The sequence below is a fragment of the Calypte anna genome, chromosome 12 (assembly GCF_003957555.1).
Source record: "Calypte anna isolate BGI_N300 chromosome 12, bCalAnn1_v1.p, whole genome shotgun sequence".
Taxonomy (NCBI): Eukaryota; Metazoa; Chordata; class Aves; order Apodiformes; family Trochilidae; genus Calypte; species Calypte anna.
In genome coordinates this window covers 17,845,099-17,915,973 of record NC_044258.1, presented here as the reverse complement: position 1 = coordinate 17,915,973, position 70,875 = coordinate 17,845,099, and the positions used below count along the sequence as shown (strand labels likewise).

The 70,875-nt window shown below is 42.6% G+C and overlaps 2 protein-coding genes across 2 annotated transcripts in view; one reads left to right on the top strand and one right to left on the bottom strand.

Moving 5' to 3' along the window:
- The window catches only part of GXYLT2 (glucoside xylosyltransferase 2), an 18,828-nt gene extending 13,183 nt beyond the window's left edge, over window positions 1-5,645 (bottom strand). Inside the window, exon 1 of the mRNA XM_030458629.1 lies at window positions 5,417-5,645. Within this exon, the coding sequence (XP_030314489.1) occupies window positions 5,417-5,631 (215 nt within the window). The 5' untranslated portion in view covers window positions 5,632-5,645. The remainder of the gene's footprint in view (window positions 1-5,416) is intronic.
- Window positions 5,646-10,649: 5,004 nt separating this feature from the next.
- SHQ1 (SHQ1, H/ACA ribonucleoprotein assembly factor) lies at window positions 10,650-49,484 on the top strand. Its single transcript, XM_030458450.1, has 12 exons — window positions 10,650-10,716; window positions 12,461-12,644; window positions 12,878-12,942; window positions 13,376-13,498; window positions 14,227-14,369; window positions 15,926-16,038; window positions 16,957-17,084; window positions 19,396-19,550; window positions 21,601-21,654; window positions 24,218-24,341; window positions 27,917-28,037; window positions 47,924-49,484. The coding sequence occupies exons 2-12, from the start codon at window positions 12,502-12,504 to the stop codon at window positions 48,570-48,572; spliced, it is 1,818 nt and encodes a 605-aa protein (XP_030314310.1). The 5' UTR covers window positions 10,650-10,716; window positions 12,461-12,501; the 3' UTR covers window positions 48,573-49,484.
- The last annotated feature ends 21,391 nt before the right edge of the window (window positions 49,485-70,875 follow it).

The window sequence follows — 70,875 nt, the reverse complement described above, 5'->3', positions numbered from 1 at the left end:
CATTCTGCAGCTGTTCTGGAGTGAAAAACCCAGTATAGGTGGACAAGCAGTTCCGATGAACAAGGCTTGGAAGAAGCAATCCCTGATGAAAGCAGAATGCCCCATAAACCCACAGGAGCCACTGATGAACAAGGGACATCCTGCCTGCCAACACAGGCACCATCCACGTCCCAGGTGGTAGAGGAGAAAGCTCTTGGAGAGAAGTAACTGAATCATGCAGGCCTGTGCTGAAGGGGTTTAAGTAGGAATAAAAATCCCCAAGAAAAGGAGCATCAGGTCATATTTGAACTCCAGCAGTAGTAGCCTGGGACACTCAGGGCAACAGTTAGTGATGAAAATAGCAAGGAGGTACAGAAGTGTTGGTATACAATATCTTGCATCTTCTTTTAAAGTACATAAGGAAAGCAGAAAGACTTGTGAGACCAAAGGTGAGCTGGAAAGGGAAATAAAAAGAGTGTCATAGCAAGATGTGTGTAATGGTGATGTTAGCTTAGCCTGTACGGAATTACTGTTATTATCTGGAAGGTGGAAAATAGGTGTAAAGTCAAAGTCAAACTGTTAGGAAGGCAAATGAGCAAGGAACACCTTGACTCTCCTTCCCTCCTCTGCTCAGACATGTACATGCAGACTGGGATGGGGAGAAATACATCTGGGGAAAGGAAATTCCTTAAAGATCTGCAGGATACAGCCAGTGTCTTCGAACCAAAAGAATCCCAGTTTGATTTCTGTTGTACACACAACAAATGGCTGGGCTGGCTTATCTGGATCCCCTCTTGAGGATAAGAGAGCCTCCAACACGTGTTGTCAAGAGAGAAACTGAAGGTTACCACTTAGCTCATCCCACTGCTGCTACTTCATTGCTAAGGGGCAGCTCAGGCTGGGCAGCAGGAGCCTTCTCATTCCCAAAGGCCTCTGAATGAGAAGATTTCTTTAAGCTGAGGTTTTCTGTTAGGTAAAGGCTGAATCCTGATTTGATACAACGTATCTCCTCTAATTTCAATGTTTGTTTATCTTGGAGCTACCTGTGGTTACAGCAATATATAAGCAAATAGTCCTGGGAAGCTCTGTGTCAGTAGATCAGTCCTGGCAAAGCTTTGGGTGCTTCATTAATTCTTCGTGCTTCAGCTGTCTCACTTGTAAAGGGGAAGAGCTGTTACAGTAGGAACAGTTAACTACCTCAAGAGGCCACATGGATCCACAGAGTACTCCAAATATTATTGTTAGCTAATTCTTCCTAATATTTATACATTCATTCATTCATATATAGTACAACTATTACTTATGGACAGAGTTTGTAATTGGATTTTATGACCTAAATTAAATATTTAAATGCATCTAAAACAACACCGTGCCCTGGGCCTTAAATTAAATGTGCTTGACTAGAACAAATAAAGAAACTATATACACAAGGTCTTTGTTGCTTTGACATCATTCTGCTAACTTCAGTATGTAACTGTAGCTTGGTGATATCTTGTAGTCTACATAACATTATGTCAAGCTCTTTGCTCTGTTCCATGTTGCTCCTCTCTTCAGAGAAAATAGCTTTCCACTCTCCCTCTACTCTTGTTTTCCTACTGCACTTATATATGTCTTTAAAATTAAGTTTTTTTGTTTTTAAGATGCTACAGAAAGCATCACAAAATACTTGCAGAATCCATCCCTCTGCGATAGCTGAAGCCAGACTTGGGAAGACATAACATGAGAAAATATTTCTAGCAAAGCCCTTCCTACAACACAGACCAACTCAGACCAACTCCTATCCCTTTGCCCCAGGGTATTTTATTTACTGCATACATTTATTTTTTTCTTTCTGACAGGCATGGGTATTGACATTGCAGAAGAAATCTGAGTGCTCAAGCACAATGGAGTACAATAGTGTATTTCTAGGTCCTAAAGTTTAGATTACATGCAATTTTCTTATTAGTCACAGTCAAAGTATCTCAAACATAATTAACCCAAAACCTGTCTAAATCAATCCAGATCCACTCAAAACAATGCATTCCCATCTCATTACGGAGCCTGCTAATCTATTCAAGCCTTCAAATTTATTCCTGAGAGAAAGATAATGCATGCAGATTCTCACAAAATGTGATGTACTTGTTAGTTTTTGAAACCTTCATATTATGATCTCATTTACTCTTGCAGCATAAACAAGGTTAGATTTAGGCACTGTATCAAAAGTGGTGATTCACTAACGAGGCTCCTTTCCTGACAGTCAGCACTGAGTCAACAACCCAACAGTGGCTCCATTATACAAAACACATTCTCTCACACACTTTAAAATATAAATCAGAAAGGCTCAAAATGTTTTTAAAGAAAAGTTTTCTCACTTTCATGCAGCTACACAAAACTGACTGGAGTTGCTGACAAAGAGTTGTTTACATTTCTGCCTCCTTCTACCACTCGGAGAAAAGGGAGAAAACCACTCCAAGCCAGAAGGGATGTTTGCATCATCCTCTTTCTTTGTTCATAAGTCTGAGGTCTTTGGGCCTTCAGCATGTTGGTACAGTCTATCCAACTCAAGCCAAACTTGCACGTGAGTGCACAGAGGCTGCAAAGAAAGAGAAAGTATCTTGACAGGTTGCCATGCAAGAGATGTTTTGCTTTGGAAAAGTTGCTTCCAGGGAACTTAATGTGCTGGCAAAGGTTCACTTCCTGAGCCTTGCCATGCTGCTTTAATATAAAGTGTGGCCACATCTACCCTTCAGATGGAAAATAACCCTTTTGCTTTCTGATACTTTGCACACAGGGGTTTGGCACAAACTTGCCAAAACTTCAAAACTTCAGAGGAAAAAAAAGTTACTGAAGGGATGGAAGTTGAAACTTCGAAGAGGAAGGAGCAGCAAAACAACCTTCAAAAATCAGTTTTCAAAGCTAACCAGAAACTCAAATGCTCATCTAGACTTGCCAAAAGTATCTAATGACCCAAGCAATACACATTTACTAACATTTGCTAGGTACCTGCCAGCTAATGATATGTAAATTAAGCTTTAATCATGGATGACTACTTAAAATAGAATAAATTTGCACTTCTTAAAAACTAAAAAGTAATGTCTTTATGTGGCTACATAAAGTGGTTTTACAAAATTCCAGTTAAAATACATTTCACCTTGCCTGCAGCATGGCTGGTTCTCTTAAAGCAAACACACATCCTAGATAACGCCTGAGTTTACCCTAAAACTCACGTCCTTCTGACAAAACTACACAAATCAACTTGGCAAAACTGCATTAGAGCAACTTTTTACATTCACAGAGAGAAAATTTCACTAAGGTTATGTGAGTCAGCCACACAGTCTGCATGTAAATGCACACACCAGGATCAGATCACAAGATATTAAGTGGTCGTAGTCAGATTTTTTTTTATTATTATCTTGGAGGAATCAGATTCACATCTCTAACATCCAATTAAAAAAAGAAATAATCTTCCTTTGCTCCTAAGGAGTAACTAAGATAATGTAAATAATATTATAGGAATGAATAGAGGTAGGAATTATAGGAATGAATAGGCAGTAACTACCCTGATTCAGCATGTTGCATTGGATGTGGTTTACAAAAAGAAAAAAAAAGCAAACCAATGGGAATACTCACTCCTGGAGCTATTAACTAGCTAAATGATTATCTGTTTCTTCCACTCCAAATTCAAGCCCCCTGGAAACAGCCCCACATCACTTTCAGTTTATCTTGCACGAGGCTTTTTAAGCCAAGCAAATCCCCCCCCCCTTTTTCCTCTTCACCACGTGAGTATGGATGTGATCTGTTCCAGAACAGAACCAGAGTATTTCTGCCTTTCCAAGAAGGCAGGTGTCTCCTTGACTTGGAATACATCATGTCACCTCCTCAAAAAACTTCTTTTCTTTATAGTACCCTCACTTAAATAAATTTTATTTGAGCAGTACCTTGGAATCTTTCAGTAAGGGGCAGAACTCAACCCACAGAATTGTGCTTCTCAGGTACACAAACTCCTTTGATGCCACTGGTGCAGGATCATGCCCTGCCAGCAGATGTGAGGGGATAAAAAAAAATGACAACTAAAATCCAAATAAAAAAAATTGAAGAAAAGGCGTGGTTCAATTACAACATTCCTTTTTTTTTTTTCTTTTTGTTGTGTTGCAGACTTTGTAAAAAGTATTTGCAAAGTCAATAAATAATAGAAAAGTTAGATAATGTCTTCTGGAAGATGAAGATGCTTGCTGCAATGACCTCATTGAAATGGAACAGTTGTTTACCCTCTCTAGCAGTTTCATACTTCATGAGCTCCTTCCTCAGTGTTCCTCTTGATTTCCATGATAATCGCAGAGATATGCCCTAAAGAAAAATGACTTCAGGAGGTACAGTTGCTCATGGAAATAATCCTGCTTCAACACATGCATTTGAATTCCATCCATGACCCATTCTCAGCCACAGCAAACATCTCCTGCATTCAGCAGGGTAAAAAAGCTTGTGAGAAATCAACTGCTTTAATAAGTTAAGGAATAAGTGCTCACACCCGGGAATAGTCTTTCATTCAGAACATCTCTGTGAAATCATGAATCAAAGACACAAAGACATACCAAGTTAATTAGATATATGAGGTCACGCTGACCATAATATAGTTGGAATGCAAAGGCAAAAAACAGTCCTCCACCCACTAACAACACACTGCCTGTATCTTTTCATGAAGCAATTACAGTTTTAAAATAAAAATATTCTTGCCCTTAAGGTGCTGCAAAAAAAAAAGAACACAACAGACCGCGATTATCAAACTTTTTAAAGTTCTTCTAAATTAATTTACATATAAAAAGCATTCAAAACAAAAAGCTCAGCAGCTTAACATTCCTGGGCTCCCCGCAGTTCGGGACCCAGTGGTACCACGCAGGAATAGGAAGCCGCCTCCCCTTTTTCCCGCAAATTAATGAAGAATTCGCAGGAGTGTGGCTGCCGAGACTGACAGCAGCTCCTCACGAAGCCCAGCCAGCCAGTACCACGCTCCCCACGTCAGCCTGCAAAACGAGGCCAAAAATAATGGAAAAGCGGCAATTTCCGAGGCCGAGCTCGCACGGGCAGGCAGGGGATGTATTGCCCCGTTCGGAGGAGGAGGTAACACCTCCACGCACTCCCGTGGCATCTCTGGCAACCAACGCTCCAAGTAAAAACACGCAGGGAAAAAAAGTTTCTACTGGTACAGCCAGAGAAGTTAGCCCCAGGTTCCTGCTCACTCGCAAAGGCGAGGAGATAAAAGATGTGAGAAAGAAAAGTGCCCGGGGGTCCGGCTGGCAAACAGACACCCGCGAGTGGCCACAGCCCAGGGGACCCACGGCCACGCGTGACAGCGGCCGGGGATGGGCAGGAGGAACCAGGGAGGAGGGAAGGAGGGGGGCTCAGTGCCGAGGGCAGGCACCGGGGACGGTCCCGCGTGGGTCGGGCGAACTCCCGTTACCTGGCGCTGGCGAGTCTGCCCCCAGGCGGGCTCCTCCGCGGAGGGCTCCGGCTGAGCCGCGGCTGCCGGCGGGCTCCGGGTGCGGCGGGGCGGGCGGGAGCGGAGGACGCGGGCGGTGGGCGCGGGGGGGCGGCGGCACTGCCGGCCAAGAGATAGAGCAGCAGGAGGCTGCCGAGGCACAGCAGAGCCGCAGCCACCTTGCAGGAGAGCCGCATGGTGCGGGGGGTGGGGGGGTCGGGGCGCCCGCCCGCCCCTCAGCCCGCCGCCGGCATGGCCCGCGGCCCGGAGCGGTGCGGGGACGTGGCCGCCGAGCCCCGGCCCGGCTCCCGGCAGCGGGGGCGGAGCCCGCCCTACCGTAATCTCTGGACTAGCCACCCCTGATGGGCTCTGCGGTACTCGCCCGTTGGCGACCAAACGTCCCGGGAAAGGGTTGGCAGGGATGGTAAAGGGATGGTGGAGGCCTTGTGGAAATCTGGTTATTTATTCGCGTCGCGTTTCCTCCTCACGAGGAAGAACGGCGAGGCGGGGGGATCCCAGCAGCCCGAGGTTCCCCGAAGGTACCCTGGGGGTCTGTGCCCCGCTAAGATCCGTCCTTGTGCTGGGTGTGTGCACGGGGAGAGGGGCAGGAGGGAAAGGGGAGAGAGGAGGGGAGAAGAGAAGAAGGGAAGAAGAGAAGGGAAAAGGAGAAGGGAAAAGGAGAGGGAAAGAGAAGAAGGGAAGGGAAAAAGGGAAGGGGAGAAGGGAAAGGGCAGAAGAGAAGGAGAGAAGGGAAAGGGAGAGGGGAAAAGAAGAGGGAAAAGGAAGAAGTGAAAGGGAGAAGGGAAAAGGAGAGGGAAAGAGAAGAAGGGAAGGAGAGAAGGGAAGGGGAGAGATAAAGGAAAGAAGGGAAGGGGAGAGGGAAAGGAAAGAAGGGAAGGAGAGAAGGGAAGGGGAGAGGGCAAGGTGGTCTCTGAGGCATGTTTCATCTGCCTGTGCCAACAGGCAAGCTGGTACCAAGTTTCCCTCCACGCTGCAGCCACTGTCACCTCCCTAGAGACTGTTCTCATCCCGTCTGCCACCAGGGCAGGTTGTACCGGGATAAAAATGCAACACTTGTTAAGCAGTGAAGGAATATCTGCATTCCCTTTGTGGTGGCTATGGGCTTGATCTGTGCCACTCTTCTGAGCAACATCAGCAGAGGTCAAACCACTATGAATTTCACAGAAATAAAACCTGTTCAGGTTTATCACCTGGTTTATGATCTTCAAACATGGGGCATGACAGAAACACACATACCCTTGCTGCTCCATGGAGCTGGAGTATAAACTGTGCAAAGAACAGAAGCACCAGTGCTGGAATGGGGAGACCAGGGCACATGAAGCTCCACGGATGCCTCATGGTGATGGTCCTGGAACTCAACTTGACTCTTCTTGACCAGTTTTAGCTCAGAAGATGCCTTCACTAAAGGTATCCCAAAATGCACTCAAGGCAAATGCAATAAATGAATCACTGCTTCAGAATTCCATCCAGCTCAGATTCTGAGCAGATGTCAAAACGTAAAGTACTTCATGCTAAGAGAAAACAGCAATCTGAAATGAGAAACTGCAGAAAAACCACAACGCACCCACATGTGCTCTTTTCTGAGAATGTGTGTCCAATAAAACCCTCCCAAACTTTTACTTACTGAGTAGCAACTCCCCGAGATCCTCAACCTGGGCAAACATTATACTATAAAATATTCTTTCATAGGTAGAAGATGTGTTAACAGTGTCTGTATAAAAACACCACTGTAAACATTATGAAGCCTGAGAGATACTCTAAAGTATTTTTGGAGACTTCCCCCTTCTTTCTGTGACACAGAAACGTACCACTTACCTGTCTGCTTGCACCATTTTGTTTCAAATTAAGTTGTGCAAATATCAGCTCTTCTGTGCCACCTCTGAGAATCAGTTCTGCTGCTGGACTGAAGCAGAATTACACTGCACAGCTTCGGATCAGTGCTGTTGGACCTCCTGTTCTCTCTGAAGTGTTGGCAGCAAGGCAAGCACTGGCCATGGTCTTGCTACGTGTGTGTAGTGACTGAGAAACTGAGTCAAACTGATGGCTTAGATCTGAAACGAGAGGGAAAATCAGCTTTAGTAAAACTTCAGACGTGAACAAATTCATCAATAAAAAGTGTTTGGTGTGCTGTGTATTGCAGACAAAGTATCATTGCATTGTTGTATACAAGGAGAGGTAAATCACTCAAAGGCCTGTACTGTAATGTGAGGCTTTTTTATGTAGCTCTGTTAGGAAATAATTCAAAGCATAGTCAGACAGTTGCTTCAGCACAAAAAAACCCCAACAACAAACATCTGCCACAAATACGTGCCATAATTCATGTGTGCTACTTCTGTAAGTGAAACTGTTAAGTGAAACTCTTGGAAAATCTCTAGGGAAAGCAAACTCAGCTCAAAATTCATCAGCTTCAGAGGAATGCTTCATGCCACTTAGACAAAAGAAATACAAATATTTGGTTTTCACTTGCTTTCGAAGATAAAGGGAAGAGTAATATGAATTGTACCCAAATGTGCAATGCTATTTTTTATTTCCATCTTAGGAAAAAGCCCCCAGTTATCATTTACATTGTTCATTTCCACTGTTTTTTTTCAAGGAGTGAGTCTGACAGTTAAAATACTTCTAGTTGTTAGTAAATATTATAGCACTGATCATTTAGGTAATGGAAATAGTTATGTATTATATTATATATCAGCCACGCAGAGTCAATTTTGCTCATAAATTGCAAAGCTTCATGTTTCTATTTTTCAAAAGGTCATGTTTTTTTTTTCCCCAAACCATTGCAGATGATGCATTCTGATTTTTCAGTGCTCCATTAAACACATAGCAGCCAAATTCACTTCTTCATCCAAAAGATGCACCAAAAGGTGTATTCTTCCTACAGTTCCTACTGAAATGTCTTTGTTGCTATCCTAAGAAACTCAGCATACTTTGAACATAAGAAATAAGTACAAATTTCTTAGGGATGCTCCTTCATAGTTTCCTGGAAAAGCAGAATGGCTGATGCACTAATTTCTTCACTGAAGTCAGCAAATATTTCTTTTACCAGAAAAATATTACCAGAGGAAAAAGGCTGAGGTCCAAAAGTTAATTAATGCTGAAGTTCTCTGGAAATGAATTAAAAGTTTCTGAGGCCTTGGTTCAAGTCACACCAGCATTTGAAATTAGAGGTCATTAACTTCTGAATATAAAAATTTTGCATTTTATATGCCAGGTGCCTTCAATTTCTTCATGTAAAAAACTGGGACACAAGAAAGTTTAGTCTGAGTTTTAAAACTATCCATCAGTTTTAGATCAATGTGGAGAATAATACATATTGAACCAAATATTTATTTTTTGTGCGTGTCAACAAAGCAGAAGTCATGTAACTGTGAGGGCTTTTTTGGTTTTATTTTGCTTGATTTGTTTGTTTCAGTTTTGGTTTTTGTTTTCACCTCAGGAAAAACATTTGGATACATTTCAGGGGGGACAGGATGTAGCATTTGTAGCATTTAAAATTCGGGTTATCTGAAACCAGAATACCTTTCATGGCCTAGGGACAGAAAAATCAGATTAAAGGCAAGTAAATCATGGCTTTTAAAGCAACTTTTCTGCTAAAAGCATTTTTTTTAAAACTTCCTCTTGTATTTTCTCCTTAATGCTGTTTCTTTTGATTCATAACGATCTGACTCTATTCAGATTGTCAATCTTGTTGGCTTTTATCTGCTTAGAAGAGACTTAAGTAATTGGAAACTCCTGAGTGTTGGTGGGCTCAGTCTTTTGCATGATCTCTTTCTGCAGCCTTCCATTTCCACGCGTTTCAGTTCCTGAAATAATTTTATCCATACCACCTCACTTTAAATTTACATGAGGTCCAAACCTCCCATTTCTATTTACTCAGTCCTTAACTTCATTCTCTGCTCTCCAGAGGTCCATGTTCTCACTGCACACTTTACTTACACATAGAAGCATCTCTGATCTTAGCAGCGAGACACCCTCTTTACTTTCAGTGTCCTGTTAATATTGAAGAAAAACATGAATATTTTATGTATGGCTGTGGCAAAGGGGGAAGTCCACTGAGGTTGCTTAGGTCAGCTTCACACTGCAGCACCCCCTCGTCAATCTTTTTTTTTTAAAAATACATTTATGAGGATGGCAGCTGGCACTGGCCAAGATCACATACTGCCTTCACCTTGAGAGCGATGGATTTCCCCTCAACGAGCACTTCTGGCCCACTTTCCTTAAAAAAATAAAACCAGCTGAGGGAAACCTTGAGGGAAGGATCTCCCCAAAGTGATGTAAACCCTGAGAGAAGGATCCCCTGAAGCGAGGGAAGCCCTGAGGGAAGGATGCCCCCAAACCGAGGGAAAACTCAAGGATACCCCAAAAGCGAGGGAAACTCTGAGGGAAGGAAGCCCCCAAACCGAGGGAAAACTCAAGGATACCCCAAAAGCGAGGGAAACTCTGAGGGAAGGAAGCCCCCAAACCGAGGGAAAACTCAAGGATACCCCAAAAGCGAGGGAAACTCTGAGGGAAGGAAGCCCCCAAACCGAGGGAAAACTCAAGGATACCCCAAAAGCGAGGGAAACTCTGAGGGAAGAATCCCTCCCAAAGCGAGGGGAAACTCTGAGGGAAGGAAGCCCCCAAACCGAGGGAAAACTCAAGGGAAGGATACCCCTGAAATGAGGGAAACACTGAAGTAAGGACCCCCCCAAAGCGAGGGAAACCCTGAGGGAAGGATCCCCTGAAGTGAGGGAAACCCTGAGGGAAGGATCCCCTGAAGTGAGGGAAACTCTGAGGGAAGGACCCTCCTGAAGTGAAAGAAACTCTGAAGGAAGAGCCCCCCTGAACCTAGGGAAACCTCAAGGGAAGGATTCCCCCGAAGCGAGACAAACTTTGAGAAAAGGACCCCCCTGAAGTGAAAGAAATTCTGAAGGAAGGGCCCCCCTGAAGCTAGGGAAACCTCAAGGGAAGGATTTCCCCGAGGCGAAGGAAACTCTGAGGAAAGGATCCCCCTGAAGGGCTCAGGCTCTGAGAGAGTGTGAGGGAAGCCTGAGGGATGGCGGACGCTCCCCCAGCCTCTTTAAATCCCTCAGGAACCTCTCGCTTCTCTTTATTAATCCCCCGAGCCTTCCCCGCTTTTGTTCCCTCCGGAAGGCGGGCAGCGGTGAGCGGGGCGGAGGCGGTGAGGGGGAGGATCGGGGCGGGCAGAGTTCCCGCCTCTTATGGCCGTCCCTGCGCATGCGTCCTCCCCGCCTCGGCGCTGCGGGAGGGCGGCGGGAGAGGTGAGCGGCCCGGGGGATGCGGGATTCGGGATGTGGGGTTCGGTTCGGCTGGCCTGTCCCCTCTGGCAGCTGCCTCTGGGGTGGCTTCGCTGCTCTGAAAGCCTTCCGGGGTTTGGGGGGAGAAGGTGTGCAGGGGTTGGCGGCGGTTCGCGGCCCTGGGCTGTGGCGTGGAGCCCGGTTCGTCCCCTTCCTCATGGTGTCCCCGCTATCCCTGTCGGCTTCTCCCGCGGGGGTGCGGGGTATGGCTGGGTTGGGGGTTCCTTGGTGTGTGCCCCGCAGCTTGGCCTTCCACCCCCTTGATGAGCAGCGGCGGGAAAGGAAATGGCAGTGTGGTAGCTTAGAGGGAAGGGGAGCAAAGCGCTTGTCCCTTGCTGCCACCGAAACGTTGTGGTTCCGCCGGCTGTTTTTTTATTTCATCCAGTGCCTAGAGGGTTTTTTTACAGGAAAAGTTGGAATTTTGGGGTTTTAGGTTGGGGGGACACCGCGCTTCTGGGGATGGAGTTGCCGTGGGGTGGGTGTCAGGTGTTCGCGGTCTGTGAAACCCCCGGGGCTTGGGGGAACCCTCAGGGATGCGGAAAGAGAAGCTCAGAGCTGGGGTTAAATGTTCAGAACCTGTGATTTGGGGAAAGAAAACCGTGGCCTCCTTGAGGGGCTGAGCTGCTGAGCTTGTGGCACCTCCTGCTCCCCGTTGTTGGCCAGCATGTGGCGTTCGAAAAGTCCACGGAGAATGTAGGTGGGGAAAAAAAAGTAGGAAAAGAAAAAAAGTAGGAAAAAAAAGTACAAAAGAGATGTACATGGGCTGGTGGGTGTTCTTCTGGCCAGGTGTTTCTCATTTGGTTACAACTCGATAAGCACATGGCAGCTGGGAATGTTACCTTGGAATCAAGTGTTACCTGTGGAAAGAGGAGTTCCATTTCTGTCCTATTTCTGTTGAGGTAAATGACTTATAGCATTTTCCTGTATGAAAAAATAGGTAATCTGTTGATTCAGACCTGTTAATGGTTAATTCATGCTTGTTCATGAAGTGGTAAGAAGGTTTAATAAAGATAATAAAGTCAGTGAAAAGTAGCTCTTTCCCTATATAGCAGTAGTTCTCCATTGCATTCTTTTGGTAAAAATATTTTTGTCTTAAAAAGTTTGCTTTCTAAGCTGAACCTGGGGAATTATCTTGCATTTCAAAGCTGCTGAAGACTCACATGATGGTACTGTGTAAATTTCTGTTGTTATGTTATATATACCCAGGGGTGCTGGCCTTAAATATCCTTAAAAACACTTGGTGAAGATTATAGATATCCTGTAATCATTTAATTCTGTTAGAACTGCTGTCCTATTTATAGGGTTTTTTTTTTTTGACTGAATCTTCAGAAGAAATTTGAGGTTTTTAGGATTCCCCTTCAAGATTTGTGAAACCCCTGCAAACTGATCAAAACATTAAGGTGGTTTGTATTGGGCATCCTGAGTGTGCCAGCTGCCTGCATTTAAACTCTTCAGGTAGCTCTTGTGTCAGGAGCCCACTTCAGGTGCTTTTGCATTCATTTATTAGCAATCGTTTAATTAAGGTGCAGAAGGGTGGTATCTTCAAATTCCTTTTTTTTAGCACTTTTTTTTGTTGTGTTGCTGTTGCCATGAGTGGTTTCTTGAGCATGTGGCTCTGAGAGAATGTTCTTAGGGAATTTTGAAGATGTGCTGTTTTGTTCTTATAAATTGAAAACTACAATAATCTTTTGTTTTCCTGTTCTGATAGGAACCACACAGCCAGTGGTTGCTTTTCCTGCTGGATTCATCATGATAACTCCAGCTTTTGAACTGACCCAGGATCCGGATTTTCTTACAATAATAATCAAAGTCCCTTATGCCAGAGCTTCAGAGTTTGACTTGTATTTTGAAGGGGAAGACTTCAAATTTTATGCTAAACCCTACTTTCTGAGGCAAGTAGTGGAAGTATTAAGGTGTAATAATGGTTAGAGAAAAATAATTTGAAGTACTTGGGGATTTAACTTTATAACTTCCATTAATATCAACAGCAGTCATGTAGTTAAGGCCTTTCTGCTGCTTTTGGGATGTGCCTTAAACTTTAATAGGCTGAGATGTTAAGTTGTAGAATTAGTCACTCAGTGAAGCATCTTTTTTTTTTTCTTTTTTTCTTTTTTTTTTCCTTCAGGTTGACACTTCCTGGAAGAGTTGTGGAAGATGGCAGAGAAAAAGCATCATATAATACAGACAAAGGTATTAATGTTATATGTGTGATTAAAACTGCTACTCTGATAATCTACAGTTTTCTTTGCTGGAATTCTGTAGATCTTTATTCTTTAAACTGTATACTTTAGTGAAGTATACAATACTTTCAGTAAATCTTCTGTTGAGTTCTGGATGTGTGGAAAGATTAAAAGTAAAATAAAGCTTGTACTCTGTTTTGTGTTCATACAGTGTGGGTCAAGAGACCACAGTTAGTTAAATATTCTTTCATACTTTGTCATTAAAGTCTTTGATTTGGGTGAAACTTGTGAAGTAAGGTTAAAAATACACAAGTGGATGTATAATAAAATCCTACCTGCATGTGTCCCAGTTCCTATGAACCTTTTCCACTTGGGAAAAATGCATGTTTTTTGTTTGTCTTGGCTATTTTAATGCAATAACCATATTCTGTCTTTCCTTTAAGGAACTTTTACAATTCAGTTACCTAAGGAGATTCCTGGCCAGTATTTTGAGGGGCTGGACATGCTGACATCTCTCCTAGCACCAAAGAAATCAAGATCAGCAAAGCCTTTAGTAGAAGAGATAGGTATGACAAAAAATCCTGTTTATACATAATGAAATAATCACAGAGCTACATAATGATAAATGTAGAAAAATACAGTATTTCTGTTATTGTCTAATGCAAGGTATGATGTGGGGGTGCATGAATCTGAGGTTATGGTTAAACTGAGAAATCATTGTGTTGCAGATGACCTATATGTCATCTTTATAGGCTTAGTTATGTTTACATCTTCCCAAAAATGTGCTAATCCTCTGTAGGTCTCTGTGCCCCTCTAGTGGCTGTATAGCACACATGTGTTTGGATTGTCAGCTTTCTCCAAGCTGGCTCAGCTGGACTTGCAGCTCAGCTGGTAGAAGCTAATTAAAACCACAGGTTCTAGTGGATAACTGAGTGTTAAAATCAGTATTTAACAGACAGGAACGTTTGATTACCTGTGTTTCATTTCTTAATACTTAAATTATTGATAACATCACTTTGCTCCTCTCGGGGTTCCCTTGGGATAAAATTCTGGTTTTGTGGAACAGTTGTTTTTAAAACTTAAAAACTTCAGTATTTCTGGTCTTCATTTTTGAAAGTTGTAGAATTTGGAGCAGAGCTTGAGGATTGCTGATGTAAACTTCTACCTGTATGACCCAATGTTGTGTAAGATCTTCGAAAAGATGTAGTAAAATGAGAAAGGGTTCCTGTGTTACCAGGGTTTGCCTTCTATTAAACATGTTCTGTGTAATAATCTTCTTTCTCTGACCATACAGCTGCCTCTGCTGAGGTGTCTGAAGAGGAGGAAGAAGAATTTGACTGGGAAATAGAGCAGACTCCTTACAAAGAAAGTGCTCAGCCACTGCAGAACTGTTATGGGTTCGGGAATCTGCGCTCAGGGGTTTTCCAGCGCCTGCAGGTGGGTGCATTTTTGTCTTTTTCCCTCATAAGAGTTCTGGGTAATTTTATGGTGGGAAAGCTTCCTGGCTTATTCCATAGTGAGGAGGGGATTGTTAGGTAACTGTTGTGGCATTCTGTGATGGGGAGTGTTCTGCTTTTATGTGTAGTGGTTCAGAGTTTGTGCCTCATACCTGCAGAAGTAGGAGGTGGTTGAGACTGAGTTAATTGCAGTCTGATCTCTTTCTGCAAACATTTCAGTGGTCTCAGAGGAAAGGGATGAATGGGGTCCTTGGTAAAAGTGGCCTCAACCAGCCTGAGAAGCCAGGTAAGAATTAGGCAAGGTGAACAGTCTGGCAAGCTGCAGTTTATAGGCTGTTAACAGTCTCCTGCTAACACTTCTGCTTGATATTTGATATGGTCTGATATTCTGACTTCAAACATATTTAGCATCAATGTACAGCATATTTCAGATTCTGTGAATTTTATTTTAAAAATAAATCTAAAAAGGTACAGAAAAAAACCCCAAACAACCCAAACCAAAATAAAGCTGGCTATTCTGTAGGTCCTGTTATGTTGTTGCTTTTTTTTTTTCCGTGGGGAAATTCATGATAATTTTTGGTTTGTACTTTTTATTTTGGACTTGATTTTCTCTCAAGAGAATAACTTTTGAAGTGTGCCCTCTTTAAGGTGTCTGTCCACCTGGTATCTGTGGGATTTACTGGGGTTATGCTGATGTACTCAGATGTGTGTTTATGGATTAATATGTAGGCTAGGAGCTCTAAAATGCAGTTACTTTGCTCTTGTGCTGTCAGCAGTGTCTTCAACTCCTTAACAGATTGAAGCTAATCTACAACCTGTAGCATGCTGAGTAGTACAATGTTCATAGTATCCAGAGCTTTTATTAAAATAATAAATGGTAATGTAATTCTTTTGGTAATGTTTTTACTCTAAGCAATTTTAAGTTGTAGCTGTTTAAAGCCACTTAGTAATGTAACTCTATAACTCATTATTGCATGAATTAGAGTATTTTCAGCAGAAGGATTGCTATTTATGGAGGAAGCATTTACATTTTGTTAGGATATATACACTGGTTTATTAGCACAAAAAGAAAAGTACATTTCCTACCAGCATTAATGTACTACTACTTAATGGTGCTTAAAAGGGCACTGCAATTGCCCATTAATTAATGTGTATCCACTTCAGAGTCTGTGTGAGGGTGACCTTAAAAGTTTCAAGAACATGATCTAGATTTTCATCTCTTTTCTGTTGTGGTTGTGTGCTTCTGCTAAACATTTCAAATTGTATCATAATGCAAAATAACCCACCTGTCTTATGATAAAATAGCCCCAATAAACTTGATAATATGAATTCTAGGGAGCTTCAAATAACTGAATTTCCTTGTAATTCTGATGTTTTATTGATGGAGCCTGAATTTGGAAGATTATAACGGGAGGTTGAAGAGCAGCTGGGGATTTCAGTGTAATGCTGACAAACATCCTTCCTAAACTCTTAACAAAATAAATCTTGCATATTATACCTGTGACTTGGTCCTGTAATTTTTTGTTCCATGTGCAGGATGAACTGAGTGATGTTATTGACATCAGGGATCCAGACCAGATTCCTGTAGATGAACGCAGGAGGAGACGCCTGGCAGCTGAGGCTGCCAAGTTTGACCCTGATCATTACCTGTGAGTACCAATTTACTTCACCTGGTCAAGTAAAAGTAGTTTAAATATATTAAATTTTAAATTTTTGTGGGGTTTTAAGATGATTTTGGAAAGTGTTTCAGTTGTTTGTTCCTTTGTCTCAATCCAGCAGCCCTTGGAGGGGATTGTTAAATGCAACACTGAAACAAGACATTACTCATCTGTTTTGGGTTTATTCTGCTGTATAATTACTCCTGAAGTCTGTGTTTCAGCAGGTGCTCCTGTCCTTATTTCATGGTTCTCTTCAGCTATGAGTAGCCAATCCCTGGCAGAATTTTAGGTTGTTTCCCATTTGTCAAACAAGGCTCACTGAACCATCCTGGTCTATGAGGAAGGAAATTTGGGGTTTGAAGTTACAAAGATTTGCTCTAAGCTGCTTTGGTTTTTGCCTCCTTCTCATGGAACTTGTTTTTCAGCAGAACGAGGGAAAGTTGCAAATTAAAACTTGGTGTTTCTTTGTGCTTCAGCCCATGTAATGAAGTTGAAAATGATTTCTTTGTGCCTTTCCTCCCTAAAGCATATGCAGTTTTTGAGTGGGAGAGCTTCCCAGTAAAATCAAGTTTGCTGCCAGTGATGTTGTCTGAGAAGCCTTCTCTTGGAGTGTTTTCTATTAAATACAACCAGAATAAATTAATGTGGTGTCTCAGGCTCATCAGTTACCTAGGCTTCTGGGTGGCTCAGGAAAGTTGGAGGAAGTGAGGAAGAGAAAATTATTTATGGTTTTACTGATGATTATTTTCTGGCCTTAAATCAAAGGATGTGTTTCTTATGTGTGGAAAATAGCCTGGAGCTATTTAATACACCTGGAATCAGGTGTATTAAAATATGTAAGCATTAAAATATACCCACAGACACTATAAACTGATATAAATAGCATAATTTTAATTTTTTTTCCCCTAGAGCTGATTTTTTTGAAGATGAAGCTATCCAGCATGTTTTAAAGTACAAACCATGGTGGGTTGATGCTCATAAAAAAATGACAGCCTTGCAGGGAGAAAGTCATCAAGAAGAGGACACTCCTAAATTTGGTGAGAACATACACACACCTGATGCTTGTATGGGTTTAAAAGAGGAAAAAGTTCCCTGTTAAAGGGGGCTTTAATTGAAAGGACCTGTTTGTGTCAGTAACTCATAGCATCTGAATTCAAATGAAACTGTGTAGTCATTGTAATAGCTAAAATTGTAAGTAGATAAATATATAAATAGGAAAATGGGTCCTTTGTTGTTGGTGCTTATCTCCTTTTGTTCTTCTTCACATTTTGAGTAGCTGGTTCTCCCTTTCCTACTTGTGCTTTCAATGGAAAAATTAGTCAGAACTGGTTTGTTTTATCCACTCCCAAATGCAGTGCAGACACTTGGCAGAAGGTTTTCCAAGAATCAGCTGTGGAAGACTGTACTGGTAGCAGCACTTTCCTCTGTCTCAGCACATATTCTGGGGGATGTTTTATTTTATTTACACAGTATTATAGAAGTCTGTGGCATTTATTACTCTCCTGATATTTTATGGGTCTTGGAGATGCTTTTCAAAGGAAATTCTTTGTGTCCTTTGAGAACTTAATAGCAATGTTTTTAGGTTTAGTAGCTGACCTTGTAGCAGGAGTGTTAAGAGGTTACTGAGGTTACCATTCTGTACACAGTAATTGCAGAGAGTATTATGTGCATTCTTCTCTTGTCCTTTGTTCATTTCCTGTGTAGTATGAAAAACTGATATTACTGAAGTAGATAATGATAATCCCATCACCAGGGTTCTTAACAAATATTAGTGCATTAATAATCCCTGCACTTTCACATTTTCTACAGGACAACAGCAATGCAATTTGGATAAATGTTGTGTCTTTTTTACTGTGAATGTAATCTGATCTTCATTCTTGTCTTCTCTCAGTCTCTGAAGCCAGGAATTTTTAATTATATCCCTCATAAGGTTTTGATTTAAAAAGCACTGGAGAAAGTTACAAGAGGCTGGAAAACAGAATAATGAAGGCTCTTTTGTTTGTTTTTATCCATTCACTCTTCAGTAAATGAAACACTGCTAATGTTTGCCTGTGCTTAGTGTAATGAAAACAAAGAAATACTATATTATTTTCTTGATAAAGAATATTTTTATGTCATATGGAGATTCTGAAGAGGAATGTGTGTTGCTAGGTTTCAGGGGCAGTGAAACCAGACAAAATACTAAAGGCCTGACAAGCCTGTAAACAGAAGTTGTGCAGAAAATGGTACTACATGAAGTTGTCTTTAAACCATTTGGTATAACAGATATATATATATTTGAGAAGGATGGTCAATAAAATTTAGTCTGATCTTCATATGGCTGAGTGAAGAGGCTCATGTAGTTTTGTGGATCTTTAGAAAATGTAAGTAAGGTAAGAGGCCCTGGGTTGTTTGGGTTCTGTTAATGACAATTGCTCACCCTTTATTTTAGAAGAACCTCAGTTTTGGTAATTTCCTTTCTGATGTTTGAATGGCAACAGCTGCTGGGGTGGGCAGGCAGCTAAATGAGGATCTGAAACCATCAGAAGTTCCTAAACCTGAGTGAATTGTGGTTAAAAAAACCACCATGAGAGGGAGTGCAGGTTCCACTTGAGGGTCTCTTGAGTGGAAACACAAAAGGTCAGGAGGTGGGTCCAGGCTCTCCAACCTGGAATTTGATGATCAGGAGGATGAGTTCTCTGTGGCTTTGTATTGCTTCCATGCCTGATCCAATCAAAGGGATGTTCTGGCTCAGAGGGGTTTCAGATGAAGGAATTCTTCCAAGTGGAATGCAGTTTGGCTGCAGGTGTAATGCATTATTGTGTATTCTGGGAGGGATGCTCAGTAAATGGAGGTGACATAGAAAAGGCATGTAAAGGAAAGAAGGACTGTGCTAAGTGAGGGGACTTCTGTGCTACTTGAAAAATGTATTTCCAGTAGAACTGGGGAGAAGCCTGGGTTTGTTAAGCTGAGATGTGTTGCAGTGCTAGGGGAGGCTGCCACTGGTAGTAGAGTGCTTGTAAGAAGCCTCTGAACACTGGTGCTTAGCTGTAAAAAGACAAAGGGTACTCCAGAAAAAGGCCAAGATGTCCAGCTTATTGGCTACCAGGCAGCTAAGATAATCGTAAGGCTGAAGAACCAGAAGTACCAGAGCAGGTTTCAGCATTGTGTTTGTAGGAAAACACCCACAGAGATCCAAGGTGCTTCCAGAGGGGTCCAGAATTGCCACTGTGTATATTGCAGGGATGGAATTGGTGAGTGACTTGTGATGAGTAGCACACTTTAGAGAAACTGTTGAAGTATTAACCACCTATTAAAGTGAATGTGCCAGCTTTAATTCATAACCAGTTATCCTTTTGCTTTTTATAGTTGTCTTCTCTGAAGAAGAGAGGGAGCAGCTAAGGAAGTTCACAAATAAATCTTATCTTTTGGATAAAAGAAGCTGTCATCATGTGTATCTTGGTTTAATTGATATCCTTCTGGCATATTGCTATGAAATCTGTGTCAATGAAGGAGAGAAGAATGTAAGTAAAAAAAGAGATTAATACATTTAGTATGGTTTAGGACAGGAGTGCTGGACCCTGTAGTGTCATTCATGAGTCTTACCTTTCAAAGTGAACTTAAATTATTACCTAAAAGCATATAATTGAGTAGGTTAAAGTGAAACACTTTGCATTTCTAGATTGACTTGTTGGGATATATTTAGGGATTAATAGAATTTCTAAATACTTCTGTCCTTCTGGAGCAGCATTTTTGCTATAGGAGACAGAGGAGACTCCAGACAACTGTTTCTGATTTGTGGTGTGATGTGTCTTGATACCAATCCAGATTCTGAAAAAAGCATGGAAAATCATTGTTTGTAGGACAGAAACTGTGTTTAATGTTTTAGATAGACCACCATTATACATGTCTAAAAACCTAAATTTTTTTTTTTTTTTAAGCTTATGCACTGAGTTTGGAAATTCTTTCCTGAGGCATTCTGGAGACTAGACTGAGGCATTTGTTGTTTTTTTAATTGGCACACATTTAAAGTATAAAATCACCCTAATGCAGAGCTTTTATTTTTTTGGTATTTTAAATGCTGGAGTGAAGTAGGAATACATGTTTCCATTTTCAGGATGCTAGTGTTTGCCCATTACTTACTCAAGCAGCAGTCAGCTTTATTTTGTTCTGTATCCTAGGTTTCTCACAGGATAGAGACATTTAAGAAAAGTGCAGAAGTTTAGAATGGATTCCATGCTGTTCTGTGGAAGGTTTAAAATGGACTTGCTTCCTAGATACAACTTTGTGCCTACCATTTGCCCTTGCCCCTGTGCTCAGCCCTGGTGAGGCCAAACCTCGAGTCCTGTGTCCAGTTCTGGGCCCCTCAGCTCAGGAAGGAGATTGAGGTGCTGGAGCAGGTCCAGAGAAGAGCAAGGAGGCTGTGAAGGGATCCAGCAGAATTCCTGTGAGGAAGGGCTGAGGGAGCTGGGGGTGTTGAGGCTGGAGAAGAGGAGGCTCAGGGGAGACCTCATCACTCTCTACAACTCCCTGAAAGGAGGTTGGAGCCAGGGGGGGGTTGGGCTCTTTCCCCAGCCAACTCTCAGCAAGACAAGAGGGCAGGGTCTCAAGTTGTGCCAGGGGAGGTTTAGGTTGGAGATGAGAAAGAATTTCTTTCTGGAGAGGGTGATCAGGCATTGGAATGGGCTGCCCAGGGAAGTAGTGGATTCTCCGTGTCTGGAGATATTTCAAAAGAGACTGGATGTGGCACTGAGTGCCATGGGCTGGGAACTGCAGTGGATCAGGGGTTGGACTTGATGATCTCTGAGGTCCCTTCCAACCCAGTCGATTCTATGATTCTGTGATTTGCTGATGAGATGTTTTCATAATGCTTTTAAGCAAAATATGGGAACATATAATCAAAACCATGCTAACTTAATCAAACTCAATTGTGGGACATGGATTTTTTGAATGGCAGGCAAAAATGTTGAGACCTGCTTATTCAACAGAATAATCTGGAATGGTTGTTGTATTGTGTGTTAGTGTTGCACAGAATTGCAAATATGGGAGGAAAACAATAGTACAAATGTTTTTCAGGCTTTTCTAGACCCAGGATTATAAATCAAGGCTTCCTGGCTTTTTGCCCTAATCATTCCACTGCCCCAGAAATACTATGAATCTCTCAATTTTAAGAAATAATGACATTTTACATCTACTGCTGGCTTTAGGACCCTCTCAGAAAGCCAAAGGTTTTGAGGTGTTTTCATAATACAAGGCATCTTAGCTTGAGCTTTGAGTCTGAAAAGGGACAGATTTCCATAAAAATGCAGTTTTCCTGTAGTTGTTGTATTTTAAAGGCTTTGTACACAGGCTGGGTATTCCCACTACATAAACCAATTCATTTATTTAGCATCTGCTTTGCAATATAATTTTTAATGCTGTCCAGTGGCCATTTCCATGCACATAATACAATTACTGCTTCAGATTCACAAAGGTTCTTCAATTGCTGCCAGAATGTTATCTCAAATAGTTTGCCAGCAGTCTTGAATGTTGAATGAGATAATATTTCTTTTTATGGGCTCCTCTTAAAATCAGGTTGAATCATCATGGAACATCAGGAAACTGAGTGCAACATTGTGCTGGCTGGAGGTAAGTGAAAACTCAAGTTTTGCATTATGTGTCTGCTGTTTTATGTGGGTTTTGCTATTGTATGTTGCTTTTATGCAAAGGTTACTCTTGCAATATTGAATTGAATTGAATTTTTGTCATCTGGATAGTAGAAGTTAGAAGAAATTGACAGTGAATTCTGGCCTCCCAGCTACTCACAGCATCAAGAGGCTGGAATATGACTTCTTGTCTGTCTGTCTGGGTGCTGGGACTCCTTTTTAATTAATCCAGGGAAGCTAAGCATCGGCACTAGGGAATAGCTGTTCATCTACACAATATGCCCAGCTCCAGAGCTTGATTCCCAAGTCCTGATCTTGACTTGAGAAGCAGCTGTAATTATTCTTCACCTATGTCCACAGGATCTGTGTGCTTAGGGCAAGAAAACACAGCCTTCCAGCCTCTTGAGCAGAAGTTTATCTTGCTGTTTAATTGGCTAAAACACACTAAAGGGCATAAAAAATGTCTTTTAAGTCCTGCCTCAGATACATTTTTAACTTTTGAAGATGGCAGGCTTTAATAATGCAATTTATTGTTAACTTCTGGAGGTTTTGACTGCTGAGCCTTTCTGCTTCCTAGTTCATCACCTAGCACTTGGAGCTTGCTCTTTTCTTGGCTGCAAATCAGGTGGTTTCTGGCTTTCCCTTCACTTTGCTGTGTGATTTAAGAGTACATTGGGGAGTGGAACTGGGAAGTCCAGAGCTAAATGCAGACCCAGTGATGGGAAAAGCTCTTGGGAATCAATCAAAAACTTTAGGTTTGTTTTAGTTATTTTTTCCCTATCATGGAGAATCTGCATTCCATATTCTTGTAGGAAAAAGACCTCAGTTTTGCAGTTGTAAAACTACTGTCCCATTAGGCTCTAATGACTGTGTGGGTTGTTTTTTTTTTGTTTTTCTTAGATAAGAGCTGAATACTTTTGTTCCAAGTTTCTTGCAGAGTTGGTCAGTGGACTGTGCTGCTTTACCTGCCCCCTTCTTTCCAGTGTCATTGCCACATCCCTGTTGGTTTATTTGCTTCTGTCCCTTTGAAACCAACACAGACTGAAGGAAACAAAGTGAATTCTCTTCTTTGCACTTTCAGATTCACTGGAAGCCCACAGTCCTGTGTAATTCAGTTGTTGCAGAGCTTGGAAGTGGAGGGGACTTCACTGGGGCTGCAATCCATTATTTCTCAGGATGGCAGCAAGCTAGGAAGGACTCTCCCACCTTCATTCCTCAAACTGCTGAGCCAAGTCTCAGATAGCAGGACAGGATTTTTGGGTTCAGTCCTTCAAACATTTCTAGGAGTGGCAAATATGTTCAGTAATAACTTGTTCTGTGACAACTGGTTTTGTTAGATCTGTTTCCAGTTGGAATTTGTTTCCAGTTCAATGTTCTGCAGTAGCAACTCACTGAGGAGAGAAGTTCAAATGCAGTGCTTGCCCTTACTCTATTTTTTTTTCCAGATCTATAGCCTAACACAGTGATGGAGTTTTCTGCATGTGCTTATCCTTTAATGTAGCAGTTCTTGGCACAGCCTGTGCCAACAGTATATTTCACACCCAGAAAATTGAGTCTCCTGGCACCAAGCTGTTAATAACTCTGCTACACAAACCATGTAGGGGTGGGTGTTTTCATCAGTCTGTAAACAAAAAATTGCCTCAGCTATGGTGTGTTTGAACTGACTGCCATTTTGCTGTGCCTGACATCTACACACCTTAGACTTAAACACTAAAACCAAAACATCAATAATTTAAATGCTTACTGGTGATCCATTAAAATGAAGAATAGGTTGAGGTAGTCATATAATGTAAGGAAGTGCTGGCTGTGGCTGTCAGCAAAGTGTGTTTATTAATTTCAATAAATCAAGATTTCAAGATGAAATAGGTATTTTTATTTGAATTTATAAATGGAATATAGGGTCTCAAAGTGGAAGCTGGAAAGAACATCACTTTCAAGAAAGTCTTTAATAACTCATTAATGCCTCTGACCTGAGTAAATTAGAGGTCTTCCTCACTTGTAATGGAGTACAATGAACTGCTTTCCTTAGGCAGATACATTTATCCCAGTCTTGAATATCTATAATTTTCATGAAAGGCAGAGTCATGTATCATTTTTAAAGATCTTATATGTACACATGTATTTCATTAATATCATGTGGCTTTAATTTTTCTTTATTCTTTAAAGGCTTTTTATAGTTTTCCCTTAATATCTATAATAATTTGGGACAGATGTAATTTATTGCTTTAATTTAAAGACTGGCAAAGTCTTGATTAGATATTTTATTCTCTACATTCTTTTTATATTCAAAACCACTAAAACACGTAGGGCTTCTGCTATCCTGCCATGCAAACTAAATGTGCAGTATCTTGTTACTCTGTAACATCTTGATTTCCATATCTGTTAAAACACTCATTTTTAGATGGATAATAGATAAAAATGTGGGGGGTTGTTTCTATGCTGCTGTGACTTTTTTCCTTGAGGTAAAACAAACAGATGAACAAAACCTTATTCTTTGTTTTTGAAAAGCACACAGATTAATTTCTGTTTTTAATTGTTCCATACAGAGTTTCAGTAACATTCATGATGTCCTCATCTCTTTTGGAAGAAGAGTGCTGTGCTATCCCCTCTACAGACATTTTGGGTTAGTGACACGTGCCCTCAATGATACAGCCATGATACTACAACTGGGTAAGTTCTGAGGGGATTGGAAGTGATGCCTCTTTATAGCTTTTTTTAATAACTTTTGAATATTTTGGACAGATCTTCCCAAACCTGACAGATACCAACATGACTGCACATCTTGTGGTTTTCTGAAAATGGGGCCAGGGAGACAACAAAATTAATGTCCCTGCCAGGAAAAAAAAAGCCCCTGAAGCAACTCATTTATTAGCCAGTGGGTAATCCAGTTGTGGTGTAAGCTGAGGTGTTTTATTCACTCCAGAAAATCCACACAAAAGGAATGTTATGATTGTCTTATTCTTGGAAAATTATTTTATCAGATCTTCTATCTTGATAAATCAGAATAGTCCAGCTGTGATTTCTAAAGCTTTAGGGAACCAGAAAAAAATTATAGTTGGTTACAATAATTTACACAGTGCTGATTTTAAAAGTATTTTTTCTGTACTGCATTTGTCCATAAAGAGATTTTTCTGTTTGAGAAGACCATATTAATGAAGCTTTGGTTGTGGTAGGTTAGGTGCTGTAGTTGATTCAGACCCTGTTCTAAGAGTGTCTCAGTTTTTATTTCAAAGCTTGCACTGTCACAAGCATTCCAGCAGCCCTGTTGTTTTCTGCTTTTGTGTTCTTTACCTGAAGCTCTGCTAAAAAAGATGGGAGGGATTTCTGAGAACTCCCAGGATTTGTCTCCACTCCAAGGGAAGATTTGTCTCCTCTTCAGCTGTTGCATCTGTTCTAAGTTCTGCTCATCATGGTTTTGCAGTTGCAAACTGAATTAAACCTCCCTGCCAGAGTGTAGGTTGTAAGATGAGTGTGTTAAGCTGAGGTCCTGAGATGCTGTTTTTATGAGCAATAATTCTTGAAATACTTCAGCAGAACTGTTCAGAAGTCAGTCAAAAGGGTAGTTATCTAGGATATCTACTGTATTTATATGTTCTTTGGGCAGGATTGAAAAAGGGAGTGAAGTGCAGTGGCACATCCAGCTACACTGCCATTTCCAAGCAAATGTACATGCTGCATTTGACAGTTTACCCACAAAAATTTATCAGGTGTGGGTTTTTTATGTGGAAAAAACATAAAGCTGTCATCTACCAACTGTCATAGCCATGAACTCCTGAGGAATCCAGTGATCTGCAGGCATATGCTCTGTCTTGTATGATTTCTGCCTTTTCTGCTCAGCTTCTCTGTTTTTCCTCTGTGGTTGCAACTCATCCTCTCCCCATCAGCAGTGTAATGGTTTTTAATGGCAGGAAAAGAAAAACATCTTTGTCTCAGAAAGACAATGGCTTAGTACTTAAACTTGATATCCCATCTCCCAGTATATCCCAATTACAAGTTAGTTGTTACCCTCTTTTACTTAAAACATGAACCTTCACACCAAAAAATAGAGGGTATTAGAGTGTCTTAAGTCATATACTTTGAATATCTGCATCTTAAGTTTTGATAGTTTAGAAGAACAGGTCTATTAGTTTCCATTACAGAAGCTGGAATATTTTTATTTGTACTTTTTAATATAACTTTTTTTTTGAACAATCAGGAAATAGTACCTGCTCATAAAAAAAATTATTTATTGAATATAATGTAGAGCTGCAACCTTACAGAGAAGATATGCAAAAACTGTCTTGGAAATAAATAATTCATATTTTCCTGAGATTATAATTGAAACTTCTTGTACCTGTTCTTAAAACTTTTATTGCTGGTTTTTGAAGCAGGTGATTTTTCTCCTTCACCCTTGAACTTAAAAGTTCTTGCCTTGTTAAGTGATGTGAAGAAAATGAAATTGTTTGTCCTTTGCATGACTTCATCTTCTCTGCCACAGCTTTCTTAGCTCCAGTATGCAATGAATTTTTAAAAATTACAATCCTAGGGCTACAAAAAAAAAGAGTTTTCCTGACCAAAGTGCTAGAAAGGCTCCTAGGCTGCTGGTCTTTTGCTGTGCTCTGTGTGTAGGGTCTTTAGAGATCACTAACTCTGGACAGCTTTGCAACCTCTCTGGTTAGGTCCCCAATTAAACTACTATAACCTATAACTAATTTATGAAGAAAAAGACTACTTTTTATTGAGAGTGAGTGTTATTGTCACTAATTTACATTGTTACTTGGCAGATGAGTAACAGTAGTGGATGTTCTAAGTGGTTTGGGCTGGCAGCTTGACAGCTAGAACCTTAAAAAATTAGTAACATTTTAATTCCACACAATTTCCCTTTAAAAGAGCACACTTCTTTTTAGTCAAAATAGTGCAATTTGACAAGTTTGGCTTGACAAGCATTGATAGTGAGATAATCTAGAAGTTCATCATTTATATTTAGGATTTTATTATTGCTTTCCTCCAAAGCAGTGAGGTTTTTACACATCTGTTTGCTTTGGCTTTTTATTTTCTAGGCTGTTTCTCCTTATTGCTACTTTGCACATCCTTTAACTTTTGCTCCCTGTTTTTTTAAACACGAAATTACTTGAAAGCAAACAAACAAATTTTGCACTTGAACAGCAGGGGGAGTTCTGATCCAGTTTCCTTTTTTCTTTTTTTTTTTTTTTTTTAAATCTGTAAAATGTAATTTCATCCATGTTCAGGTTTCATTGCCTAGGAGGAGCCAGCCTCTTGGGAGAGGGTTATTAGATTCCATTTGCAGTAGTGGCTGTTTTCATTTGAATGTTGTTGGTTTTTTTATTTGGGGTTTTTTTTTGGTGGTGGTTTTTTTTTCCCCCCCTGTTAAACAGTGAAAATAATTCTGTTTTTTAGTGCTCCAGACCTTAACCCTTTAGCAGCTTTCAAAAAACTAAGGGTGGAGATTCCAGCCAACTGGAGGTTACATTAATCAATTCTTCATAAACAGTGGTTGCATATGAAGAAAATAAAACATGACTCCAGAAAGATTCCTGGTTGTGGAGTGAGAAAACATTCCAGTTTTTAATCTTTTACTCCACTTATCAACCACATGTCAAATGGCACCTTCTTCAGCTTGAAGGGAAATTTTTTGGGGCTCAGTTTGTGGAATGATTGAGTGACTGACAGAAGCAGAAAGGTTCTGCCTCCTTTAAGGAATTGTTTAGATGTTAGGGGATGGTGTTGTCCCCAGTTCCTGTGGCTCCTGTGTGCTTGACCCAGCTGCATCTTCACAGCCTTCCTATTTTCCAGCACATTTGTGTAGGCAAACAGGGAAATATTTTCTCTTCCTCAGATAAAAGTATAACTTTGTTATTTGAGTTGCTTTTCTGCTTGACATTTTTTATTTTTTTTTTTTTTTTTTTTATTAATATGGTGCACTCTGTGCTAAGGTTTGGGCCAGCAGAGCTCAGGGAAGGGGAAGAGCTGGGGGAGGGGGCTTCAGCTGCAGAAGATTACATGCATGACTATGCCTTGAAGCTTTAGTTTTGCAGAGTTTCCTACTGAAATCAGAGGCTCCACATCCACATAAATGTGGGTACTGAAGGGCACAGTCACATTACTGCTGTTCTCAGACTGTGAATCAACTCAAAATTCAAGATGGTTGTAGATGGAGTGGTTGCTAAAGCCTCAAAGGTGAGAAGATGATAAAGATTTTCTGCTATGATTTGTAGTGAATGACAAAAAGAAAAATCTTTTCCCAGGAAAAGCTGGAGTTTTGAAGTGTCTGCTGGACATCCACAAGATTTTTAGGGAGAATGACCCTGCCTACATCCTTAATGATCTCTTCATTACAGACTATTGCATCTGGATTCAAAAAAGCAAGTAAGTTCTTAAGTAGTTACTGATGTGGGAAATGTTTTTGACATGGTTCATCTGTGATCAAGTATCAGGAAAATCAAAAGAAATGCTCTCTTCTTAAATGGAAATGTGATCAATCTTTTGCATTTAGGTATCTTGGCTGTCCAGCTATTCTTACTATTTAAGCAAAGAGATTCAGGGCATTTTTTTTAATGTCATGACTTCACTGGAGAAGAGAAGGAATTGCATTTGAAATAAAAATGTGAATTGCCATTAATGTATTAATGATTTTGGAACAAACAGTTTCTGGAGAACTAATTCTATTGCAGTCTTAGGAGCTAAAATGCTGATATAGTATCAAGGTAACATGAGGAAAAAGGTTGGAAACAACAAGTTCAGCACTGGTTTTATAACTTCCAGCAGAATTGGCAAATTTCAATTCTGGTCTGATGGCATTAGAAACCATTTAATCTGTATGTAAGGGTTGATTTATGGGCAGCAGCAGTTGTACCAGTTCATGATTAACACCAGAATAAGTGTCAGGAATCTCTGTACTCTTGCCCCTGCAGTTGCTTGCCAGCTCACTCTCCCTGGCAATATGCTTTGGCTTTCACTTCACTTTAAAAACCAAAGTATTGGTAGGAAAACAGTGAGAAATGGAATAAATGTACCAGGAAAGCTGCATGTTCAAATCTTACTGTTTTATCATCAGATTTATTTTTCATACAGCTTCTGGTTTTCCTACCTCCCTTTTATGCCCTCACAGCCTCCTCTGAAGGCCCATCATGTAGGAGCTGCAAGTAACATTGCTCTGGCAAGGGGAGGCATTGCTAACACAAACAAAACCTGCCATTGTTGGATTAATGGAGCAACATACAGACTCATAAAACAGTGATTAAAAATAGTCACTGCATTCCAGCTCTCAATTTAATGAGAGATACTGGGAGAAAAATCTGAAGTGCACAAGACACAAGAAGCAGTGAGGGGCTGTGGAGGGAACTTTGTAATAACCATGACCAGAAAGGGGAATATAAAAGAGAACTGAGCCAGCTTCCTCATTAGGTAGGACTTTACCAGAATATCTTTAAAAAGCCTGAAGTTAATAGCTGCTTATTACATGCTGTAGATATTCTTGATCCTTACTCTTCTCTGCATACTTTCAACAACTATGATCCTGTAGGTGACAATGCACAAAATATTCTAAAGCAACTCCAGGTGTTTCCAAGCATTTTGTTTCATCAATCCTGATCTGTTACAGGATCAGGCAGTTTGTTTCACCCTATCACTTTTAGGAGGCCTTTTTTTCTTTTTTTTTTTTTTTCCTTTGGCCATAAATTAGAAGTGTGGGGAAAATTCATGTTCAGGTTGAAGATGAGTTGAAATGAGTCATAAGACAGTAATATCACTTCTGCCCATACTGATGAATAGAATGGCTAGCAAGTTAGTCATAAAACTCAAAGCTTTCTTCAAATACAGCAGAGGAAAATGTATGGTAGGTATAAATGACTGATACATTAACACATTTACTCCCAGACACATCCATTATGTACCAGTTAAGCAGAACTGACAGCTTCTGGGAAGAGGGCAATTAAGCTATCTTATTGTCATAATGACATGGCACAATAGTTGTCTGTCACTGGGAGAAGAGAGAGAAAAACTGCAGAAACTGTTCCTATTTTGGGGCTGTGAATCAGGAAAGCATTTAAGCATGGGTTTAAGTTCTGTTCTGTTCAGCAGTGAGGTGTGTGCTTGAAGTTAAGTGTGTGCAAAGTAAACAGGAACTCTGTTCCCTTCAACATCAGGGAAATAACAAAGTTCACTTGTCATTCAGAAAATACCTTGACAGATTTAGGAATGGGGGACAACTTGTCTGTTAAGGACAGGGGTTTCCAAATCCCCAGGGTGAGTAAAGCATCTGAAGAAGAGGGCTGGGTGGTACGTCTATTCTGGGAGAAGAAGGTAAATTGCCTTTGTGATGAAATAGCTTTGTGAGGGGAAGGTATTTACAGGTATTTTTGTGGTGGTCTTTCAGTGAAGTTATTTATGAGTCTCATCAGTCTGGATAATTCCTCTGTTTTGTTTCATAGCTGTTCTTTTCTCCATTCAAGCTTCATTAATTTTCTTTGGCTCCACTTTCTTCTCTTTTCATGACTGTAGTCCCAGGGCACTCTCAATCTCTGTAGTTTTTTTGTTTTTTGTTTTTTTTTCCTGTCTTACCCTGATATGTAACCAAGTCCTAGTGGAGGCTGGGGCCTTTAAGTCTGAACAGTTACAACAGACTGTAGGTTCTTCTAAGCTGAGACTCTGGGAACTTTAAAAATAACTAGAAGCAAGATTTTTAGCTCTTCTGTACTTGGAGAGAAAAGTCTGAGCACCAAGTTTAGAAAAAAAAAAAGCCAGGCAAAAACATAATGGATGCATCCATTGGTAGTCAGCATGTAGTCTTACTCCAGATAAAGCCTTGAGGAGAGGAATACCACTGATACAGGTGCTGGCTTTTAAATATTCAATAAACCCTTGTAGCCAACAGTGTGTCAATAGCTGATTATGGATTTGTTTTGAGATCATAATTTGGCTGTGGCTAAATGAGATGAGTAAGAGTATGTGTCACTGGGCTTGCAAAAGATGATTTATTTTAAGCACAATGTATCTGGAATTGGAAATGATTGAGCTGCTGGATAAATCAGGTGCAGGTGGCTAATGGTCAATTGGGCATGGTGAGTAGAAGCTAGTTCTTCAGTTCCAAGGATTTTTTTGTTGTCAAAAAAATTATTTCATTCCAATACCTAAGTGAAGATTCCTAGAAGTCTTAACCAATCCAAAATATTTGCAGACAAGAAGATGAAATTTTAGCTTGCCATCTTAAAGCTAGTTTTACCTGTTTTCCAGGTTTCTAGTGTCTCTCCTTGACCTGCTTATGAAGTTACTGTTGATAATTTTATCTCTTGTATGAAGTGGGATGGAAAATCCTTTTAAGTGTTCAATGGGTTTTAAAGAAAGAGGGTGTTACTCAGCAGAACTTCTCAGAAAAGAGAGGAAAGTAAATGTTAACCTGTGTGACAAAAGCTAGACAAAGACCTGTGAAGACAGCTTGTAGTAAATCTCAGCAGGTGGTGTCAACATTTATGTTGAAAAGCCAGATGCAGCCAGATGGAAAATTGCATCTTTAACCCCTGAGGTCATAATGACATGTCATCACTTCATCTGATCCCCCTGCTAAGTGAGCTTATCATCCACCCTGCTGTCACTTCTGTTATTGCTTTCATTTCCATAAACAAATTAAATTTAATTTGTCTGGTTTGCATGCTTGTTTTTTTTTTCTTTAGGTCAGAGCTTTTACAAACCACTATGATACATATGTCAGCCTCTCCAAGGTGAACTTCTGACCCAATTTGTTTTATGTCTGAGCTTTTCTCCATCTCTGATGCCTTACTCTGAGCAGAAGGAGGTGAGGGAGAGGAGAAGGAGCTTTGGGGAAATCATTGGTTGTCTGATGGCTGCAGTATGGGCTGATGAGACCAGAAGGGAATATATGTGTAGGTTTGTTGCAAGAGAACTTATTCCCTTCTGCTGGAGGGGAAGCAATGTGTCTGACCCCAGTGGAGTTGTGTCCTTTGTAGGTGTCAGAGTAGTTTACCCACTGACTTGCTCTGCTGAGGTTCCTTTGTGTAGCCTGATGTCTTTCTCCAGTGCTTTGTGTTCCCCTTTGTGGCAGTCTCTATTCACATTGTGCTTTCTTGTCCACTGCTGTACTTCTCTGCCTCCTGGTAGCTCAGCAGTAAGATGCCTGCTGGCCAGAACATGAGAGGTTTTAGGTGGAAAGCTGAGTGACTTCTAGGAGACACTTTGTGTCCAGGCAGTTAAGTGCATCCCTTCATCCCTACCTAACAGGACAATTAAGCCCATGCCAATTTAAAATAGCATTACCTACCATTTAAATAGATGTTTAGTTTTAGCCATCTACTGCTTTACTATTAGTAAATGAATGTTTTCTGTGTTCCTGAATTGGAGGTAAAATCTAAGTGTTCCTGGCAGTTCTCCAGAGGTTGGTGCACTTATATACAGTTGGATAGCTGCATACTTCTCAAACTTTTATGGGTATGAGGAATGCAGAATAAGGTTTTGGATTCCCTGTAATTTCTATTTTCGTTATCACTATTTTGCTACTTTTTAATTTAGGGTCTCACATTTATTTATGGTCTGTTCTATTGCAAAAACATACAAACCCATTATTTGTGTTGTGTGCTGTAGTAGCTTCAACTTGGGCACCAGAGGAGATGTGTATGTGAGAGGTGAGCTGTGGAACTCTTTATCTGCAGCTGATTTGTTACACCAGTGTCTGGGCTGCTTTCGTCTGATCACAGCTTCACCAATAAGCACAGGAGCTCCTCAATCTGAGACAAACATAACCTTTTTAATTTTGGTGACTGCAGGTTTCAAGCAGGGAGTATTTGCTTTCTAGTAAAAACCCAAATTCCTGGTGGCATTTTTATAGTCCCTGTCTAGAAGCTGCTATCTTTATTGCAACTAAATCCAAGCTAACTCAGATATTCCTGAGCATGTGATATTTCCTTCTGTAGATCTGCAGTGAGACATACCCTGAAAGATAGGCTGGCTTCACAGGTCTGTTTTCCTTTTCATCTCTTTATAATAGAAATCTAGTCCTTCTTACAACATAATTACCTAGTCTGAAGCCAGCAGGGAGTAGCTTCTTTATGTGTAGGGTGTGAACTTCTCTAAATAAATGTAGGATTAATTACATTCACAGCATGTCATTGAGGTGATGTGATTGACTGTGATTGTTTGCCCCCCCTCTTCTTTTCCACAGGTTTTCTGAATTACTGTTCTAATCAGTGTAGTGTAATGTGGGCCTGATGTTGCAAAGGCATTAAGGAGCCCAAGTCTTTCAGAAAAAAGAATAAGGCCCATAAGGTTTAGGGTTTTTACAGCCTGTATCCCATCAGATTGTAAAGTGCACAAGGAAGTAAGGAAATCAACCCTTAGCAGCACAGTTTCAGTCCATGGCATTGCTTGAAGTTTGGTAGAGGGAAGATTTCATTCTGAGCTCTTTCTGGGCTTTGACTGACTAAAAAAAATTTTACAAGTTACCATGCTTTTATATTTGCAAAAATGAGCAGCTTTGAAGGTAGGAGACCATCTAGTAACATTTTTGTTGAATCTCAGCCCTACCTGATAGCTTACCTGCTCTTGTGCCCATTTAAACACACTGTGCCCTGCTGAATCTTCAGAAGTCTCTCTTCAGTAGTTGCAGAGCTGTAGCTGTGTAGCTCTGTTACTAATTTACATTGTTCTCTGCTCTATAGAGCATCTTATTTATTTTCCTTGTGTCTTGTTACACACACCAGCTCCCCTATACCCTATGCTGTGCATGCTTGTAGGGCAAAAGTACAGATCAGATATGACAGCCACCCTGAAAGAATTATCTATTGCTTTTGCTATATTTCAGAAAATATTTTGTATCCTACAACATCTTTAAGTTTGTGTAGTCCTACATTATGATCTTTTGATGAACATAAGTAGAATTTTGTGCTAAAATTGATCACCCCTCTGCAAACTTATAAAAGTTGACCTCGTTATTTGTCAAGATCTGGAAAGCCTTGAAAAGTGTTTCGAAGTATTTAACAACTCTTCTGACTGTGCCATTTTTGCAACTGTATCTTGGCATTTTTGTTTTCTTTTGTGGCTTAGGGCTTTGTAACTCAAAATACTTGAACAGAGTCAAAGCAGGCTTTGATAAATCTTTTGGTCTTTGCTTTTTTGGTCCTTGTAGGGTTGATGCTCACAAAGTCCTGTTTACTCTTTGTGGCATTGCCAGGTTCTTAGGAATGACTCAACTGAAACTCAAGGCTGTTGCTAAATGAGGGGTGAATAAAATAACTCCTATTGACTGCACCTCTGCCATGAAAATACTAAGTTCAGACAGGAGGATTCAGGATCAAAACTCCCCTGAACGGTTTTAAAATGGTGTATTACTAACATGGTAGCTTTAAAATTTTCAAGCTGTAATGGACAAAATGTATTAGCAGACAAGAAAAATTACTCAGTGCTAGAGGAACATGCTAGTTTTCAGCTGTTAACCTCTTGGATCCAGCACCCATGATTCAGAAGAACAAAGACATAAGCACTAATGTGTTCTGGATTAAAATCCTGTTTCTTGGCTCTGTGGATTTAAACTGATTTGGTACAGTATGTTTAAATCACTTCATGCAGTCAAGACCTTAGGAAGAATACACCTCATAGTGTTATATTTTATCTGCATTACAGTTTCATGGTCAACTGTCTGCTTTGGCTGTAGTTCAGGTTTTACTTTACCTTCATTGCTGCCCACGTTAATCTGAGTTTAGTGAAGCTGCCTACATTTCAGGTTTGATAAAAGCTCCAATATTCAAAGTAGATGGTGCAGAGAAAAGCCAAATTGCTTTCACATGGCTGCCTTGGAAGCAGCCTTGTCATTAGCATGTGCTTGTAGTGTGTGTTCTGGTGTAGCTGGTTCTGTTATTTATCAGAGAATGTAACAACCCCATTGCCACCATCAGAAAATCCCTTATTTTGATCTGTCTTCTAGTAGAGGATTGTATTTTTCACTGTCCTGTAATGATATTGTTGTGGATACAGTGTAGCCACTCATTTCCCTTCTCCACACCTCTCTGCAAAGCAGCTTGTTGGATTTGGGAGATTTTTTAAAATTTATTTATTTGAAGACTATTCTTGCCTCTGCCATTTTGGATGAAGAGCCATACAGGTACAAGATGTAAGTAAACAAAGCAAAAATTTCTTTTTTTCTTGTGATTGCACCCTTTCCATGAACACAGTGAAAAAAAAAGCTGTGTTTAATCTGGCTGCAGAGCTTCACCCTTACTATCCTGTGGTGACTTGCTAGAGTAGCTCATGACTACCACCTCCAATTATTGTAATAACCTTCTTAGCAGGTTTTACAAGCTGGCATAGCTACTGCTGGCAGCCAGTTCAGCAGGCAGCACTCCCTTTGCTTACAGCTTTGAGTGATCAGGCTGCGTTAGATTTGCTTTTCATTGACTTCTTTGACCTGTAGTGATCTGTTAACCTTCACATGTCCCAACTGGTTGTCAAGCTTTTACCAATAATGGCAGTGGCCACTTGAAATGGTCCCTTTTGCATGCTCTCATGGGCTTTTGAGGTTCATTTCATGCATATTTCATATTCAGTACCACCAGCTGTAGGAGTTCCTAATATGTCAGTGTTCTGGGAAATACTGGAAAATGAGAAAAACACCAAACCAAAACCCAAACCACAAAACCCTGTGAATCTGGGAAAAGACAGGTAAGTTTTTTGTTGGTCATTCATTGTTTTTTCTGAGTATTGTCCAGCATTTTGAAAAGCCTAAGAAAATAGGGTATGTCTTCTGAAAAGTTATTTATTTAAAAGTAGAAAATGAATCAAACAGGTTAACCCAGATTGGTAGCAAGTCCTTATTTACATGGATTTTAATACAGTGAAGTGTAAGATGGCACATTGACAATGAAAGATTGGAGGTCAGAGTCATGAAGTGGAGAATATGAGGCAGTTGAGGACAGCAGATCCAGAAAAAGAGGTTGGATCATACTTGAGAATTGTTTGAACCTGAGCACCTCCTTATATCTGAGGAGGTAAGAGGGTAAGTACTGTCCTTAGCTGAAGGAGGAGAGCAGGATCATTTAGGAGAAGGAAGTGGCATGACCTTAGTAAGCATCACTTGTGAGACTGTGGTAAAACACTTAACTCTAGATTCTATTCACAAAGATATTGAAAAACAGAGAACTAGAGGGGAAAAAAGGTTCCTTGAATGTACATGTTTGAGCTATGTTCTGCTGAGAGACCAAAGAAACTTATTAGGTCATCAGTGAGAAATTTCAAGGTTGATTTGGACTTGTCTGCAAGTATGATGGGACAGACTTTTCTGGGTTTAGCCACTGGGTAGTAGAGCAAAGAAGAATTACAAATAAAATGCATCTAGTTGATCAGGGAACAGGAAAAATTTGGCTAGCCCTAAGTTTTGCCATCTTACTGGTAAAGAGTAATTAGGAGTCGGCTCATTCTGCCTTGATTTTTGGCTAATTCTGTGGTGTTTGAGTTGTTCCATCAAGACAGCATAGCTCAAAAAAATACTTGGTTGTTCAAACATTAGCTATGGGTTTGGTGCAGGAAGTATTTGAGAATCTGTGCAGTTTATTAGGCTACTAAACCAGCCTTTTCTGGTCTTGCAAGAGGAAGTGCTACAATTTTCCTTAGAACTTGGATAAGGGCTTACCAATTTATCAAAGAGGGTGTTGTCTGTTGGTGCCTGATTTTAGTAGAAACCCCAGATTTATCTGTTTTCATCCCAAATCATCTGCTCTTAATCTTGAGATCACAGTTCTTTGATTTAAAAATAGGAACTAATAATTTGCAAGCACATTATATGTGTCTCCTCTTTCACTGTTTTGATGCATATTTTTAATACAGTTTCTTTTTGTTTGCTGTCATCTTGAGCTGCCCTGTCTCTCATTAAATGTTGCATTTTATTGAGGCCTGAGCTGTCGTTCCCAGTGTCTGTAAAGCAATAGGTGCACTCAGAGCACTTTGTAAATAACAATACCCAAGTAATGAATTAAGAGGCTGAAAGCAAAACACTGTTTGCCCTGAAGGCTGAAAAATGTGATAGACAGGTGGCTATAATACCAGAAATTCCCCTTTATATATGTTTTAGCAAGCCTGTAAAACATGGCTTTTTAACAAGGGATTTAATCTCTCCTCCCAGCTGCTAGCTGCACTTCCCTTTGATGTTTTTCCTCTCCTTTCCTCTGTGTTTTTTTTCCATATTTATTCCATCACTTTTCTGTGGCTCATATTCCTCCAGGCTGTGTCTGAATGCACCTTGCTGTGGGTAGGAAAAGCAAAGAAGAAAGCCTTTTCTTTTTTTTTTTCTCTCTCTCCCTCAGGCTGCTGCTTTGATTTTCCAAAGTTGTTGGGAGGCAGTTCCTATCTGCCTACAGAAGGGTCAGTGATCTGTGTCATGTCTTTTCAGTCAGCACATCTCAGCTCAGCTGCCTCTTCTGTTGGGGCTGGGGGAAGGATGAGCTTGTGGAGTTGTTGCCTTTGCTAAGCAGGTGGAGTGTGCAGCTGTGATCAAAGTGGGGAGCTGATCTGCAGGCTGATAATGGCTTTCTGGTTTGTTTCCAGCCTTGGCTTGGTCTCTTCCTCCTGCCCTTGCCCTTTGCAGTGATGCAGAACTCCCAAGGCAGAACAGAGGGAGAATGAGAGAGGGGGAAAACTGTGGAATGAGATGGTAATTTAGTCTGTGGACTGACACCCACTCCCTGCTTTTTTCCCTGAGGACTCCTTCTTGCAAGAAGTGGGCAGTGCGGGCCAGCTACACGATGCTGCATGCATGGCCTCCAGGTTTCCCTGTTGTGGTCAGGAAGCCAGATCTGCAGCCAAGTCAGTGGGGTGTGGTGGTGCTATTAATATTAATTAAAATTTATAAGAGGCACAACCATGCTCTAGAGTGTCTGATACTTGGTGCCCTGCAAACACAACAGGGTGTGGAGGGGGAGTAAGATGGAAGCAGGCTGTGCAGTTGAGGCCCTTGCCAAAATCTGCTTTCCTGCCAGGAGTTTGCAAGATGCTCAGATTGGGTGTCTTTTTATGTTTAGATTGCAGAAGATGAGAAGGGGCTGTGAGTGGGAAGGCTACAGGTGGTGTTTTCCCTCCAAGTGGAAAAGGTGTCAGTCAGAAGCAATGAGGCAGTGGCAGAGTTAACACTCAGATCGACCTCAGGAGGAATTTTGTGGTTTGGAGGGATAAATTCCACTGTAAAAGGATAGCATCATGTTGGAATAATTGTGCCTCTAAGCCTGACCATTGTAATTTTTCTCCCTGTTTTTGTAATGCATACTAGCATTATCATGATGCCATCATTCACATCTGCTGCACTGCTTTGAGTACCTTTCTTCCCCATATCATAATACAAATATATATTATTTTAGTGTTAAAAGTGCCATCTCCCTGGATTACCAGTGGTGATGGTGAAGGGCAAATTCTCAGTAATGGCAGTAAGGAAATTTGGGGGCTATGGAGCTAATGTGGGATGATTGTCAGCTTTCCCTTTCTGCAATGCAGCCTGTGCTCCTGTCACATTGCAAAATCTGTTCCTTTCTCTGCATCTGTTTTATGGAGAGTTATCTCTTCATCTTCCATTATTTGTATTTATCATATATAACTTTGGAAGCTGTGCAAATGTTAGATGTTTGGACTGGCTGCAACTTACTGAAGTTATTTTGGCAACACTCAGAAGCAGCTCAGTTAAAGCATTCTTAAACCATATGAAGAGTTCAGTTTCCTTTTGTAGTCCAATATTCTGTTTTCTCTTATTAATATTTTCATAATATCTACATCAGTAAGCTGTATTTGATTTCTTTTATAATCCATTGTTTGGTTTCAATTTACCAAAAAAAAAAAACAAACCAAAAAAACCCAACAACTAATGGAAGATGTTACATTGAAAAGCTTCATCTTTTAAAAAGTATTTATAAATGTGTTCAGCTTATGCAGTATTTAGATTCACTATGAGGGAAGCACTGGAAATTCAGAATAAATATGGAGGGCAAGTAACTTGAAACATTCAGAGTTAGTAACATAAAAGAAGTCACACTGAAACAATGGTGCTATGTTTTATATTTCATCTGTGTTTAACAAACTGTAATACTTCAAGCTATGTAGATAACAGTTTGTGTTTACAAGACTGCAAGTAAGTATATCACTTTCTGAGTTTCAGAATTCATGTCATGCACTTCCAAAGCCAGAATTTCAAGATGAAAGCATTTTGTGTTCCACTTGAACTCGCTGGATTCTTCCCCAGCAGCCATTGTTTTATGGTGCAGCACTGCTTTCTGTCCCCTGAAGATAACTGGTGGCTTTCTCTTGTCAAAAGTACTCTCCTTTTGCTGGATTTCTGCTCTTCTAATCCTGATTTAAAGAGGTGGCATCTTGGAGATTATTTTCCAGACTTCTTTGAACCCAGAACTCTTTTTTTATAGTGTAGTTTTCCTACTCTTAAAGATTTGGTGTGCAGTGGATGCTTTTCCAGTCTCCTCTTTGTCTGATGTCTATATGGGAGGGAGGGGAAAAAAGAAAAAGGGATTCTATAAGCTTCCCACAAACCCAAAACTGGTGCCCTGATCTCTTCACCACATCCTTTGACATCTCCACCAGGCAAGAGGTGCCTGTGCTGGAGATGATCTTAGCACTGCCCAGGTAGTTGGTGAGTGTGCCCAGTGGCCTCCTCCCAAGGCAATGCAGGATGGCTGTGTTCTGCTGGCCTTTTCCTGGGAGGCTCATTACTTAAACCTCCACCTATTTTCATGAAATATACAGGAATGTAAAGATCTCCTTTAAATCTAGTAGCTCCCAAATTTGATTGAAGTTGCCTGGGATTTCCAAGCTGAAGTGATCAACAGTCAGTGTAGGCATGGATGGTGTAACTGTGTTATTTAGGCTCAAAGTCAGAATCCAGCCTCTTCAGAAATGGAAAGAATGAATTCTTACTTGCAGTTGCATAAGATATCTTGAGCAGACTGAGCAGGTTTTATTTTAGCAGCTGGCTTTTCATAGGGAAGTGTAGGTAATCAAGCAATCTCTAGTGCTGTGTTGAGGAGATGCTTTCTTTCCTATGAAGGCAGTGGTTAATCTAGTACTAAATCATTTGAATTAATGCTGTTATTTCTGTTGTGTTTATACTCATCTGTCTTTCTTTTGCTGCAGATAATGTAAAAGATTAGTTAAAGTTTAGCTCAGTTTTTACCTGAGTCCTTTTTCTCCTTCACTAACACATGAAAGTCAGCTTTGTTCTTATGTTATCTTCTGCACTCATTGATCGCAGCTAATGAGATTTTAATGGAGTTATTTATTGGTTCTGCCTCTTACTATAAAAATCTTTAATAAACTCAGCACAGGAGACTGTTGAATGATGCTATTTTTGTTTATCTCAGCAGTTGTTAATTGCACTGCCTATTCTGTGAGTCTTTCAGATCTCACAAGCCAGGTGGGGTTATGATGGCCGGAAAGTGAGTTAATAAATGTCACATATTCATCTTCCTCTAATTGCTATGATAAGGAATTTTGTGGAGAGAGGTGCTATTTTTGAGAAGATATGTAAAACATGTTTTAGACTTTTATTTTCAGTAGGAACCTATGCTATTTTCTGTCCATGGCATGAGTATAAAATAATATCTGTAAGAGGGCCTTTTTCTTCTATTAAAGGGTTGTCCTTTGGTTCAGCTGCTGTGTGTGTTTTCTTTTCCACTTCATGCCTTCAACTTCACAGTAGTATTGTTATGCTTTAAGTTGTAGCCATCTTTCACTGTAGAGAATAGCTGTGTTCCCAGAGCTGGATGAAATAAAATCTGCCCTGTTTCCCCAAGTTTGTGGGGAATTGGGGTAAAGGCATGTATGAGGTTCTTTGCAATAAAACCAGTGTGAAGTTACTTTTGCTTAGACTTTTCCCAGTCTAAGACTACACCAGTGTGTACAGATAGGCAAAGGGCTTGTCATGATCTGTTAACACCAGGACTGAAGGCTTTCTGCTATGAATTTCTTTCAGAACTTAATTTGGGTGTTTTTGTTCAGTGATTCAGGACTTGCTTTTTCAAAACTGTTTCACTGTGGCTGGAGGTCACTGCCTGGTGTATAACTTGAGGCTCTCATTAGGAATAACCTTGAATTGAAATAAAAGATGGTGAAATACAGCATCTCATATAAAACACATGCTAAAAGGTGTAATTGAATCTTAGTCTCCAATGTCCAGGCAGATTCTTAGGCTCGTGTTCTTTTGTAACCCATGACTTTTTAAAGAGTAGTTTTGGCAAGTGGATGGTGTGCTTAGTGTGAGGAGTTTCCTAGCATTGCAGCTGAAGATCCATTTGTAAGGATTCATTTTTTCTGAACTGTAGGATTTTTCTGTTACCTGATCTCACTGTTCAACCACTTATGCTTTTTTGTGCATGACTTCAGCTGTTTCTGCCTTAACAAAATCTGCTTTTGCCATCATAGCTGTTATTGCTTCTGTGCATTACCAGCTGGGGTTGATCAAACCCAAACTCCTGAGTCTTGAAGCTTTTATTAAAATTTGCTTTCAGTTCTGTATCATCAGAACTAGCTGTTTGAAGTGCTGGAGGGATGTTTCATTTGATTTTTAGTTGCCTTTCTGAAAGAAGAATGCTACTGTTGGTCTAAAGCCCTCAAGTTTTAAGTTAATTACAGTGATTTGAGTGTGTGTATCTCTCCACCCCTGGGTGTCAGAATATGCTGGTTTAGTGACTGATGGTGTAGCCTAACAGGGTGAGCTCAATCAGCAGCTTCAAGAGACTTCCCCAGAGATATTAATCTGGTTCAGCTGTGCAGGACTAGATGGAAGCTGACATCTGAATTCCAGACTTTGAAGAACAACTTCTTTTCTTCTCTCTCCATAAGAATACTTGGATGTCATTCTTGTATCAGCTTCCTTACCTTGTGATACCACGTTTGGCTGTAACTTACTGAGCCTTCTGCTTCAAGAGGTCTTTAAGCAGTAGACTTACTGCCATAGGGATATTAATTTTCATCAAGACCCTGACAGCATTCCTGTGGGAAGTTCCTCTTGGCATTACTAAGGGGCTGAACACTGAACCATGTCTCTTCATAGCCTTTGTGTCTGGACAGATAAGGCTTGGGCTGCAAGACAGTGATGGATAGAATACAGCAAGAACCACTCTGGGCAGAGGAAAAAGATCATCTGAAGGGGCTGGAGAGTCTTGTCTTTTGCAGATGCCCTTTTGTTCACCAGTGACAGTCCATGTAGAAACAGCAGTTATGTCCTATTCCAACTTTTCCTCAACCAGTCTTGTGGCAAGGCAGAAAAATTCCTTTTCCCTTATAGTTAACTGACATTTCAGTGGCTTACAGCTCTGTATCTGAACTGCTCAGGGTCTACTTTGGGATAATATCTGGTGATGTCTTAGATAATATTAACTCTAGAATTGTCTTAATACTTACACTGCCTCTGGCTAAAAGAATAATTGTGGGAAATTCTAAGTGATGCTGCCAAGTGTGTGATTTGGAAGACATTTAAAGTGATTATACTCTTGGCTGGTCTTATTCCTTGTTATCTTATCTGGTTTATCTAAGAAAGGGAGTGTCTGAAACTTTCAAGTCTGAGTTTTGCCAGACCTTGTTGAGAAAGGCACTTTAAACACAGACTGATGCTTTCTCCATAAACTTGATAGCTTCTCATACAGGAAATATATAAAATGAAGTCAGGGAAATCTTGTGATGCTGCAGACAAAGCCTTTTGCTTAATGCAACAGCTTTACTGTTAGGTGGATCTTGTGTGTCCAGAGCTTCTGCTGAGTGAAGATAAGTGAAATAATTGCTTTTTTTTTATTATTATTTGTCAGCCCTGGATGCTGCTGGTTTGTATGTGAATGCATCTCAAGGAGTTGCAGGCTTACCAGGGGATGGCAGCTTGTCAGGGAGACAGCCCCATTTTCCTATTTGGTGGAACCCATGACACTGCAAAGGGCAGGTCTGCACTTGAAACATCCACTGTCTCTTTGAGCCTTGTTTATCTTGCCCCTAAGGCTTAAAGCTAATTAATATAAAGTGATTTACATTTAAAATAGGGCTTGTCAGCCCTGCAGAGCCAAGCTGGTGTGTTGGAGGACTGATCACCATTGTAACCCAGTGAATAAGCCCTGACCACATTCAAACAGTGTAATAGAACAAGACTTTAGTTGGTTCCAAGATTAGTTAGGTTCCAGCTTGGTTCCAAGAACTGTTAAGTCACATGCAGACACCAGGCTGGTGATGTACAGGTTGCCATGCATTGTTGCTTTTGTGTTGTGCTTGTGCAAGAACAGCTCAGTCTGCCCTGGCAGCACTTGTGCACTGTGCTCCTTGGGACTGAGGAGGGGTGGGCAATAAAATCCTGTTGCATTTTGCCATGTCTGATGCTCAGCTTACACCCTGTGCTTCAGCAAAGTGGATGTTTGTATCCATCTGTGAAATGCACAGCCCAGTTTCTGAGGCAGTAGGAATAATCCTTCCATTGTTTACAAAAACAAAAGCAAGCTTGAGCTTGTGCCTCTGTAGGAAAAGTCCCTTTTCATCCCGTGGTGAAACGTTACTGACTCAAAGTAAGAGTTTTGACTCTTTACTCCCATGTTTGCCAATAGTTGCACAGTGGTTTAGATCTGGGATTCTCCTGCCCTGGTGGGGTGTGCAGTGTGAAGAGCAGAGTGCTGAGGTTCATATTTTCCAGTTCCTCCTTCTAACTTCTGTTAAATCTTCCCTGGAAACAATCCAGTCCCTAATGTATGCCTTCTATAGACCTTTTCCTAGTAGCTCTGTGTTCTGGGACAGCTGTCTTGATTCATCAGATCCTGGTGTCCTCTTTATTCCTTGGAACAGAAGGTAGGACTGGAGCTTGTAGGAGGATTGGTCTTTAACTGGAGAAGTGTCCAGCTGCTGCCCGAGTCTCAGCACTGCAGTCAGTCTCCATCACCATCACTATCACTTCTCTTCATGCTGCCACAAGTGGGCTTTGCTGTAAACCTGTAATGATTTCCTTTTCCTGTTGCCATAATCCTCTTCCCCTTCTGCTAGTTTTCTCTATATTTGCTAAATATCCCTTGCTTCTTTTGTGCTTTTCACCACAGTTTTACTATTTCATAATCTGAGACCTGTGGAATAAGATTTTTTTTTTAATACTAGAGTACAGAGAGACTCTCCTGCTGCCTAGACATGAATTACAGTCCTTCTGTCTTGAAATTTGAATTCCAGACTTACATGGACAAGACCTGAGATGCCTCTGTTGTTACCTGTTCCTTAAAGCTATACATTAAACAAAACATGCACCTGATCAGTTTAACCTGTAATTAAGCATTTCCCTTAAGTAACTGACATTTTGATAACTAGTAATTATCATGTGTAGCACCTTTAAAGCCTGTTGTGCATGTTTATGTAAGAACACTATTACCATAATAATAAGATATCATTACTTCAAATGTGCACACTGAGTGAGCATGTCTTAAGGTAATCACACCATTCCATTAATCATACTTGAAAAATTAAAGTATTTGCTGTCTCATCTCTAAGACACAACTCAAAAGATTTTGGAAACAGCAGGACCTGTTTAGTTACAAGTCTGATACTCAAGGTCTCATTTCTGGTGTCTCATTTTTGTCTCCTAAACTGTTGCTCATTGCTCAGCTAAGGAAATCATTAGCTCAGAGACCCCCAGTCTCCCACTGAAGGTGTTTCCATGCTCTGATTTTTATGCTGTTTGCTTTGTGTTTTTGTTCAGGGAATGCTGCCACCTTTCCTTAAGGCTGGAATACACTCCTGACCTCAGTTCTGCTTGAAATGAGATAATTGCCCTAAGCAAGATGGACTGATGGCTAATTGTAACTCTTAGGCCCTTCCACAAAGAAAAAAAAAAAGTTATTCAAGTGCTCTTCTCTTTTTTTAATTTGACAAGACTGAGAAGTTTAGGAGTGGGGTTTTCTGCTTTTTATGTATAAATTTGTCAAGATCACAACAGTTTGAGTTTCTCACCCCTTGGCCTTTCCTGAAGCTTGTTGGGTGGTACTTCATGGCCTGTGTCCTTCTGTGTGGTGTTGGCATGGGAGCTCTACATGAGATAGCTGAAGCAAAGCAGTTTCTAGAGGTTAAGAGGATAAATGGAATTGTTAGCACCTTACAGGCATTTACTCACCCAAGCAGAGTATCCATTTGTGCTCCTACTGTGTGAAATGAAGAGCAAGGTCTTTAATCAATGGCTTTTTTCCTGTAATCTTTTGTAAAGATAAAAATCATGTCCTCAGTAGTTTTGGTGAAAAGGTAAAACTTGAAGCCACGGTTAGTTTATTAAATCAGATCTTGTCATTATTTTGCAGTGTATTTTGATGAGTCAGAATGAACTCAGCTAACATTTTCAGTCTAAGAATGCCTTTTCCAGGGTATTTTTCTCCAGTGGGACAGGAGCCTGCCTGTAGTTCTCAGGTATCAGCCTCTTCATTCCTTCTCTTATAATGCATTGATAAAAATGCACTTGTATAGAGAGTGCTCAAACACTCACTGCTTTAGAGACACCATTCTTTTATCTGTCAGTGGTGCCACATCTAATTTAGTAACATAATGTGTGTTGAGTCAAATTAGGATATCACTGTGTATTTTCTTCCTCAGTACTTGGCACTAAGCAATCTGGAGCAGAGTGAAGTATTTATTAATGCCACAAAGTACATGGTGCCATACATCATCTTAACATTTGATTCAGTTCTGTGACATGTTTCTGTATCTAAGGTGTTAACTGCATTATGAGAGAACAGTAAAAGAGGAGGAGAGGATTTTAAGGGAGTGATTTCAAGGACTGAGAGTATCTGGCAGAAAAACATGCATGAAAAATTAAAACAGCAGAAATAGGGGAAAGACAAAAAAATACAAATAGGATTAGGAAAACAAAGGGAGAGACAGGATAAAAAAGATGTAAGGACAAGCAGAACTTCCAAAATTGATTTGCTGTCTGTAATGACAACAGTAAAACAGGTGAGGCTGAGGTAGCTGGAGCTGAAGATGTATGACCAGAGAAAATCATTGTGCCTACTGTTAGCTGCTCATGGCTGTCAATGAAATGAAAAGGAACTACATATAAAATGGGTAAAAAGCAGTGTTTTCTGTCACAATGCACAGTCAGCATTTGGAGCTTGGGGACAGTCAGGGAATAGGACAGGAAAAAGGATTGTACCTTCATGTTATGGAGCTGGAAGAAAACATCTTTGTTACAAATTAGGCAGTCCATTTGCCAAGTGCTCTGTAACTTTTTAAGAAAATTCAAGTTCTTAACAAAAATGGAAAGGTAACCCCAAAAAGAATGAAGTAGAATAGGGTGAAGTAAGCAGCTTTTCAAAGTTTGGTGCTGGTGTTTATACTGGGGTCTACTGGGATAATGTTGTGATGTAATTCTTAGCTTTAGATTTAAAAATCCTACAAATATAAATTGTTCTCTTGCTTCTTGCTATTTCTTAGGTTTTCTAGGCACGGGGTTGAACTTAGGAAGCTTAATATCTTTTATTCCAAGTTCAGCTTTCAGATGTTGCCCCATCTCTGTAAAAGGTGTAACAAACTGCGTCTGATTTCCCTTCCCCCACTTTTAAATACAATTCCTTTAGGAGAAGGGAAAAAAAAAAAGGAAGCCTCTATGTTATACTGAGTAATTATGCCTCCTGGGAAATAGAATATAAAGATCTTTAAAATCATTCAACTGAGAGAACAAGCACTTTAACTTTTGCCTTGCAGGAGTCATGTATTACATTATCAGCTACTTGCTCCAGTGTCAGTGTGTCATGCCTTGCAGGTTAGCAGGTTTGGCAGAGGAAATGAAACCCAGTCAGTTACTGCAGGATTTATAGCAGACCTGCTGTTGCAGGAAGTGGTGAAAAGTTGATTGATAGTCTGAGGCAAAACTCTACAGCAAGAAACAGGATGTGTGTTTGTTGTTTTAGACCTGTTTTCCCCTTCATTTCAAGGCTCTCTTTTGCTTTTTGTTCTGTTTGTAAACCCATGATGCAGGCATTGTCCTGACTTCCAAACACTTGAGGAAGTGGATATGGCTGTACCAAAGGCTTGAAGCTGACCTAGCATGGATGCTTTCTTAGAGGTGTTTATCTAAATGGTCCTGATATTATTGTTTGAATTGCCCAGGTAGCCAAGAAGGCCAATGGCATCCTGGCCTGGATCAGGAACAGCGTGGCCAGCAGGTCCAAGGAAGTGATTCTGCCCCTGTGCTCAGCCCTGCTGAGGCCACAGCTTGAGTCCTGTGTCCAGTTCTGGGCCCCTCAGCTCAGGAAGGAGATTGAGGTGCTGGAGCAGGTCCAAAGGAGGGCAACCAGGCTGGTGAAGGGGCTCGAGCACAGATCCTATGAGGAGAGGCTGAGGGAGCTGGGGGTGTTGAGGCTGGAGAAGAGGAGGCTCAGGGGAGACCTCATCACTCTCTCCAACTCCCTGAAAGGAGGTTGGAGCCAGGGGGGGGTTGGGCTCTTTTCCCAGGCAACTCTCAGCAAGACAAGAGGGCAGGGTCTCAAGTTGTGCCAGGGGAGGTTTAGGTTGGAGATTAGAAAGAATTTCTTTCTGGAGAGAGTGATCAGCCATTGGAATGGGCTGCCCAGGGAAGTAGTGGATTCTCCATCCCTGGAGATATTTCAAAAGAGCCTGGATGTGGCACTCAGTGCCATGGGCTGGGAACTGCAGCAGTAGTGGATCAAGGGTTGGACTTGATGATCTCTGAGGTTGCTTCCAACCCAGCCAATTCTATGATTCTATGAGTGATTTTTGTGGTGTTAGAAGTGGAAGGTAAAGCACATCTAGAGAATGTTGGGCATCTCCTGCATCATGGATGCATAAAGCAGTGAAAGGAGGAGAATGTCTATGCTGTGCTCCATTGGTGGTTCTACATTTAAGACATATCTTGAGGGGTAGTGGAGCAAAATTGTTTTGCTGCATTTTAACTTAATCCAGCAACCCACATACTGCACAGCTCACTGCTGAAGACAGAAGTCCTGAAAATGTTGGTTCTGAAATACATTCTCCCTTGCTGTGCTCTCCTGAAACATCAAAGAAGCAGAATCTTTTCTAAGTGTCACCCAGGACCTTCAGTGGGATATTTACTGGCCTTTTTGGGGAAAGTTAACAAAATAATAGTATTTCTTTTTTTCCCCTGCAGCATCTACTTTTGCAGTCACAATTGAAGAAGAAAGCTGTTTGCAAACTAAGCAAATAGAAGAGATGTTTGATTTGTGTGCTCGATAGCAAACGGGAAGGTTCAGTTTGTAAAGTTAAATAATATATGTTGTTCTTTGTTAAAGGTCAAGGAAGTTGGCTGCTCTCTCAGAATCCTTGCAGAAAACCACACTCACCAAGTCCCACCTAGGATTTGAACTGGAAGAGCTGGAAGCAGCAGCATTGCTGGTACAAGAGGAAGAGAGCCTGTTGAGAGCTGCTGGCACAGTTTCCAAGCAACAGCTGCCTTCCTCTGAGTCTGAGACAAGTGACTCTGAAGAATCAAGCAGTACTTCATCATCTGAGACAGAAGGCTCTGATTCAGATGAGCTGGAGTCCTCAGCCAGTGAAGATGGGAAAAAAAATTCTTTACAAGGCACACTTCAAGGGGAGGGGACAGCTCCACTTATTGACTGTAATGGGTTGAGGCAGGGCACAAACAGTTTGGCGTTTGAGGTTAGTGATGAAAAATCAAAGGTTTCTTTGCCATCTACATCTGTTCCTGGAAAACTGATAGAAGAATTAGAAAAGCAAATGCACACTGCAATTAGACTTTCAGAACAGCCTGAAGGATTGGCTACTGCAAGCTGTGTTTTACAGGAACAAGAAGAACCCTGTGTATCTGATCCTGACAGATTTTCAAAAGAGAGCACTGGGAAGGGAAATTTCTTGGAGGTGTCTTCAAAGGCAAACCCATTGCTTTTTCTTTGCAGCACAAATGAAGATGAAGACTAAAGGACTGTATCAGAACATGGTGTGACCCACTGGCAACACAGCTTGTTGCTGTAATGAGGTGTTCCCCAGGCTGTCCTGAAGCTGATATTTTTCTTTGTTGTCTTGACAGTTTGGAGGATGAGACTTTGAAGGAAGTCTGTGACTTGATGAAAGATACCTTCAGAGTTAGATTTTAATTTTTCTTCTGTGATTCAGCAGAGTCTGAGATGTTTTTTTCTCTGCATGTGGGAATGTGTAATTTCAATAAACTTCTAGAAAGTTTTCATTAAGCTTATTTGGTAGTAGAGTGATATCCTAATCAAACACAACTGAAATGAGTTGCAGCATCATTTTAGCTATCTTCAGCTGTTAGGATTTACTTGAAAAATATCCTCATTATGTTTGCATAAACTTGTTTATGACATCTTGCTGCATTTTTTAAAATGTTAAAATGCTTTATAGCAACCACTTCAAAAATAATGGTTATAAATTTAAAAGTCTAAATAGAGCTGACAAATTATTTTGAAATATATAAGTATTTTCTATTTTTTGTACAAAATAGAGGAAATCTATCATAACTGCATGCCTAAATTTCTACAGGCTCAGAGGGTTATAGCTTGTATTTCTGCAGTTCTTATGTGAATTGTTTCAAGAGTTTTGTTATTTGTATTTATTCTCTTGTGCTGTTCTTGAAATGTTTTCACAGGTGGACACTCCTGTTGCTCTTTAACAGAAATCCTAATTATTTCTTACTTCTTTCTGCATATGCTGTTAGTATTGCCAGAGTAACAATAACCAAAATGATTAACATTGTACAGTGCTCTTTGAACATGGGACTAAAAACAAACCTGTGCTGTGTACACCTTGCTTTGGCCAACACATTTGTTCCTTTCTGTCCTTATGACATTAAATTAATGCAATTAGTTAATCAGTCAACATATTTTGTGCTGATTTCTCTTAACTCTAGATAAGATCTAGAAATCAAGTGGCTCCTGCAAGTTCCATGCTGCTGTTCAGTCCCTTCAGAAGGACTTGGGAGGGAGGCAGGATGGGGGACATGATCCTACCACGTTTGGCTCAGCAGTTTGCAGAACAGGAGCACCTGATTCATGCCTCTGGAGGAGCAAGCAATTACTTTTTAACCTTTTTACTATTGAAAATGTTTAAAAAAAAAAAAATCCACAGCTTAAAGTCTTACACTTCACCAGGGCTACACCCTGCTGGAAATCAGCAGGCCAGCTCTGTTCCTCTGCTGACTCCTGTTCAGCAAGAACTGCAGCCCTGATCTGCCAATATTTTTAATGCTCTTAAATACCTACAGGTCGCTTAATCAGTCTCTGTGTTCTCTTCCCCAGGGGAGGAACCTTTCCCATCTTGCATGTCAGTGAGCACTTATTCTTCTAAATGCCAGCAATAAAACCTCAACTGGAGCTGCAATTAGGCAGTGGATGGCTGAGAGAGGGGAAAAAAATGTTCTTAAGAAAAAAAAAAAGACCCTCCTCTCCCCAAATTAAAGGTGTGAACTCTGAAACTTCCAACTTCCTTCAGCTGAACATGGAGACAGCTAAATTAGCATGGGTTTGGGGTTTTTTTCTCCCATTTTGTGGCAGACAGCTGAAGAGAATGTTCCTTTTTTCCAACAGACCTACTTATTTTCAGGGGCTGGCTGCCTCCTCTGAAATGAAGACAACATCTTTTGTTGATGTTTTTGTTCTTTGCCTGCCTAAAAGCATAATTTATTTATGCCACTTGCAAGCCACTTCCATCGTTGTGTGAATCCAGTTTGGGTGTAAAGATCTTCATGCAATGTGATGTCACAGTCAGTGCCAGGTGAGGACATGGCACGCAGGCTGATGTTACCTGGAAGTTAACTCAGATGCCATTGATGTCCTCACCTTTGAGACCCTGCACAGATCAGCTCAGTTTCTCCCTCTGAAAACATTGCTGCTGGCTCCCAGCCCTCAGCTCTGCTTCCTGTCCTCCTGGTATTCCCCTGCACCTGTGCTGGGATGCTGTGTCCCCCAAGTTCCCTTCCCATTCCCAAGTTTCTTCCCCTTTTTGTCTGATGTTGATGCTCATCACTGTTTTTTTTAAAAACTATGTTTAGTGCTTACAGGGCTGCTAATGAATGTTCATTAAAATATTGATAGGAATTTGATGTGACTTTTGTACTGGGAGGGTTGGAATCTTTTTCATGTTGGGTGATGAGAATTTCACATGTGGTCGTGTTATCCAGCACACCCAGGGTCCTCAGGATGAGCAGTTGTCTGTATGAAAGGGAAACCTTGCTTCTCTAAAAAGAACATAGACATTTCTGAAAGGGAAGTGGAGCTCTGTAACCTTGTTGGGTCAAAACTGAGCCATCCAACCACACTTGGGAAAATCTACAAAGCCCCAAACCTCACCTCAGGTTGCTGCAGGTTCTGAAAGAAATGAATACAGTCCAATAAAGAGTCAACATTCTGTAAAGGAGCTATTTGGATGAATCCATAGGAATTATTTTCCAGGTTTTCCAGGCTGGAAATGAGTTGATGTGTGAGGAACTCAATATGTAAGTAGTGTACTCTGTTGGGCTTAAAACTGTCCTTGTTTCTAGTGCCCCTCCCCACCCCATCCACTGGAGCTCGGTTGTAGCACAGCCAATACTTTGTTTTAAGGCATTTGTTGCTTATCATCCTTATCAGTCAGGGAACAGAGTTGCAGTGTCTGGACAAAATTCCTACTGAAAATAAGTCTGAATATGAGCTAAGCCTGCAAGGGGTAGAGCTGTGGGATTTTTACATAGAAGGAGGGGAAAACAGGTTGGCTGAGGTGTGTGGAGTTGGAAAGGTAATTTGTTTCATGTCTTTTTTATTAAGCAGAGACCTTTATATTAGAGAGCTATGTGAAACAGAGTGTTCTGTCCCATTCCTCCCCAGACCCAAGTGAAGGGAAGGTCTCATTCCCAGCCCTGCATCTTCACAGAGCTGTTTGTGAGCTCTCCTTACAGAAAGTTGATCTCCCTGGGTAAGTGAATGGCAGCAGCCTGGACTCATGCCCGAGGTCTCTGGGGAGCCTGTTCTCCATCCTGGCTGCTGCTGGGAGTGCTGCTCCTGCCAAGGGTGGCAGGAGGGGGATCTGCAGGCCCTGTTTGTGCTGCTGGTGGCATCTGCCAGCCCTGCTGGTTTGAGCTGCCTCAGCCCTGGGAAGGGAGAATGAAGGAAAATTTATATTAGACAGGAAGACACTTCTTCAAGTAGTGCTTTAAGAACAAGGTGTTAAAAGCAACACGTGAAATACTGGAAACTATCAGAGGGAGCTCAGCAAAACTTGTCCCCTTTTTTTTTAGGGGGGGACAAGGTGACCCACTGGACATACCCCCTTTTAGTGTCTTTCTTCAAAGGAAAGAAAAGCAGTGCTGAACCAATGAAATATTTTTTTGTCTCCCTCAGCTTTTGCTAATTCCAGCCACCTCCCTGAAAAGTTGCTAGGTGGCTTTGCTCTATATTAAAAGCAAGCATCAATTAGGCTTGATTTACTCCTGTGAGTGAGAAATATGGCAAAGAAATTGATTCACAGGGCTGGAGTGAAGGGGCCAGGCAGCCCTTTGCCGCTGACACAGCTGAATATTGTCAGAGCCTGAGCTGACTGTCTCAAGGCTGGAGAAAACAAACAGGGAAACACATGTCACACAGATAAATAGCTCTGCTGTTCAGAGCTCTCAGCGGAGGCCATTTGTCTCCAAGATAAGGAAGAATGCACTCCAGAGCTGTGAGAAGATAAGCTGGGAGAACAAAATGAATATGGAACTGCTGAGCTCCTACTTGGGCGTTTACACAGGGAGGAAATGTGGTGAAGCATCCAGGGAGGTGTTTGATTTGAACTTGCATTGCAGACTTTAAAAAAAAAAATATTTCAGCAGTGGATGGGATTTACACTTTTAGAGCACACAGACAAATGGTATCAGTGTCAGTTGTTTTAGCAGGCTGTGAATTTTAAAGTCATGGATCTGTTTCTCTCGTTTTTGGTGTCAAGTGGGCTGCAGCCTGTGGTTGTGTGGGCATGGAGGAGGTGTGAGTTTGCATTGACACAATAAATTTGAGTTTGCAGCATTGTGGTACCTGTAAATCCTACTGGGTTTATATTGTTAGGTTTTGGAGAAGTGACAGCACCAAATGCTGCATTTTGAGACCTGACTCAGATTGTATCTGGAATGCGTTTGGTAAAGTTGGTTTGCATTTGATCCAAAGTTTTCTTGTATTCAAAAGCCACATTACAGCTGGCATTTTGGAGAATGCTGGAGGACAAGAACAAAAGCTGTGTCCCTTAGGTAGGGACTAAGATGTTGGCAGAGCTCCAGGAAGGGGGATTTTAATTCTGACCCAGTGTTCACGTCTGCGGGAGAAACGTCCTTTAGTTGGGAAGTGCTGGTCAGTGGTTAGCATGGAAAAGAACAGGTTTTGGGTTTATAAACCAGCAGCATGAACCAAGTGGTGATTTGCCTAACCAGTAACCCCAGGAGCTTAGTTTCTGGTCCCCCTCTTGGCTGTTGATGCTCTGAGTGATTTGGAAAATAATTTTCTCTGGTTTCACAGAAGTAGCTGGCCTGACTCAAGAAGGTCCAGACTTTGGAAAGGCAACACAGAAATACAGTAAAAAGGAACGTAGCTCAAACCTGACAGTGGAGCTCTCTTTCTCTGCTTCTGGGCTCTGCAGAGCAAGGGTAGGAGGTGGAAATCTACACTCTGAGGCATTAGATGTTTTCCTGTGTCAGTATGTGAGCATCTGACTCGAGAGCCTCTGTGCCTTGGGAGCTGCAGTTCACACCCACTCTAGGAGGAGTCACTGCTCCTCTAAACCCCTGAAAATTCGGCAAACCTGGCCAAAGTTAGATGCCAGAAACCTCTGACAAAAAACCCCAAAAGGCTGTGTCTGAAGCCTCTTGGTTCCTCTGTGTATTGATTCCTCTGTAAAACAGACCTCTTGGCACTCTGCCCAGGGGGATCTGTGAGGCCTCCTCACCACTTGAACAGTATTTAGTGGTTTTCTTCTGGAAAGCTCCTGGTTTTGGGTGATCCTCAAGTGCAGCCTTGCTCCCGAGTCAATAAACCGGGATAAAACCCACTCTGTGTGTGAGAGACTTCCTGACACTGGCAACAGATCCCTGGTGTTTCCTTTTGGCAGGCAGATCACCCTTTGGGGAAGAACCCAGAAACTGAATAGCATCTTTCATTCTCTTCACTGCTTTGGCTTGAGCTCTGTTCTGCCACTCTGGTGTGGTGACACTGCTCCATCTCCTGTCTTTCAGGTGATGGAAGCTGCAAGGAATGAAGGAGGAGAGAAGAGAGAAGGTCTGAGAAGGGATCATGGAGCCAGCATTGACCTGAAATGAAGCTGTGCCTGTGGAGCAGCAGGAGGAGAAGGTTCAGCAGCTGATTTTGTCAGGAGGCAGCAGCAGTTGTGTGCTCTGCCATGCCAAGTGGTGGTTTTCCATGAAGGACAGGGAAGGCTCCTGCTTTGGACAAGGATTTTGCAACCTTCGGCTGTGCTTTTTGGTCTGGAGTGCAGGGCAGGGTGAATGGCAGTAAACATCACTTTCTCTAATTATGGATTTGTGAGAGGTTTGGGAGGATAACTCATAACTGGCAATGAGATGTTTAAGGCATAAATAATCTGCATATCAAGATGAGAGCAAACTCTCCTCAGCTGTGCTCCAAGTATTCTGGGCAGTGACCTGATGCAGCACCCTACCTGCTGGGGCTGCAATTCCTTTTTGGTTGGTGTCCACAGTTTTTTGGCAATTATGCAGAAATATCTTGTTTCCTGCAGTAAATAAATTGGGATTCGTGTTTTGCCTTGATGTAACTCCTCCTCCTCTAATATGCTGCATTGTCCATTGATTTGCCTAATTATGTGTATTACAACTGCATAAGGCGCTGGGTAGCAGCAGGGGTCCACGCTGTGGAGAGGAGGAGGGTGATTGCTCCATCTGTTCCTCTGAGCTGCTGGGAGAAGCGTCTGGGAGTGAAGTGGGAAATGGAGGGAAGGAATTATCATTTAGTGCAGGTGCCTCTGGAAGGGGAATCCCACTGCCAGGTGCTGGCAGGCAGCTCTCCCGAGCTCCTCGCCTGCTTAATTACCCTATAGCGAGACTTCCCAGCTCAAATTAGAGCAGGCAATTGCAGCTGAAGGCTTGAAATAAAATGGGGAGTGTGGCAGTGCTTAATCTATTTCACTACAGAGACCTGTATTTCTCATTCAGCAAGATTCATGTGCCATTCAGCTGAGTTTAAAAGCAGTTACCTGGAATTAGATGATTAATTTTAAAATCTGAATGTGGAGGTGTAAAAACAGACAAGGTCAAAGCATTTGAGCCTCTAAATCTGAGTTTGTGGTGATGTTCCTGAATCTACAGGACAAAGTATTGAGCTAGTTTTTTTGGAAGAAGTTTCCCAGGATGATGGGAGGCAGAGTGGGGAGCAGAGGGATGAGCTGTCATGGCTTTTCAGTATCTGCTGTCCTGGACAAATAACTTAATGCCTCCACAGCTGATTCGCCCTTTCAGGCTCTCAGGATGGCTGATGGATCAATAGTGGCAATAGGATAACATGTTCCTCTCTCTCCTGTTGATTTCTGCCAGGCTGCTAACAACTGGAAGCAGGTAACTCATCAGATCAGCCTGTTAGTTGGACTGGAAAATACCTGAGGAATAAAAAAATGGCCAGAGGTGTTGCGTGTGCTGTCGTAACAAGTAATGTACAGGGACTGTAACATCCTGGGGATAATGCATTGGGAAAGGAGAAGGCTATTGAAGTCATGGTGTGTGTTCTTTTGTGGTTAAAATTGTCTTAGTGGGGCTTCTTTGCTTCTGCACCTTGAAGCAGTGCAGGTGTGATTGTGTCCTGGCAGACTGCTCAGGAGTTGTCAGTCCTGTAATTAAGAAATTAAACTGAAATTATCACATAACCAGGAGTGCAGTTTGAAGTTGAGATTTTTTTGCTCCCTCCTTCCACTCACCTTCCCACACCTCTGGACCTGTCCTGAGTGACAACTCTGTTTGTGCCTCGTCCCTGCAGCTGAGGGTAAAGGAGTGAGCTGAAAATGCTTCTACCTGAGACCTGGTGTAGGTTATAAAACTTCATGTGCTTTCCCTCCAAACTCTGTGGTACGTGTGCCCTGCAACTCCCTGCCTGCTGCTTTGGGAACCAGCAGAGGTGAAGGATCCAAGGCTTCATCCCCAGTGCCACAGCAGCCTGTATCAGAGTTGTGAGGATCATCTGTGAGAGCAATGAAACTGAGCTGAGGTGCCTGGCCCTGTTCCAGTCATTCATCCAGGGGCTGAAGCATTAGGCAAGGATTTGGTGTGGGGCAAGGGCAGAAAGTTGCCTCATGTCTCGATGCCCAGCAGCAAACTTCATCAGTCACAGTTGTGGAGGGTACATAGGGTCTCTGAGAGGAAGTGGGAAAAAGAGTGGGAAAAATCTTTATTCCAAGAAAACACTGATGCTGATGTGATTGTGAAGCACTGCAGGGATGTGTCCTTCCTGAACTTATTCTATGCTGCCAAAACAGCAGCTTGTGGAGTCTTAATGCTGTGCTCTGAATGACCCTAATGAGAAGTCCCAGATCACCCTTTTCTTACCAACTGTGCAGCTGATGGGGTGTCCTTGAAGTAGTCTGGGCAACACAGGAGGGTTTGTTTTTTTTTTTGCATATAAGCACTGAGTGTCTGTGTGTGTGTGAATCAATTTGCTGTTCAAAGTGGCTAAAAACAAAAAGTCTGAGGAGTTCCCCCTGCGAAGTGATCTCTCCCTGGGTGCTGCTCAGTTTCCAGCCTCGGTGCTCACTGCTCCTTGTGCTAATGGTATCCTCTCACCAGAGAAAACATCCTACTTCAGATCTGAAGTGCTTGGCAGAAGCTGTAATTGAGGTGTGAAGAGACTTTCCACACAAGAACCTGCCTGCCAGTGTTGGGCTTCTCACTCCTCTCGCTGCAGAACGCTGTTAGCAGAGGCTCTTGGGCAATTAGCTCTTTATAAATGGGATTGGAAGCCTATTTCTATTCCTGCTATTCTGTTTGGAGTGCTAATCCTCCAATTTGCACCTTAAATCCCTTAAAACAAACACGGAAATGTTATCGCACCGATGGCAGTAGTAAATATAAAAGAACAAAATATTTATAATGTAAATATTTATTTTTGGCCCTGATTTTATCAGAACTAAACTGCAATTAATTTTTTTTTTAATACCAGTAGCTACGAGGATGGGAATTCTGAGGCTTAGCAATATGGATTAAGATAATTTTTTGCTTAAAGAATTGTCAGCTTTATTAATTTAGTAATGATTTAAATGGGGAAAAGAGAAAATCAAGCAAAGAGTGATGTATCAGGTTGAAAGGAGATACCACTCAAATTAAGCTGTGGAAGTGGGTGAAGTCTCAGACCAGTCCTTTAAGAAGAATCCGTTGGATTTTGGCAAGCCATGGGAAGGTATTTTTGTGGCTAATGTGATACCCTGATGCCTGTGTTCCTGTGCATGGGAATGCGGGAGGTGACGCACAGGGAGCCCCAGGGCTGCTGTCTCAGCTGGAGGATCAACTTCTGCCTTCCTGGGGGCCTCACCAGCCCCTGCAAAAAGGTCTAGAGCTGCACTATCAGATATTCCAGGCTGCTAATGTTATTTTAACACAGCCCCAAGTCCCCTGAAACTGGCTGGATGGTTCTGCTGGATCGCCACAGAAGAGGAAAAAAGGGGTCGAGGAGGAGGATGCGGGATGAGCCCAGGTAATTTCAGCTCATTATTCTGCTGCTGTTTTCTTGGGTGACCATGAGCACATCCCTTGTGCTCAGAGCACCCTGCTGCCCTCATAATGGAAATAGCAATGCTGCCTGGCCATGCAGTGCTGCTCCCCAGTGAAAAGTGTGAAGGAGGTGAGATCCTTCATATTTGGTTTCCGTCTAAAACTTCCATTTTACTTACAAATTACTGAAATCACAGGTTAATCAATAGTATAGAGTAACTGGATGACCTAGCATAACGAGGCCTGAATGTTGGAGGAGAATACTGACAGCTACAAGCTGTAGCTGTCAAAGCCCCACTGTGATACAAATATTAGATGGATGGTTTATAGATGAGGGAAAATGGGCTGGATGACTGACAGCTGGGGGGAAAATGTAACTACCTGTAGGCAGCCAGTGCTGGAAGTGTGGTTTGAGCATGGAACTGACCACTGCATTACATGAGCAATTACAAGCTGTGTGGTAAGCAGCTGGGAACTCCAGGGAGATTTTAAACTGGTGTAATGCAAGCATGAGGTAATATATGATATACAAAACTCCCCTGGAGACCATGAGCTGTGCCCCCTGGAGTTCTGGCTGGATTTGGTCCACCAGTGTGCTGGGGTGATGGTAAAATTCTGTTCTGCTGGGCTGGATGCTGCCCTGCTGCCTGCACCCCACCTTGCTGCTGCTCTGGAGACATTGCCTCTGCTCTCCTGAGCACTGCCAGCAGTGGGGCTTTGCTGATGTGTTTAACCCATCCTCAAGATGCAACAGAAAAGCTGGTGTAGGCAGGTGTCTGTGGGAGCTGTGCAGCCACAGGAGATGCTGCAGTTCCATGGGTTGTGTTGGTGTTATTCTGCAACACGCCCCAAACTCCAGGATTTCCAGGCTTCAGCAGAAATTTCTGGTGCTGGTGTGTGCTGGAGGAGAGGACAAGGAGCATCGTGCTCAGGTGAGGGACTGGAGAGTCCTTTGCTTTTCAGACTCTCTTGTGGTTGCTGCTGTTTTGTCCCTCTAAATCGTGTCCTCACAGCAGATCCACCAGAGGGAGAGGCTGGGAGCTCTGCCATGGTGGGACAGCATCTTTCCTGGCTTGTACCCTCACTGTGAAGCTTTCATCTTGCTTTAGGGCATGTTGGAAGGAAAAAAAAAATGGACACATTCGGCAGCAGCTTACAAATAAACTGCTGAATTGCAAATTCCATCAGCTCCAAGAGATGCTGAGGTGCCCAGCCATGGCCTGTCTGCTGTGGGTGGGGTGGGAAATCAAAACCTGGAAACTTCACAGGCAACGAAACTGAGGCCTGAAGAGCTATGCAAAACAATCTGAAGAGCTCGATGAAAAACTTTTCCAAGTCGCCAGCTTGTATTTTCACTCCACCCTAGTCCAAAACCAGCCCCTGGCAGTTATTTGCTGGCTGAGATGAATCCGTGGGTGTCTTCCATCTCCAGCTCTAAATGGGAGCAGCAGTTTCACTTTGTGCCAACCCACCCGTGTTCTCCGCGAGTTCCGATTCCCTTTTTTCCCCCCCCCCCGTTACGTTTTCCCCATTGCTCCAACAATTAATTAAGAATGGTTCTGCTGAACCCTGTTGATTCATTTGGCACTTGGAAGCTTAATGAGGTGTAAACCTGCAGGCTGAGGCAACGGGCATAGCTGACATGGTAATTTATATCAATTGGTGTGATTAGTCCAGCTCCTCAATCACTGCATTGTTTCTCCCTGCAATCTGTCAGGGCCCTAACAGGGGGACCTTAATGCTGGGTTCCTCTTCTGCTGGCGGGTAATGTTCTGGAGGTGCTGCTAACAAGGAAAGCACAAACTCATGGGATGCTTTGAGAATGGCAGCATACAAATTGCTTTTGTAATAACATGTACTTTTCACTCCACAGATGACTGGGATCCAGCCACCAGAACTGCCTGCTGTTTAATTTGGGTTTGTGGTTGCAGCAGCTGCAGGGCTGGTTGCAAATACCTGCTGGAGGTATAACTGCCCTCTTCAGATGCTGGGAGTGTTTCTGGGAGGGTTTGCTTTTGAGATGGAAGCAAGCAGCTGGCCCAAAGGTCCTGCTTGCTGCAGACTGCTAGGAGCCTGCTGGGACAGGGCTGTGAAAATCCCTTTGTGGTTGCCATGTGCCTTGACACTGTTATTCATCAGTAACTTTGAGTTCTGCAAACTAGTCCAGGGACGTTGGAGCCGCCCAAGGGTTCTTTTCTGTTTTATCACCTCTAGTAGAGGGGTCGAGTAGAGCAGAGCAAGGGTTGTGTGTCCTCTGTGCAACAACACAAGTTATATCACTAGGGATGCTACTGCATCCTAGTAACTTCCATATTCCAACAAAAGTGCAGCTATTTTGAGTTTTGGAAACAATTTTGCTGGTTGAGGTATGGGGAGAAATGAAAGGAAAATGCTCCCTTTTGGCAGCCCTGGCTCAGGCGTGCCAACAATCAAAATATAAACCAGCAGCCACCTCTCTGCTGTTCAGAAATAGTTGGTTCATGGGGCGAGTGTTCAGGGAGGTGGTGCAGGGTCTGGCTTGAAAGTACTTTGTGTGTGGCTCTATCATCTCCATCTCTTTGCCTGGGCCTTGTTTGTGTCCTTTGTTGTGTGACAAGGGCACTTCACGGGCCACCAACCAGCCCATCCTGTGGGCTTGGGGCAAGGGCTGGACCATTGGTGAAAGCTGCTGCTGGGGATGTCTCAGAGCACATCAGGGAGGTGCCAAGGGTCACTGTGTGGCACTGGCACCCTGGCAGTAAATCAGTCCTGGGAGTGGGGAGTGGTTTAAATCAGCCTAATTGGGTTTGTGCTGTTGGTATGGAGCTGGTGATACTTTGTGGAACTTTTTTTTTTTGGCCTGGTCAATGGAAAAACAAGCAACTCCACTGCTTCCCCTCAAACTGAAACCAGAAATGGGAGAAATTGAGCTGCACCAGGATAAACTCACCTTAAAGTATTCCCTTAAAATGGGTCTCTGATCAGGTTAAGTTGATACATGATCCAATCTGAAAAGCAAGACAATTAAGATGAAGATCTTAGCAGAACCAGGAGGAAACGTTAAAATTCCTTCTTATGGAAAAGAAAATGTGTCATAAATTTAAAAATGTCAGTGTTAGTGCTTCTAATCTGAGCAATATGGCACATGCAGATCCATTTCTGTCCCAGGATTCTTCTGTACCACTGCAGTTGTGTAAACTGATCTTAACACTTTCTATTTTCAGTGCAAGGAATCCCTAGAGTAAATGAGTATTTGACCTGTAACCACTGAGAGCAGTATTCACTTTGGGCCCTACATGTAGAGAAATGTAATTTATTTTAATGATATTTAAACTAATGAGCTTGGCTAACAGGTATTTTTGAAGCCCTTTATAGGGGTTCAGTCCTGGGACAACATGCCACAGGGCAAAAATGCTCATTTACTCCGTGAAATGTCAGAGAATGGCCTGTCTATTAGTAAAGTGCATTTTGTTTGATTTTTAGGAATATATTTCCATAAATTACCAACCTGGGAAATAAAATAAATCAGCCAGCTATTCAGGAAAATCCTAAATGTTAAGTGAGAGTCACAAGAGTGGCTGCAGCCAAAGGAGGAGAAGGGAATGGCTGGGGGGGGGAGCTGCCAGGATGTCTCTGCTGGGGTTTGCTCCCAAGCTGCATCACCCACCCCATCCCCTTTCCCAAGACCTTTCCTATCAATGTGGTCACTCCAGGTCTGTGTTGGCTTCCTGGCAGGAAACCTCCCATGATCCTGCCAGCCTGGGGGTGAGCTGGCTGGGCTGGAGCAGCTTGGACAGCCTGGATGTGAATAGTGATCCCTGGAGGATTGAGAAATTGTCTCAGGACCTCAAAAGTGGCCATAAAATCAGTCACTGGGGCTCCACCCTTCGTATCTGGGTGCAGACCCTTGAGTTACATCATGTGTAGGCTGCTGTCCATAAGGTGTCTTCACTATAGGCCTGGCTGGATTTTATTGGTCACAGCTGCTCCTTGCATCTTCCTTTCTGTGCATTTATTTTGTTCAATGCCAGCTACCCAAAGCTGCTTTTGGAAGGAAGGTGGTTTCTGCCACAAGTGTCTCTGTGGCCAGCTGGAGCTGGTCACATTTTCAGCATTCTCAGAACTTTCCAGGACCAGGGAGGGTAAACTTGCATCAGAGAACAGGGGAAGGGAACAGCTTGCAAAGTTCTTTTTCCTGCCCTCAGCCAGGGTGATCTGTGTCAAAATCCTTCCCAGCAGCTGTTTATTTGACCCATTCTTGAGCTCTGCCAGCACTGGGAATCCCACAGTCTCTCACTGCCAGCACCATTACTGTTGCTCTTACAGCCCCTGGTGTGGATATATTGTTGGACAAGTGCTTCACAACAAGGATGGTGGATTTCTCTTCCTCTTGCTCTCACCAGTAGTGATGTGAAGCTCCTTCCTGCCACACAACAGCAGCAGCAGAGGGAGGGGGCAAGGGAAGCAATTAAATCCATGTGAATCCTGTCTGTGAGCAAGCCTGGAGGCTGCTTGGCACTGGGGAGCTCTGAACCCTCCCTTCTGCTTTTCTTTTTCTTGTGAAATGGTTTGGGTTTGTCCATCCTTCCCCCCAGGTATCAGCCCAGGGATGGAGCAAGTGGTGCAGCTGCTCCCTAGGTAGAGCTGTGGCACCTCCCAATGCTGGCAGCCCAGGTCTGTGCAGAGCAGATGAAAGATTATAGCAATCAATTTGGTGAGAAGGGAGATTTTTCTCCATCTGTCCACCCTCAAGGCTCTATTTCCTCATAAACCATTCCCTGAGACATCAGGAGAATTGAAGCTGTTCAGAAATGGAAAAGATAGTTAGCCCAAAATGAATGAATATCTGATTGAGGGCCTGGCTCTCCTGGAGCAGAGGGGAAGCAGCTGAACCAGGGGCTTTCCCCCACCATGCTGCTGCTTTTAAGTAGGAAAAACTCCTTTGGAGCTTTGTTCTTTTCACCTGACATCTCCCAGCTGCACTCCTGAGCTGCACTGCTCAGGGGAGCACCTTGCAAGCTCCAATTCCCCACCTCTCAAAGATGCCTCTTCCCCTAAGCAGGCAGGATGGGGGGGCTGAGAGCAGCCCCCAAAACTCAGCTGTGCACTCTGGCTGTGTCCTGATCTGAGTCTGCTCAGTGGAAAAGCCTGGGGCTAAGGGGCTGCTCCTGGCCAGCCTCTGGGGCTGCAGTTTCCTCGTTTGGAATATGGGCTGGCAGGCCCTGAGGCTTTCTGTTCAGTTAGTAACCTGATGTGTAATGTATTTTGATTTTGTTGTTGTTGTTTTTTAAGGGGAATAGCAAAAGATGTGCCTTCCTCTGGGCCTCATTTGGAGGATGGGTGCAGGTCTCCAGGTGGGACCTTTGGATGCAGCATCTGCCTCTTGAAGCTGGATGCCTGGGAGGGATTTAAATCCTGTGTCCTTACCCAAGTGTGGCCCCCTCCCCACGCTGGTTCTTGCAGGGAATTTACCTGTCTCCCTCCTTCATCACTTCTCAGGGGTTTGTTTGTTTCTTTTCTTACTGCTAGGCTGGAAAATATTTCTCACAACCTCATGTAGACTTTTTGCCAGCAAAATGCACACCTCCAATATGCTAATGCATTTGCAGACTTTCCTTAGTGCATGTTCTTTCCAACAGTTTTCAAGCCACCTGCCAGTTGGGTTTTAGGTTTCCATTGTATTTTTTAGCTCCTGAAGACCACTGGATGCACATTTAACTATCTGCAGTTACAGGGGGGGAGATTCCTGGTGCAGAATTGCTATTCCCATGCTGTGGTCCTGTCTGCAGAGCAGCTTCTTTGCATGTGAGATCTCCAGAATCTGTAGTTTCCCTTCTAATGCTCTGAGTAGGAATTGGCCAGCTGCCTTCTGCTCATTGCTTCTCTTCCTTGCTTGCTGAGGGCTTCTGTTATGCATGAAATCTTAGAGTTAATATGGCAAAATTGTATGTCCTTCATTCCTGCTTTATTGCCTTTTGGGGGAGAGGGAAGGGCAAGCAGTTCATCTTCTAAAAGATGCTGTGTGTGGCTTGGTTTAGCAGGGTTTAGTTCTGTGCTTGTTTTCCTGGAGTTCATTTCTTCTTTCATTGGGAAATGAGTGGGTCAGGACACCTGTATCACTCTGTGTCTGATTAAAGTACCTGATGGTTGCAGAGGGCAGTGGGGTGGGAGGCTAAGGAAGGTTGGAAACCCAAACCTGGACCAGATTATCTCCATGGGTCAGTGAGAGAGAAAGTGGCCATTCCTTATCCAGGCCAGGAGAAAGAGGAGAAACATTGAGTTTGGAAAGAACCTGCAAAAAGAATGCTCTGGATGGATCTGTGGTTGAGCCTCTTGAAGGAAAAATCTGAGGGTTTTCCTTTGGCCAGTCATGAGCTGGAAGATGCTGTTGCACTTTGAAGAAGTCGGGAGCTGCGGGGAAGCCCTCAGCCTCCCTTTTAGCCCTGTTCAGTTTATAGATGCTCCAAATCCTGAGGAGATGAAGGCATCACATGTTTTTATTTTTGTCTAAAGCCATGTTTCTGCCAGGAAAACTTTTTCCATGTCTCCTGGTCTGAGTCTGCATGGGCAGTCACCCACTAAAGTCTGGTGGCAGGGACTGTAACAGGGGAGGTCAGAGCTGCATCCCAAAATAGTTGAGGTCCTCACGAGATGGAGAGTGGTGACCTCAGGCTGAGGGGATGAAAACCACTTGTGCTGGGATAAAAACACCCCAGGAATGAACTGTTGGCAATGCTGGAGAATTCCAGTGCAAGGGAGAACCTCGTGGGAGCACCTTGCTGTCACCACTGATGCTCTTCCCTAGGTCCCCCCCACCAGCTCCAACCTGCAGCTCCCTCTGGGCTTTTGGATGCTCCTACAATGGAAGTGAGGGTAGGGAGCCAGCACGCTATTGTAAGCATGAATGCAGGACCAGTCTTTTTCCTACCAGCTGTCAAAAAGTATTATTTAATCTCAAATAGGTCTCAGTAGCTTTTTTTGTTGTTGTTGTTGTTTCCTCTAGTTTCTTTTAAGGAGGTTGTTGAGTGTGAGAAAGCAGGAAGCAGTGTCAATAACACAGTGGGTTTTTTCTTTTCACAGACACCCTTTGAACTCCCTTTACTCTGCCTTCCCTCCAGTTACATTTACACACCCTATAAATAACCTTCCAGTGCTTTGAAATGTTTTTATTAAAGCTAAAAAGGATTTTTTTCCCCCCCAAATCCAGTGTTATTTTCTACATTATCTGTAGACAACCTCCAAAATAATTATTATAAATGGCTTTAGGTTTTAACTCATTTCACTGGGTAGGCTAAATGAGAGGCAAGCCATGCATAAAAGAGGCAGAAGCTTGTGGAGGTACTGATTGATGTGATGGGACCCCCCAGCCCTGGGAGGCAGCTGGGTCTGGGGTGTGAGGACAGTCTGACCACCCAGGGGTGCTTTAGCTGCTTGTGGTCCTCTGTGGATGCAGGCAAATTCCCTCCTGAGAACTGGAGGCTGGAATTCTCCAGACCCTGCACTCAACAAATCCACTGGGGTGGTGAAGATAAGCAGGTGAGGTTCCTGGCTGGTTTAGTGGAGAACATACAGGTACAGCAGTGATCTCTCTCTGGCCAAGTCCCCACCAGATATAAATGTGTCACCTGCACCCTGGGAGGGGACCCAGGCCCAATGTCCTCACACTTGGAATGAGTTCAGCACAACCTGAATTTCTGGGCTGGATATTCTTAATTGTTCCTTCAGGCTTTACCCATGGGTACTCCTGATTTCTCCTGATGTAACTCAGAAAATAAGTTTTCCATGCTAAATCTCTGCTGCACATAGTGCTGTATGTGAGTTTCCCACTCCAGGAGCACTGCAGATCTTGCAAAAAAGGCTTTGGGATACCTTTACTCCAGGCCACCTTCCTTCCTGCTGCTGTCTGTCTCTGGCAGAGCACCATGGTGATGACAACCACCCTGATAGCTTTTACTGACCTGCATTTCCCTTTTTTTCCCCCACTTTTTGTGCAGTTAGCCATTCCTAAGGCTGTGGCTTAAAGAAGTGCTTTTTACAAGTTTTGCTGTGACTCCTGGAGTCATCACTGGGAAACCATTCATTAATGACAGCAGATGAGCCTTTCTGGAAATTTAATGAACCCTGAGGTATGACCACTCCTACCAGCCCTGCAGCCTGCAGGAGTATTTATCTCTGCCTCTCCTTATCTCACTGAATGATGAAAATCTTGTTCACTATCATTGATCTTCAACTTTCTGCCTCCTGGGTTGATCCCAGCTCACCTGGGTGGAGGGCTGGGGGCTCTGGGGTGTCTCTGCAGAGCCCCTTGATGGATGGCCCTAGCAGCCTCCTGCCACAGTTCCTGATGAGGGATGGTGTCACCCTCAGATGTGAGGTGTGTCTGCTCTCATGCTGGGATATCAGCCGTGCTGCTGCAGCATTTAACCTGCCTGAATTTTAGGGAAAGCTTCAGGTTTGGTGCAGGGACATTCCTCACCAGTATGTGAGGCTGTGAAGGCATTTGTCACCTCTGCTGACTAATCTTGTCACCAGTTTAAGCCTGGCCAGGCAGTCACTTGTGTATTCTGGGGCAAAACAAGTCTTTGACCTGGAGTTTAAAAAACTTTAATACAACCAGCTAATTTGTTTTGAACAAAAGAAAGAAAACAGATCAGCAAGCAGTTGTGCTGTCTTACAGGCCATGCCCTGTGGTCTTCAATAATTTAGCTCCACTGGCAAAGGTATATTCTCTAGGGGGGGAGATCTTATAAAGATGCAACCAGCTTGCAATAATTAATCTGTTAAATTTAAGCAAAAACAAGGGATGTCATGTTGCCTGCAAGAGGTGGGAGAGATGTGCCCAGTTCTTCAGACCAAGGCTTTACCACCCAGTGTGTCCCAGAGCAGGTTGTGCCAGCCTCAAGTCTGGAAAGACTTTTCAGGTGTCCAGATGCTTGTGAGTGATACAGAGAAGCAAAGAAGATATCACTTCTCTCCACTAATTGACTGCATGAGCAATTGATTTCCCATCACGATGTGGTGTGAGCACTCTGCTTAAACATCTTCTTCAGGGATTTACTGGGGTGTTTCCTCTCAAGCCTATGGGTACTGAGTAAGATTTATAAAGTTTTGGGCATTAATTCTGACAATAATTGGGTTTTCTCAACTCTTTTCTCACCAGTCTGTTAACGTCTGAGTTACCAGTGGCTCCAGTTCCTTGGCTGTGAAACTCAGCATTTATGATGTTGACCTGAAAGTGGGAGAAAAGAATTTGAAAGTCAGGAGATGGCAAAAAAGCACAAGTTACTTTGTAATAATTGAAATTCTTCTATTTACAAGTCTTTTTTTCTTCTTGCTTTGTTAATATCTACAGATGTCCAGTTAAAAAGCCATAGCTCCTTATATATGTAGCATGAGGTTAAAGAGTTTATAAATCTTTCTTATAATTTTAAATAGAACAAAATATTGCACTAGTGGCAGTACTGGGTTAGATTTTGTCTCTTTGTTTGTTTACATATATTCCCTTGCAATTGATTTAAGTGTTCTGAGGTGGGCATTTTTGGTAAGGTGAATGAAAACAAAAACCAGAAAATGCTCTTGGGAAAATGCTAATATCCATAGAATCATAGAAGGGTTAGGGTTGGAAGAGACCTTAAAGATCATTGTCTGAGAATGAACCCAGTAGTCCTGAAATATTTATAAACACATTTTTAGTATATTTGGGAGAGTGCATTTTGGAGGAACTGAATGAAGGAGGGATTTTTTTGACCAGTGTGCTGGAAGCCTTGCAGGTCATTTTCTATTCTATATGTAGCTCTTCTGCAGGAGAGTGGGAGCAATGAAGGGCATTAGCTAAATAAGAGATGATTTAGTGGTGATGGCACTGTTGGTCTGCGTATCCCACAGCTGCTAAATTTCAATATAAACTCCATAACTCTGGATGCAGGAAGAGGTGAACATGCACAAGAGACTGTTTCTGAATATATTTCCCCCCCTCTCTCCAATAGAAGGCACAAATAATAGCATATTTTTCAAAGTGCAAAGCACTTTACATTGCAAATAGTTACATTAAATTTACATTTCATGGGTGAGTGGCCATAGCTGCTACTTGCCACCTCCTCTCTGGTGACACTCCAGCAGTTAGATGTGATCTACTGCTCTCTGGACCACACGGGCCTGAATTGTCCTGGATTAAAGGTGGCAGAGTGCTGTTGAGCTCCACGAGCATCTCCCACAACCTTGTCTTGAAAGTCAACAGGTGATGGAGTGAAAGCACAGGAGGAGGACATGATTCCCATGCCCTCCAGGAGAAACCTCCTTTTTTTGTTTGGTTTTGGTTTTTTTTTTTGTAAGAGGCAAGCAGCAGAAAGCCTGCAGATCCCTGGTGCTTTCCCTGTAAAGGTCAATCCAGTCACTGTCCCCATTTCTTTCCTGAGAATTGATGCAATGCAAACACTATGTCAACACTTCTGCCTGTCACAGAAAACTCATTTTCTGCTTCTCTTCCCTGGGACGTGCAGAATGGCTGCCCATACCCCAGTAATGGCCACACAGCTTCCTGCTATAGGTGACATTTTTGTTTTCTCTTGGTAAAGACCATCCTAATGTGCCCCTTCAGGGAGCTCACAGCCACTTACAGGCTCCCTGGTTTTCCTTCCTCCTTGTCCCTGCAGATGCTTGCTGCTGGGCCTGAGGACACCAAACCAAACCTGGGTGCTCCCTGGAGCTGGGGACTTGTAGGAATGAGTCCCCTGGCCATGGCTGTGTTCCTCTGCAAAGCCTCTGTCACCAGCCCGTGGCAGGAAGGATGCCAGGCTGCTCCACTGCCTCCCACTGCTATAAGACACTATGGAGACTTCTTTTTTTTTCTTCTTCTTTTCTTTTCTTTGCTTATCTGCAACAACCTCAGTGACTTTTCTGGTCAGTCCCTAGGGTGGCCTTTCCACTTAACACATGATTTCTTGTCTCAGGGTTCCCTGTATGTTATTTATCTCTGTTGGCTTTGGCACTTGCTAGCCTGGGGTGTGTGCCTGAGTCACTCCTTATCTGGCAGGGATTATTCCTCATTAGTGGCTGTGCTGGTATTTACCAGCCTGGAACCCCTGAGATCCTGCCTGGTGTGTGAGGCCAGACTGTCACAGCTGGGTTTGCTTCCATGGAAAATTAAGGATGACTTGAGAAGCAGTGCTGGGGTTTGGTCTCATCTCCCAAGGGGACAGTAGGGCCAGGGTATGTGGAGCCATGTCCATTCCCCAGGCATGGGACCAGCATTTATTCCCTGTGGGATTTATCCTGAGTTTCATCTCACGTTGCCCACACTCACAGCTTAAACCTCCAGGTGGCTTTGCCAGCCCGTGCTGCAGCTGTGACTTTGCTGCTGTGCAGCAGCAGCCCCGCTCTCACCATCCTCCTGGGATTTGCTGTTTTACATTTGTGTGCAGCCTCCTGGGAGATCTCTCCCTTTTCATGGCTCTTTCATCAGCACTCTGTGCTCCTGTTCCCTGGCAGCAGTGATGCAGTGGCACGGTGCCACCAAGCCATACACTCTGCCATACTGCAGGGACAGCTCCTGCTCTCAGCATCATCATTTCCAGATTGCTTCCTCTCCCCCCTCCCCCCCCCCCAAAAAAAAAAGTAAAAATCTCAAGCAGCTCCTTAATAAACTAGTTCAATGGATAAAGCATTTCAGTGCTGTGTAATTTCCTGGTAAGCCAGCAGGTTCCCTATAACTGCAGGAGCATCGTGCTGGCTCCTGGTCGCCCTCCCTCTCCATCCCTCAGGGGTGGCACTGCCAGGCAGAAGGGAGGTCCCTGAGACCCCCTGAGCCCATCTTGAGACTTCATGGTGCTGTGTGAGGTGCTGGGGGCTGGATGGTGTCACCTGTCCCCCGTGTCCCCAAGGCTCTTGTGACAGGACTGGTTTTTCTCCTCCTCCTCTTCGCACACACGCATGGAGCCCCTTCCTTCAGTGGTTTCTGGCATCTGCAGCACAGCCCTGTGAAATATCACTGACTTGCAATGGTTTCTCTTGCTTTTAGCCCTTTCTCACCTTTCTAGACGGGACAGAAGTCTAGAAAACCCTTGGAAACCGCAACAAACCCCAAACCCAACCTTGGACCACAAGCTAAACCCCGGCCGCCATTTTCAGTGCCTGATTCGGATACCTCAACTTTTAGGGTCTGACCCTGGGGGACCGGACAGCCGACACCAAAGGCTCATCCTTTCTTTCTGCCCATTAAATTCCCCACACTGACCTCTCCTCAGCTGCTCCTTTCCTCAGGAATGGGACCTGGCTGGGGGCACCTTGTCCTTGCACCAAGATGGCGGGGTTGGCTCCGCCTGAGGCCAATGTGCGGCCCAGCTGATGGCGGCCGCCTTTGAACTGGGAGGGAGGTGGGACCAGGATGGAGGTTTCAAAGCCTCTGAACCCATTGCCAAGAAGTTCAAAGTGGGGCTGAAGCGATCCAGATTTTGGAGGGGGTTTTTTTGTTTGTTTTTTTCCAAGCATCCTCAAAGTTGCTCTACGTTATTTTCTGTGCCCGTCGGGATACGTCGTCATGGGTTTGGGAAGGTTCTCCCAGCCTGGCTGGCTGCTTGGCTTTGAAACGGGTCGTATGTTTGGTGCAGAACCCCCCCAAAAAAAACCCTGTGCCAAAAAACCAAGGGCAAGGAGGGGGCTGGATGCCATTATATGTGAAATGAAACCATCTGGTGGCAGGCAGGCATCCTAGGCTGGGCAGAGGGGTCTCTCCAGGAAGGAAAATGGGGAGCTGCGATGTGTGAAAAATACTTGGCATTTCCCAGCTGGGCTCTGCTGTGGGGGGATTCTCTCTTACTCTGTCTGGGCAGACTGGACAGGCTCTTCTGCTTGGGTTTCCTGCAGCAGAACCACCTCAAAAGGTGATCCCTGACCTTGTACCCTGCACATCAGGTATCTGATGGATGGGCTTTGCTGTCTCTGCCATCAGTTATGATTCCTCCTTGTCTGATTTTAATTTTTTTCTTTTTCCCTCAGACACTCAACATCTTTAAACCGACATCCATTTGGGTGCATACGAAGATTGACCTACAAAATGGTGTGGGGGGTTATCCCACGTTTCAGCAGTGTTAAAACAAAAAGCACAAGAGGTTTCCTGCCTGCAGCAAGCTGGGTGCAAAGTCTGCTGAAGCTTGTGAGTTTTTCTGCTAACTTCATGGCCTTTGGACCCTGCCCTTTGGTACATCCCTCCCAGGGCTGTAGGAAGCAATTAGTGCCCTGTGGAAAAGAGGGAATTTCTGGGAGATCCTTTGTGTTTTCCCATCCACAGCATTTTAACACAGGACAGCTTGTTGTATTAACACGTGTTTAGTGGGTAGGTCAGATAAAATCTTTTATCCATATTGTGCCTTTCCTTCCAGGTAAGCTGTACATATCTGTTCATCAGATGGGAAGGTGCCTGAGCACCTGCCCAGGTGCTCTGCTGAATCAGGTCTTTAGAACCCAACTTGTGGCTATGATACCATTTAGGATTTTATTCACTCTTTTGCACAAGAATTGTTGCTCAGTGTGGTTTTTTTTTTCTCTTTACGGGCAAATTGCAAGTCAATT

Bases quoted from the DNA above. Each gene is read 5' to 3' on its own strand.
- SHQ1 (XM_030458450.1), top strand. From the start codon at position 12,502: ATGATAACTCCAGCTTTTGAACTGACCCAGGATCCGGATTTTCTTACA. The intron at 13,499-14,226 runs GTATGACAAAAA...CTGACCATACAG, and splicing joins GCCTTTAGTAGAAGAGATAG to CTGCCTCTGCTGAGGTGTCT. The intron at 14,370-15,925 runs GTGGGTGCATTT...TTCCATGTGCAG, and splicing joins GGGTTTTCCAGCGCCTGCAG to GATGAACTGAGTGATGTTAT.